Raw genomic sequence first — 71,786 nt, 5'->3', positions numbered from 1 at the left:
AATCTTCAGTGTGTTTGATATGGAATGGGCAGCAAAAATAATCACCTGTCAAGGATTCCATCTTCATGAGGGACACGGCAGCGATCAGGTTTCAGGATGCGTGGGCGCGTGAATCCTGGGGAGCTCACCCTTCAAACAGGACATTGATCTTCCCCCCTGTCACCCCGGATGGCCCGTGTTGAGCCACAGCTCATATTTCCTGGGCCTTCAGGGGAAGATGAGTGCAAGGAGGCCAACAATGGCTCAGAGATACGGGGGCCCTGCCCACTGTGAGATGTGCAGGAAGCCACCAAACGGTTACTATTCCTGAGTATTCCTCAGGTGCCAGGCACCACACTCAGCATGCTCACTGCGTCAGCTGACTTCCTCCTTCAGATCCTTGGATTTGGAGATTTCTCATGTTCGAGCCTGAACTCTGGATCCCCTGCCCACCTGACCCCCTCCCAGTCCATCAGCAAATCCACCTTAAACACCCATCCATACGCCACCTGGGCTGGTGCCTGCTGACCCAGAGGCTAGAATGGGTGGCATTCACTCATTCTGACAGACTGCCCCCAGGGCCCTAGAGCTGGCCAGCTTCCCGACCACTCCGAGACCCAGTTCTGGGACTCTCCTGCTGCTGGTAAGTCACTTCAGTTGTGTCCGACTCTGTGCGACCCCATAGACGGCAGCCCACCAGGCTCCTCCGTCCCTGGGATTCTCCAGGCAAGAACACTGGAGTGGGTTGCCATTCCCTCTCCAATGCGTGAAAGTGAAAAATGAAAGTGAAGTCGCTCAGTCATGTCCGACCCTCAGCGACCCCATGGACTGCAGCCTTCCAGGCTCCTCCGTCCATGGGATTTTCCAGGCAAGAGTATTGGAGTATTAGAGTACTGTGACATGCCATTGCCTTCTCCATGTTTAATCCCAGGATTCCTTTTTTTCTTGAGTTAGAAATGTTCTCACGGCAGTGACAAATCCCCAAGTGATAGAGCTTTGTTTTCTTCCTTCCTGGTAGTATAACGCTAGTTAGCAGGATTGTTTGAATGGCCCCAAATACAACAAAATCCTTCCCCTCTTGATATGTCTGGATGAGCAGGGACAGCAATGCTTGGCATTCCCTTGGTGTGATTTTTCATCTCCTTCTATCTTCTCGCCTTCACTCATGGAGACAGGGAGCGGGAGATGGATGGGAATGATTCATTCTCCAGCTTAGCCTGGCTCCAGCCTCAATGGCAAATACGTGGATCTTGTCCAAAACTAGATGAACACGATGGCCTCATATTTGGGAGGAAGCCAGCAACGCCCTTGGAACAGGGCTATTCTGTCACTGTCACAGGCTCCCAGGGAAATGACTGTTGTTTTTATTCTGCTGGGGGATGGTCACTAACCATGAAGGGTAGGGGGCCATGTGAAGGTCATTCCTGGTGCTGTTTTGCTTTTGCAGTGCTAAATTAGTAATGGAAGAGCCTGACCAAAGAGTTTTTCCTCCCAGCATTTAATGAAAGGCACAGGTGTGGCTGAGGGGCACTCAGCCATGTATGGCTTAGGGCAGCGGGAGAGTGGGTTCCAAGAGTTCCTATCTATGCGGAATCAGTCCTGTTCTGATTTAAGACGAGCTGGTTGCCAAGTAGAAAATACAAGGAACTCTTTTCTTTCCCAGTCTGGATGCTTTTTTTGGGCTGTGCGTGTGTGTTGTTTTTTTTAACGAAGGTCAAACTGAACACTGGCTCCAAAATCTTTAGCCAGATCTAAGGAAAAGTGTTGAACTTGAAAGAAGAAAAAGTGGGCATGGCTTAGGCATCCCTTCACTCCAGGTAGGATGGCTGAAGTGTTATTTCCAAGGACGGAAGCACATGAAGGCAGGAAGCTGGTGTGGCAACAGGGTTTCAGAAATCACCACCATCATCCCTGACACCACTATCACCATCCTCATCATTGCTGTCACCAATTTTTTCACCACCATCATCACCACCACCATCATCACCACCACCATCATCACCACCGTCATCATCACCACCATCATCACCACCATCATCACCACCACCATCATCACCACCACCATCATCACCATTACCATCATCACCACCATCATCACCACCACCATCATCACCACCACCATCATCACCACCATCATCTCCACCACCATCATCATCATCACTGTCATCACCACCACCATCATCACCACCATCATCTCCACCACCATCATCACCACCACCATCATCACCATTACCATCATCACCACCATCATCACCACCACCATCATCACCACCACCATCATCATCACCACCATCATCACCACCACCATCATCACCACCACCATCATCACCACCACCATCATCACCACCATCATCTCCACCACCATCATCATCATCACTGTCATCACCACCACCATCATCACCACCACCATCATCACCACCGTCATCATCACCACCATCATCACCACCATCATCACCACCACCATCATCACCACCACCATCATCACCATTACCATCATCACCACCATCACCACCACCACCATCATCACCACCACCATCATCACCACCACCATCATCACCACCACCATCATCACCACCATCATCACCACCATCATCACCACCACCATCATCACCACCGTCATCATCACCACCATCATCACCACCACCATCATCACCACCACCATCATCACCACCACCATCACCACCACCACCATCATCACCACCACCATCATCACCACCACCATCACCACCACCACCATCATCACCACCACCATCATCACCACCACCATCACCACCACCACCATCACCACCACCACCATCATCACCACCACCATCATCACCACCACCATCATCACCACCACCATCATCACCACCACCATCATCACCACCACCATCATCACCACCACCATCATCACCACCGTCATCATCACCACCACCATCATCACCACCACCATCATCACCACCATCATCATCATCACTGTCATCACCACCACCATCATCACCACCACCATCATCACCACCATCATCACCACCACCATCATCACCACCACCATCATCACCACCACCATCATCACCACCACCATCATCACCATCATCATCTCCACCACCATCATCATCATCACTGTCATCACCACCACCGTCATCATCACCACCACCATCACCACCATCATCTCCACCACCACCACCATCATCACCGTCATCATCACCACCACCATCATCACAGTCATCATCACCACTACCATCCTCACCACCATCATCCTCACCACCATCATCCCCACCACCATCATCATCACCACCACCATCATCACCACCACCATCACCACCACCATCATCATCATCACTGTCATCACCACCACCATCATCACCACCACCATCACCACCACCATCATCATCATCACTGTCATCACCACCACCATCATCACCACCACCATCATCACCACCGTCATCATCACCACCATCATCACCACCATCACCACCACCACCATCATCACCACCATCATCATCACCACCATCATCACCACCATCATCACCACCACCATCATCACCACCACCATCATCACCACCACCATCATCACCACCGTCATCATCACCACCATCATCACCACCACCATCATCACCACCATCATCACCACCACCATCATCACCACCACCATCATCACCACCATCATCATCACCACCATCATCACCACCACCATCATCACCACCACCATCATCACCACCATCATCACCACCACCATCACCACCACCATCATCACCACCACCATCACCACCACCATCATCACCACCACCATCTCCACCACCACCATCATCATCACTACCATCATCACCACCGTCATCATCACCACCGTCATCTCCACCACCATCATCATCATCACTGTCATCACCACCACCATCATCACCACCGTCATCATCACCACCATCATCACCACCGTCATCATCACCACCATCATCACCACCACCATCACCACCACCATCATCACCACCACCATCTCCACCACCACCATCATCATCACCACCATCATGACTGTCCTCATCGTTGTCATCACATCACTAACTTAATTTGGCTGCCTACTATGTGCCAGGCACCATGCTAAGCCCTCAACGTGAACCTCCCTGTTATTTTTCTCTCTCCGCTTGGCTCCATTTTGCTTCTTGGCACTTAGCTCTAAGGGGCACTGCATCGTATCTTTGTGGGTGTGCTGCTCCCTTTTTCCCTCCCTCCCCTGCTCGGAATGGAAACTCCACAAGAGCTTTATTAGCTGTATTGACACTGGGATTCCCAGGACCTAGCCCAGTGCCTGTGAGTGACCTAGTAGGTGACTGACAAATAGTGTTAAATAGTTGAATGAAAGAGTATTATTAATGACAAGTTAGATACTTTCACTGCTCTCACCTTGGAGATGGGAGAAGTGACGCTCAGGAGCTAAATAGCAATAGCTTGCCCAAGGCTTTTGGTCCCAGAGTCAGGACTCAGAGTGAGGTGGTTAACACCAATCTCAGACTTCAGCCTCTAGACAAAGCTGTGCCTTCGTCTTTGCTCCTGAGTTAACAAGCTACAGATGCTTCAAGACTTTTAAACCTCCACACCTCTGGTTATTTTTCTGAAGCAAATGGACTGCATCACTACTCTCCAAAAGGAGGGGGAAAAAAGTCCCCTAAGAGTGAAAAACCACCCACATCTGCTTCTCTGCTTGACATGAAAACATGAGCTTGTGTCTCCAAAACTCTTAATTAATGACTTGCCAAAGTACGAACCATTTGCCCAGACCAAGGCAGGGATAAAGGTTGACTGACAAGGCTCTAATTAAACCCCAATTTATAATCTAACAGCCTGAGATCTTTCAGGTCAAAAAGGGCTTTGATCCTAGAAATTGTGCTAATATGCTTTCTCCCACCCCCAGCTCCTCCATCTCTGTCTGGTGCACCTCCCCCCACTCCCCCACAACACCCCTTACACCACCCCCCACAGCCCCCAGTCCCCCCAACCCCCTCCACCCTGGACTTGAGGATGGGTGCTGCAGTGGCAAGGCTGTAGCCCTGTTGAAAAGAAATTAGTTCCCTGCCGTGGCTGAATGAGCTGTCTTTAAAAATAACAACAAATCAACATGGGGTCTTGAGATAGCAATCTGGCTGTGGGCTCCCTCAGTGGGAATGTCGTTTGCATAGCAAGCAGGCCAGATGGTTCTGAGACAAATTCCAGTATCTGTGCCAATGGGGGGGCTGCCTGGGGCAGGGGCGGGGCAGTGAGTGGGTGAAGGTTGGGGTCAGGGGTGTTGCCCTTGTGGGACTCAAGGGAACTGACTTCCTCTAATGATATGCGGGGAGGGGGATCCAACTTAGAAAACGAGTGATGAAAGTGACTCAGCTGTGTCAGACTCTTTGGGACCTCATGGACCCTACAGTCCATGGAATTCTCCAGGCCAGAATACTGGAGTGGGTAGCCTTTCCCTTCTCCAGGGGATCTTCCCTACCCAGGGGTCAAACCCAGGAATCAAACCCAGGTCTTCCGCATTGCCTGTGGATTCTTTACCAGCTGAGGCACACGGGAAGCCCCAAAACGAATAATAGGCAATAATATTTAGGAAATAATCAGGCCACACAACTGGAGAAGTGAGTGTGTCTGTGATGGTTTGGGTGTGAGGCAGCCAGCAAGCTGAAGCCAGGAGTCTTTCTTTCCCTAGTGAGCTGGAGAGGGCCACATAAGTAGGGCCAAATTGGGGGATGTCAACAATTTGGGAAATTTTAAAAATATCGGGTGAGTGATGTAGGCTCACCCACTTTTACTACGCCAATTAAGTACTTGAAAAATAACAAGCAAACAAATGGATCGATAAAAAGAACAACCATATTAGCTGCCCTTACAACCAATTACTTTATTTTAAAAAAGATTTTAAATAAACCAATTTATTTTAAAAAGATTTTTTTTAACACACACCCAAAGTGAGGAGAACAACATCATAGATGAAGGGTGGACATTCTCATGAAAGGGTAGTGGGTGTTGGTAGACTCATTTCTACACATGTACACTGTCCTGATTTTTCTCACGTATCCCTTGGTAAAAAAGTCAGTTCTAGATCAGCCAAGCTCAAGGTCCGACATTTGTAGGGTGACCATAAGTCCCTGTTGGGCTGGGACAGTTAAACTGAGGCAACTGTTAATTAATGTCCACGAATGTGTTCTAATATCTCCTTTCATTCAAATGGGCCCCGGTTTAGACCATCAATTACGTGGTCCCCTGAGCCCTGGGGCGCCTCTAGTGCAGCCAGTGCCCAAGACTTTGATTTTACTCCATGACCCTGTGGATGTATCTTTAGTGCTCTTTCAAAATGCTTTTGTTCTGACTTCAGTAGAAGGAAGTGGGCACGTGATGCTTTGAGATGGCTCTCCCTTCGCCACCAAGCTTCTCTCTCACACCCCACTCTTAACAGCTTTACTGAGAGATCATTGACATGTCAGAATTGTGTGTATTCGAGGGGCATACATAACCTGACGTTTGGTATACGCATATGTGATGAAGGTTCTTCCTTCACCTTTTCTTTGTGCTACATGATGGTCTGAAACATCTTTGGGTAGAGGAGCAAGAAGTGGAGCGAGATCAAAGACATTATGTACATGGTTCTGTCAAAGTGTATCATGTTGGCTTGGAAAATAGAGGGAGAAGTCCCAGTCTCCCCACCCCCAACCTGACCGCCGGTGCAGCAAAGTCTCCAGAGCCTCTGCGCCTCACCACAGCTTGCCTGCCTCCTCGGCTGGATTTTGCCGCTCATTGACTGCACCTTGCTTACAGAAGCACCCCATTCCAGGATCAGATTGTCACCCTGACTATCACACTTCCCGCGTCGTCTGTAAACCCTATGCATGCACTTATGTGCTAATGGAGAAGGGACAAGGAATTTGATGCAGAGGGATGTTGTCAAGATGAAACATCCTTATTTCAGGCAACATAAAACACAACTGTACATTCACTGGGTGAGAGACAGCGTGCTGTCTCGAGAAAGACCGCCAACTCCTGAATGTTAGTTCCAGCTAAGGGTCCAAGAATGCTAGGTGGTGGCAACAGTGACAGTGCTAGGTGGTGGTGGTCATCGTCACGATGAGCGCAACGGCCACCCGGGGGGCCGCCGGACACCCCAGCACCATCAGTGCTGACTCGTGTGCACGGGCGCTCTGCAGACGGCCCTGGGAAGCGGGGATAGTGGGCAGGGTTTGGTGACCCTTCCTCCAAGTCACCAACTTGCTGCTGAGAGATTAGATTTAACAGGAACTTTCAGGATCTTCTGGTTCAATCCACCCCTTTTACAGAGGAGAAAACACCCAAAGCCCAGAAGGAAAGCTCCATGTGTTAATATTTATATTCCTACCCAAGGCTATAGGTACTTCGCACTTTTTAGAAAACTATCAAAAGGGTGGTCCTTAGGTCTGGCCGAACAAATGAGCTCTTTAGTGATGTGGTCTTCATCCTCCTCTGAGCTATTCTGTCCTGCACAGCATTGGAGCTCAACACACCTGCACAGAGCTGTGCTTTGCCAGAGCATTTCATGGGCCAGAACTTCTGCCTCCTCTTTGATCAAGGACCCAGCTCCAGTGGCACACCCATGGCCCCTGGGGAGTTGCTGTGGGGGGTGGAGTACGCCCCTCCTCAAGAGGAACCTCTGGGCTTATAGGCCCGAGTTCTCATTTCTGAGAAACCAGATCATTGAACAAAAACAAATGCCTGCTTTGTGTGTATTTCTTTCCTCTTTTTTTTTTTTTTTCAGTGGGGGGGGGTTGGTGTTCAGGAAGAATTGATGTCGGAGACACAGTCAGAGATGCTGCCAAAACAATCAGAAGCCCTCTGAAGGAAGCAAGAGCCAATGCCAGCGTCCAAAGCAGCAGCCAAGATTTAGGAAGCTCAAATACCTCACCCGCCTTGATTTAGAGCCCTTCTTAGCTGACATTTAACATGCAACTTGCCTGGTGGGCAGGTTTCTTGCAGTGTTTGGGGAAGGCTAAGTGGATTGGAATAGCGCTGACCTCATCGGCGTTGGCACTCTTAGGATCTGGCGCCATCACTGAGCTCAGAGCTCAGTGTATGACTCCACACCCACTGTGGGACTTGGAAAGCCCAGTGCCTATCCCGGGAAGGAGAAGGTTGGTTTTGCTGCGGGGGGGTCCAGGCCCACCCGGGGAGAGCTATGCAGACCGCAGAGCAACCATTGGTCTTACTGTGAAAAGATGCGTGGTAGAGTTTGGCCAACCGGAGGCCAACGTCAGACTATAGAGTGGAAGTCCTGGGGAGTCAGGTTTCATATATTGATACCGTTTGTAATGATAAGAGCCATCCAGAATGGAATACCTTGATTAAAGAAATCAGTCTGTCCACCATAGGAATTGCTCAGAAAGTTTAGAGGACCACTTAGTTGAGGATGTTGAAGATTTTAAAACTCTGGGGAGGGGAGGGGTGGACTAGATTAAGTCTAAGGTCTGAGACTTGATCGGGCAGAAAGGATGGTGCCGTTACTGGCTCCTGGCATACAGGAATGCCTCAGTTACCCGGGGTTTCAAGGGTCAGGCACTCTTAACTTGTTTCTGAAAAAGAACCAAAGGTGATAAGAAAATACAAAATGGCTCTGAGAACCCTGAAGTGATGCTGTAGAGTTCATGAATTTTCTAAGTAGGAGAGCACCCAGGGTTCTCGTTTGTGACCTAACAGCTCCTACTTCAGACACAGTTCTAACAGACTTGCTTGCATGATCCCCCTGCTGGAGCTGCTCGAGAAAAGTGCATTAAAGAAATTGGGGACGAATATTATAATTTTTAACACATTAATAACAAGGAGTACATGTGGACAGTGGATCACTAAGGGGGAAACCAAAATAACAAAATAGAGAAAAGTACTTGTAAGTATGGCAATTTGAGGCCGTTTAATGAGAGGGCAAAGAGTTGTACAAACTTGAGGAGCATTTGAAGAAGGGCCAGGTTATGGTCACCAAGAAGAAGTTAAATTATGTGCAGTGGTTTCTGTGAAATAAGACAGGATGATATACAATATGTCTTACAGAAATTTGTAATAAATGATTGAAAGGTAGACAATTACCTGGAAGTTTGCAATACATAGGGCAGACGTATGATTAAGATTCATACTATAAAATCATATCTATGTACTGGTATATAACATATAAACCACTGAAATAGAAAAATAGGCAAAGGCAGGACAGAAATAGACATCTCTCAAAAGTACTGTATGTTGTCTTTGGCCAATTTACATGTAAAATATGCCCAACATTATTAGCCATCAAGTACAGGCCCACATTTTTAAAATGAGACCTTATTTCTGTCTGTTGGATTATCCAAGACTTTAAAAGAACCAAAATGTTCCAAGTTGGTCAGAATGCCAGGAAGAAAGTCCTCTCAAACACGGCTGGTATGCATTTTGGAGAAGGCAATTAAGCCCTTTGTATCAAACTGTTATTTATCCATTTGTCAAATTTATCTAGAAATTCCATTCCCAGCAACTGACCCCTTAAGAAAGAGAATGAAGATCTATGTCCAAGGATATTCATTGAACTTAGAATTATTAAAAAAAAAAAAAAGAAATAGTCTGAAGTGCATTAATAGGGGATGAGAAAACATTATGGAATGTTCATGTGGTGAAGTATTATGGAAACTTCTAAAAATGAGATATCTTTGTAAATTGATGTGCTGTGAATAATACATTGTGAATGAAATATCCAGTTAAAGAGAAAAGGAAGTTGTAGTATTTAATGTGAAATATGATCCTTTTAAGGCATAAAGATGATGGTATTATTATTTAAACCACATTCATACCAAACCGTGAAGCGACTCTCAGTTCTTAAAAAGCAGTTTTCACTGCAGAAACAAAGCCAGGTTAGGGAGGGTCTTTTAACTTTTCTAAAAAATAAAAAGCCTTGTTTAACCCACCAGTTGAACCAGCGCTGCTTGGCGTCCTTACCTCTGTCTGACTGTACAGCATTATTCCTTGCCATTCTTTTCAGCTCATCTAGTTTTTCCTCATTGCACACACTCTGTTGGGTCTTTACAAAGATTCTCTAATTTAATCTTCACTACCACCCTCAGGGGGCTTCCCTGGTGGCTTCGTGGTAAAGAATCCACCTGCCAGTGCAGGAGATGCAGGTTAGATCCTTTGGTCGGAAAGATCCCCTGGGGAAGGAATGGCGACCCACTCTGGTATTCTTGCCTGGGAAATCCCATGGGCAGAGGAGCCTGATGGGCTACAGTCCACGGGGTCTCAAAGAGTTCGACTCAACTGAGCACACACACCCACACACCCTTCTGTGGCTGTACTTCCTTCTATGAGACTCAGGGTTATTAAGTAACTTGCTTGAGGTCCCCAATTAATAAGTGGCTTAGCCAGGATTGGAATCCAGGTCCACCTGCCCTCAAAATCTGGATTCTGCAATTCAGTCATTCATCTACTTATCAGATACTTATTGAGGGTTTTTTGGGGGGTTTTTGTTTTGTTTTGTTTTGTTTTTTTGAGCCTTTGCTGTACCACTTTGTTTGACAATGTAAGGACTGAGGACTTTTTTTTTTTTTTTAGCATTTTGCTTCACCATTTTGTTTGAAAGCATGTTTAAGGCTGGGAAGTGTGCACACAGAATCACATCTAGCGTGTACAGGAAGGTGTTGATCCCTCTGTGAGTACTTCACAAGGATAAAGGACGAAAACTCTGCTTCTCCAGTGTCAGATGTGGAATCCCCAAGCTGGAGTTGTTATGCCTCATGCTAACCGTTTTACAGTGGAAGAAAAGTCCTGGGAATAAAAACAATCAGGAAATGGAAACCCAAACTGGGGGGACCCAAGGAGACATTGGGATCAGTTAGAAGTAAGACAAGCGGAAATACAAGACTGATCTCGGAAGAATCATTGTTGCTCAAGCCTGGAAGCCCAGGTAGGGGGTGGGCACAGGTTAGAAAGAAGTCTAGGGAGTTGAGGGGGAGGCACTGTCCTGGATGCAGGGACCCTCCGCTTTGGGGTGGGGACTAGTGAGGAGGGCAAGAAGAGAGTGAAGACAGGACCAGGAGGTCCGAACGACAGGACTGGGGGTGGGTGACTCGGGTCTCTACTTGCAGACCTGGGCCACAAGAGAGTCCACACTCTCCCCCAGGGAAGAGGCTGCTGAACACAGCACCTGGAGGCCATGGATAGACTCCCAGGGTGTCTACAGGAGGCCCAGAACAGCCCCTTTATGAAGCTCCCTGAGCCACAGGTAGGCTGTTCACCCAGGCTCCGTGGGGGCTTGGAGAAGGAGTGGTGCCCAAATGCCCTCTCTAAGCCGTGCTGATTGGGCCCATCTGGGAGAGGCCTGAGACTCTTTCCTTCTTTACGTCCTGTAAACATCTCCAGGTTAAATCTAAGGTGCATCCAGGGTAGAAGTGCGGTCCAAGCTCTTTTTAAGTCTGATTATGCATTTGCACATTTCCTAGGAGTGCTGGTTTCTTTGGTCCTTGTAAGCAGGGTGCCACTGGGGAGCCCCCGTGTGATGGTGAGGCTGGTGTCTGGGTCCTGGAGATACCACCTTGGTTTGCTGTGTGGTCCTAGCCGAGTCCTTTGGCTCTGTGGCCCCCAGTTCCTACTTGGGAGGACTGTCTAAATCTCCATCCCTGGTCTGCTACCCACTGCCCACTGCCCACTGCCAGCCCAGTAGCAACAGACACTTATGGAGTGAACACGTGAGCAGATGCAAGGGTCGTTTCATACAATCAAGCTCAATCTCCACCTGCTTTAATCCTTTGTGGCTCTAGACTTCTTAGGAACTCACGTTTCACAGGGTGGTGGGGTTAGAACATGGGACTGTGCTGCAGCTGTATTTTTAAATTTTTTATTTCATTTGCAAAAACCTGAATATTTACAACCCCTCAAAACTAATGTTCCACCATTGGCTTAGAACATGACCAACCCACCTATTCACCTTTAACCAGTATTAAACCAGCCAGCAGACATCTCCAAAATGTCAGACTTCAGTGCCACTGACCCTTTTCTTTGTAGCAATTTTGCAAGAAGGGACTTGGGGTTTGACCAAGTCACAAACTGTCTGATTTGAGCTTTTCCCCCACTAATTAAATTCAAACCATTAATCAGATAAGAGACTGTTTTCTTCTTGTCTTTGACCTCAAGTCGATTTGCTCTTCACATCTGTCACCTTGGAAACTTTACCCTCTGGGAGAGAGTTCGCTCCAGCTTTTGAAGTTGGCAGAGAAAAGATAACGCCAAAGAGACCAGCAAAGGACCTGTGAGGGACTCCTGGCACACCATTCACACAGGCATGCTACCTCTGCAGCCAAAGAGATGGAGGAGTGTTTCTCCGATTTCGTTTGTTTGCCAGTTGGTGCATGTTTTCGTGTTGTGTGCCCAAGGGGGAGGGTGATTTGTCTTTAAAAGCTTGTTACTCTTCAGTGGACTCCCTGGTCCTTCTTACTGGCGTTGGTTTACAGCTGTTCTGCCTGCAGAACAAAAAAGTCCTGGACCGATTTCAGTAGCTGTGTGTTACTCACTTAAAGATCAAGTTCTGCAAGGTAAACTGGAGGTGACGACTGAGAAATAAACACTGACCACATGCAGGTGGGCCTCGATTTTGCTGAAAGGTGACCCTGGCCCAAGGTGAAGTGGAGGTTAAGCCGTGTCCTACCATAAAGAGGAAAAAATCTAGAACAAAAGTCAACCTCTGGGATTTGAACCTTGGGACTGGGGAGAGTTCAGGGCACAAGCCACTGCTCTGTAATGAGCCCCGGTGTCTGGTTTCCAGAACGTCATGGTTATCAGCCGTGGGGGCTTAGGTGGATTAACATTTGAACTTGCGGCTGCAGCCGGTCCTGTTACCCAGGCTGCTGTGTCTGCTCATGTGAACTGTATCACACCCGCTGCAGCGTGAGGAGTTGTAGTTCCCAACCCAGGGGGACGTGCTTCCCTCCTGGGCAGAGATGACGGCTCCAGGGAGCTTGCCCCATCTTCAAGGGCCATCGGACCCCGCCATGGTTCTGCGTCTTTTAAGTTCATATGGGTTTCAAAGTCTGAGCCTCTCTAAAGGGATATGCTGTTAGCTTTTTAAACCAGGTGACTGATGCTTTTCTCCTAAGGAGAGCTTCACTCTGATAAACATGGTCAGTTTGGAAGTGGGGACATCGGCCATAGCCCCTCCTTGGACAACATGCTGTCAGAGGTGCTGAAATGTGGTCCCTGACCTTAAGGGGTCATCTCTAAGTTACTCTTTTATTTTTTTTGGTTCCGAGTATCAAATGAGTAGAAACAAGTTTGGGACATTTTCAATGGGAGAGATGCCCATTGAATAAGAAGGTGTCACAGAAGTGCTAAGGCTTAAAGGACCATCGATATCACTGGGAGCTTTATAAATATCCAGGCTGAGACCCCAGCAGAGATTTGCATGCACCCACTCATTCCTGCATCAGACTTGCGTCAGCTTCGCTGGGTGAACTGGAGGCAGAGCCAGCGCCGAGAGTCGTGTTTTCAGTCAAGGCCGCCATAGAGCACAGTGTCCAGACCAGGAAGGAAAGCATCTAGTAAATTCTGATGGGTGGGAATGAAGAAAAGCTACCTTGGAAAGGGACCAAGTGCTGGTCAAGGGTGGATGGACCACCCACCCGTAGAGCTGAAAGCATCCACACGGTCAGGAGAAGACTCTTCACACTCTTAAAAACCTCACCTTGTGTTTTCATATCCACTTGTGCTTAGAGAGGGGCAAGAAGGGCCTCCTAGCACGAGGCACGGACTGGGAAAAAGGTCAGGAGCAAGGTGCTCCCTGGCCCAGCCAGAAGGCAACGGATGGACCGCAGGCCTGTATTTTGCCTGACACCATAGGCTACCCCTCCATGATCACGGCATACAGAGAAGCCACTGTCATCTTCTGTGACTTCAGTCTGGGAGTCTTCAACTGTGGTGGGACATCTCACATGTTAAATCCATATCGCCTGGTGCTCCTGGTGAACTCAGAAGACCCAGCCACACCAGGCCGGTGCTCCCCTCCAGAACAGGAGCCCAGAGCCCCACTGGGGCATCCACTTTGGGTGAGCTCTGGGCTCTCCATTCGTCCCAGTCCCCACTGCCCCTCATCGCCTGCCCCATCTGCTCCACTGGGACACACTGCCTGCCTAGTATCTCTGTAGGCCATTGGGTTTGTGATGTTTCAGACAGCAGGAGAATCACATCCTCTGTGACGTGTTCACACATTGTGTGGAAGCAAGTCATCTCCAGTCGGAATTCGTTGCCGGGAGACTGGATCAGGTCACCGATGGGGGAAGCTGATAGCCCGTCACAGGTTAACAAGCCCTGTGCTCCGGAGAGGATATATAAATACGCCCCAGAGAGGGTCTGAACTTCCCCCCCCACCTATCTGATCCAGCTCTAATTGTTACCAATTGGTATTCCCTTACGCCCATGCTTTCTTTGTAACAGAGACGGTCTCGGGTTCTCCTTCAGAGCAACCCCTTGTTCCAACTGCCCATCCAAGGGGTCACTGACTTCCTGGGATAAGAATTTAGGGGGTTTAATGTTTGAAACATCCTATTTTCTTTCTTCCCTAACCCAGATCTGTTTATTTTAAAATCACCAGGTGTCCCCATACTTTCAAAAGCTGTTCTTACCACATCCATATTGCTAAGCAAAGTCATCCTAATTTCACCCAAGTCCTGAAACAGGCTTTTTATTTTGTTTGTGCGTTTGTAAGAAGTGAGACCTGACAGGACACATGTGTTGACAAGGTTCTGTCCTTGCTGGCCTTTTAACCCGCGTCATGGATAATTGTCTGGAGAATTGTGAGCTGCTGATTGGTTGAAATCCCATGCCGTGCCCTCTGGCCTCCACACGGTGAGCAAACTGTGGGCCAGGGTGGACTCACCATCCCCCCTCCCCGGACTGCCCTGTGGTCTGAGCTAGAGTAAGCATCTGAAGCATGACTTTGTCCAGAGCAGGTGCTGGAGACCTTGGTGCGAACATGGCCCTGATCTGCTCGGATACGCTGGGCTGCGCATATGACGAGCCACGGTGGAGGGTGGCATGGAAGAAAGACCCCTTCTCCGCTCCATCTCCCCCTGTACCCAGCCTCTCAGTGGAGGGACATGAGCTGTGCACTGGGAGCAACAGAGCTGCGTCAGGGCTGGAGGTGGGCGGTGACAGCCAACGAGCCCAGGGTCCTTTCAGGTGATGAAACTGCTTGGGCACTGGACCACTGTGAAGGGTGCTCACCACTGTGAACATACTATACATGTCTGAACTGTCCACCCTTCAGTGGTTCAGTTCAGTTCAGTTCAGTTGCTCAGTCATGTCTGACTCTTTGCGACCCCATGAATTGCAGCACACCAGGCCTCCCTGTCCATCACCATCTCCCAGAGTTCACTCAGAGTTGCGTCCATCGAGTCGGTGATGCCATCCAGCCATCTCATCCTCAGTCGTCCCCTTCTCCTCCTGCCCCCAATCCCTCCCAGCATCAGTCTTTTCCAATGAGTCAGCTCTTCTCATGAGGTGGCCAAAGTACTGGAGTTTCAGCTTCAGCCTCATTCCTTCCAAAGAAATCCCAGGGCTGATCTCCTTCAGAATGGACTGGTTGGATCTCCTTGCAGTCCAAGGGACTCTCAAGAGTCTTCTCCAACACCACAGTTCTAAAGCATCAATTCTTTGGTGCTCAGCTTTCTTCACAGTCCAACTCTCACATCCATACATGACTACTGGAAAAACCATAGCCTTGACTAGACGGACCTTAGTCGGCAAAGTAATGTCTCTGCTTTTCAATATGCTGTCTAGGTTGGTCATAACTTTTCTTCCAAGGAGTAAGTGTCTTTTAATTTTATGGCTGCAATCACCATCTGCAGTGATTTTGGAGCCCCCCCAAATAAAGTCTGACACTGTTTCTACTGTTTCCCATCTACTTCCCATGGAGTGATTGGCCCAGATGCCATGATCTTAGTTTTCTGAATGTTGAGCTTTAAGCCAACTTTTTCACTCTCCTCTTTCACTTTCATCAAGAGGCTTTTTAGTTCCTCTTCACTTTCTGCCATAAGGGTGGTGTCATCTGCATATCTGAGGTTATTGATATTTCTCCTGGCACTCTTGATTTCAGCTTATGTTTCTTCCAGTCCAGCGATTCTCATGATGTACTCTGCATAGAAGTTAAATAAGCGAGGTGACAATTTACAGCCTTGACGTACTCCTTTTCCTATTTGGAACCAGTCTGTTGTTCCATGTCCAGTTCTAACTGCTGCTTCCTGGCCTGCATACAGATTTCTCAAGAGGCAGGTTAGGTGGTCTGGTATTCTCATCTCTTTCAGAATTTTCCATAGTTGATTGTGATCCACACAGTCAAAGGCTTTGGCAGAGTCAATAAAGCAGAAATAGATGTTTTTCTGGAACTCTCTTAGAAGGCTAATTTTGTTATGTGTATTTTACCTCAATAACACAAATGGCAGTGGGAAGGAAAGGGAGGCTATTCATTGAGAAGAAATTCTTAAATGACAAACTACCATAGATATCCTCAGGGAGGTAAGAGAAACATCATGTCAGAGGAACAAGAGCGTGGGTCTCTCACCTTCCTTGTCGGACATAATTATATGCACCTGTCTTATACGCCGGCGCACATGTGTACTCCCTCCCCCCCCCCACACACATGCACACCACATCTGTAACCAGCACACTCATCGTGGTGCCGACATCCCAGGGTGACCTGGCCCGACAGTTTCTTCTGCAGATGGAGACCAAGGTTCCCTAGGATGCAGTGAAAACGCCCCTTCAGGTCCGGGGATCCCAAACTTTGTGCTGCCGGAAGGGAAAGGGAGCTATCATGTTGGAGCCATCTTGGTTTTCCAGAGGAACCCCAGACCAGATCAAACCCCAGGAACCCTCAGAGCGCCCCTTGCCGCCTTCCTATCATCAATTACCCGGTGTATTGATTCCTCCAAATACGCAGTCTCGGACCATAACTGAGTCCAGGGCTGGGTCTGCCCCAGCCTGCCACAGAGCAGAGCCATGCATGGGATGCCTTTGATGTGCAGGCAGGGCTGCCGTTGGGGAAGATTGGACCAGGGTTCAGATGCAGGGAACGGGGAATTGCTGCCCGTCCGCCATCTCCTTGGCACAGTGGAACCCGAGGAGATCCAGCCAAACACTATTATTTGTTTGTGGGGCGTCACAACAAAGAACTTCGAACTGTGTGTCTTAAACTCTTGTCTGGCTGTCCTGGAATTCCGGAATCAAGGTGCTGGCCGGCCCCGCTCCCTCTGCAGCCTGTGGGGGTCCTTCCTTGGCCCTTTGTGTCTCTGTCTTCTTGAAAGGACACCAGCCATATTCGGTTAGGGCCTGCCCTACTCGTGTGACCTCATCTCTAATTACGTCTATGATGACTCTTTCCAAGGAGGTCACATTCTGAAGTCCCGGGTGTCAGGACACAACTCGGCCCATGACACCCAGCAGTCCCTCCTCACCCCAGCCCCTCTGGGGACCTCTGGGTGCCTCCCAAAGTCCACGGCAACCCTTTGCTGCCGAGCATCATGGCTCTCCACAGGGACCTCTGCAAAGCCCTGGCTTTCACGGTTTAAAGGAAGCCTAACATTGCAGCCATGGTTTTAATTAAAGGTTGATGGGCCATGTCATGACATCATCAATAAAACCAGCAAAATAAAAGGAAATAACTTAATAAGAGGCGTGGGAGGGCAGCCCGGGATTTGTCATGAAATTGCATTATGTAGCAATAAAACGGCGTTTTAGAGAACACTGGCAGGGCTCAGGCTGCCCAGCGCTGTCCTTTGTTTACTAAGAAGTTCCATCCAGGCTCATCCACTCTCTGGGGCGCCTCCGGCCCAGACACTGCCCGCGAGTGTGGAATCTGATTTGTTCCCGAGCTGGGTGAACTGAGCAGGTTAATTCCAAACCGCTGTGTCTGAGTCAAGTTCTTTTCTGGAAATCGTGCACTGAAATTACCGGCATCCTTGCGCGGTGGGGAGGCATGGGGTGACGCCGTCTCCTGGAGCCAGCATGTCACTGTGCTGCCTGCCTGGGCAAAGCAGCCCTAGGCTTCAGAGTGCAAGCCGAATGGGGACTCCAGGGTTAGAACTAGGCTCAGGCTTAAAAGTCGGGTTGGGGACATCCCTGGCTGAATTCGTCCACGGCTGTCATTTCCTTGAAATCATGGATAAACAGAAGTCTTGTAATATTTTTCAACTCCTTATCTCCATATCCGTGGCTTAGAGAATCTACTTTCTTGGGAACTAGAAAGATCTGGGGAGTCACATGAGCTTCTGAATGCTGCCACTGAGGAAGAACGTTGACCAGCAGGGACAAGTGTGGCTGTCACGGGGGAGGCAGGTGGATGCCAGGCTGCCCCACAGGGCTGTGCCCTGCTGTGGGTGTCACCAAAGCAGCAAGCCTTGGGCTCTAGAGCCAGCTCGGGTGAGGCTGGCTGTGCCGTGAGCCCTGGCCCGGCTTCTAGCAGAGCGGTGGCTTTTTGCAGTTTGCCCGCCCAGGGTGGGTGTCTTGACCTAATTCACACAAAGACGCCTTATAGGCGAGCGTCTCCTGGGTGAAAGGATGTGACCATGAAAGACAAAAGGAGGGTGGACACACCACTCTCCAGTTGAGCTGACGCATGCGTTCACTTCACAGTCATTCTGAGCATCTGTTCTGCACTGGGCACCCTGCTGCCTGAAGGAAGAAGGCAGGAAGGAGCCAGGACCTTCTGGGTCTCAGAGGACACAATGAGCCAATGGGTGGACGTTACACAGAGGCTGATTGTGAGTGGAAAGCACACTGACCAGGGCACCTCCTGGAGGGGGAGTTCAGAAGCATCTTGCAAGTGGAAGTTGAGTACATTCCATTCCCTCTTGACTTCTCAGAGTCTGTTTTTTTTGGGTGAATGCGAATCATAGACCCACCAGGTGAGGCTGTTGAACAACCCTGCGTGCAGCTGGGCCGTGCCAACCTGGTGCAGAGAGGTGCTCACAGAGCGCCTTTCATGGAGCAGCAGAGCTTATTAAGAAATGGACTGACCTTTACTTTGTTTTCTAATATCTGTTATTTATTGAGCTGTGTCCCATCTTAGTTGTGGCTCACGGGATCTTCACTGTGGCGCATGCGCTCTCTCGTTGTGGCTTGGGGGCTCAGTTGCCCCGTGGCACGTAGGATCTTAGTTCCCTGACCAGGGGTTGAACCCATGTCCCCTGCATTGGGAGCACAGAGTCTTATCCACTGGACCACCAAGGAGGCCCCCAGATTGACTTACTTTTAAACAGACCTTCACTGAGTGCCTGCCGTGTGGTATTTATGATTCCAAAGAGGGCTTAGGCAGAGAGAGAGAGACCGTCCCATCAGTGGGTAACACAGCTGGCCCGTGGAGTCCCAGCTCAGGCCCTTCCTTTCCCGCCCACCTGCCCCATGAACGTCACATCCGTCAGCCAGCCCCACAGTCATGTAAGCCAGTTCCCAGTTCCTTGCAGTAACCCCTTGCAAGCCCACATCTTCATACTGGTTCATGTGCTTATTAATCAGCTCACTTTGGGCCCATCCTTTCCCCTCCTGAATGGGAATAGTCACTTCAGGGAGAACTAAATGCAAAGAAGGGTGTAAAGCCCACCGCTCCTGGCCATTTCCATAAAAGGGTTCTCAATAAATGTTAGGTATTATCATCACGATTGTTGTTCATCACGCTAGTTTCTGAAGGATACTGTCGCTCTGGTGAGAAAAGGAGACGGAGGGACTGTGCTGACGGTCCCTGCTCCATCGCCACCTCCCCTCACATGACCAGAAGGAAGGAATCGTTAGGAAACCACAGCATGAAGTAGGGGGATGGGGGACCGGGCATTATCTTGGAAGAAACTAGTTTTAACCGAGAGATCAAGCTAAAGATGCAAAGTCCCCTGAGAGGTGGACATGCAGACATATCTCTCCGTATTCAGCCAGGATATGTCTGCCTCCCCCACCCCCACAAGGTAACGTTGCTTCTTCTCCACCAGAAGCCAGGTTCCAGAGCCCTCTTTCTGAACCAGGCTGGCCCTGGTGACCCACCAGGCCGGCAGAAGGCTGCAGAAGTGACCTGGGACTCACAGGAGTGAACCACAGGACTGGCGGCTTCCTTCCTCCTGGGTCTCTCTGGTCACTCCCGCTTGGGAGGCTCCCTCTGGTGACCCCCTAGTGCCCTGCAGTGATAAGTCTGGGCCACGGGGTGGGGCTGCGTGCAAGTGCCAGGGGCTCCCAGCGCCAGCTGCCAGCATGCCCCAGGTGCACACCATCTCGGATGCTCACGCGACATCCAGTCAAGAGCAACCCAGCTGAGCCCTTCCTGAATGCGCCACCCCCAGAGGTGGAACTGATGCTGGCCGAGCCTGAAGAGGGTGGCCTGGTCAATGCTTGAGTGCAGGGTTGAGGTCTGGCTCCATGGCTCACTAGTCGAGGTCTCCAGGAAGGATTATTTTCCACATCTATTTACAGTTTCCTCATCTGTAAAATGGGATCAGGGCAGCGGCCACGTCTCACGGGGCTGCCCTGAGGAATGGATGGGGAAACGCAGACTGCGCCCTCACCAGCTGGCAGCCTCCAGCAGTTGTGGACTCAGGACAGACACGGGGGCTGGTGATGTGGCAGGAGCGTCTGAGGCTGCCTCCTTGGCTCTTGGCACAGGGGAGGGCCTCTGGCCAGCCTGGTCAGGGCAGGCAGAGCTGTGACTCAGCGCGTCCTTCTCCTCTGCCTGGAGAGGGAAAGTGTGAGGCCGTTTCTGAGGAATCTGCTGCTTCCAGACCTGGGCTACCTAGTCCCTGTCTCCAGGAGGCAAGAGGGGAGGCAGGGGCCACGGCAGGCGGGAAGATCTGACGTCCCACTTGGGGCGAAGGGGCTTGGAGAGGAGGCAGGGCTGTGTGGACACACTCCATTCTCAGGTGTCAACCACACAGCTCCCTTGGGGCCCTGACATCCCAGGTGAACCTGTGCCCTGGACCAGCTCATAAGGTCTTGCACTGGGTGAGTCCCTTCTCCCCTGGAAGAGAGTCTTCCCCATGATTTAGACTCTCCTATTGGCCAAGCCTTCTGCTCTAAGACATCCACCTTGTCAGAGACCCCAGCCAGGCCCCCAGCCATGGCGCTCATGTGGGGCAGTGAGCTAGACAGATGGCACCCACAGTCCTGAGAGCCCCCTGTCCTTAGGTGTCAGTGTTGTGTTAACTCCAGAATATCTTCTCTTGCTAATCCTTCATCACGCCTGAAATCCACTCATTTCAAGCTCTGAGGTTTTGAAGCATCTAGTTAGAAGTAAGCAGTCCAACTTCTCCTCTGGACATAGGGAGGTCACACAGGGTCTGGGTCCTCCATCAATCTGGGTCCCAGGAGCTGGACTTGTGTTCAAAAGCAAAGAAAGACATAGAGACGATGGCAGAGATGTCTGTGTCAGCACAGGCAGGAGCCCCAGGGGCCAGGTGAGATGCAGATGAGCGGGTGAACATGAAGTGGGCTGGACGCACCCTGTGCACTGAGGGGGCTTGGTTTCATATGTGGGGACTCCCTCTGGAAAGACCCTTGAGGGAGTGGTGGCTGTGCCTCCCTCCTCCAGAGCAGGCTTGGTTACTAGAGAGAGTGGTGGCTGTGGAGTTGTTGTCACTGAAAACCCTTTTGTACATGCTCTGAAAACCCTTGTACCTCGGGTGCATGCAGTAGCCATTTGGAATACATGTAAATAGACAACAGTTTCTGTATATTGACCTTGCATCCTGCTACCTTGCTGAATTCATTGAACTGTTCTGGTAGTTTTTATGTGGAGTCTTTAGGGTTTTCTATATATATTATCATATCATCTGCATAGAATGATGATTTTACCTCTTCCCTTCCAATTTGGAATTTTATTTCTTTTTCTTGTCTGATTGCTGTGGCTTGTACTTCTAATACTATGCTGAAAAGAAGTAATGAGGGTGGGAATCTTTGTCTTATTCCAGATCTTAGTTGGAAGGCTTTCTGCTTTTCACTGTTGAGTATTATGTTGGCTGTGGGTTTGTCATAGATGGATCTTACTATGTTGAGATACATCCCCTCTATGCCCACTTCAGTAACCATTTTTATCATGAATGGATGTTGAATTTAATTGAATGCTCTTTCTGCCTCTACTGAAGATGGTTATTTGGCTTTGGGATTTTGTTTATGTGGTGTATGGATTGCTGTGCAGTGTTCCTTGACGTGCATATGTTGAACCATCTTTACGAACTTGGTATGAATCCCAGTTGGTCATGGTGTGACCTTTTTTATGTGTTTGCTAATATTTTGTTAAGAACTTTTGCATCTACATTCATCAAAGATATTGGCCTGTAATTTTATTTTTTTGGTGGCATGTCTCTCTGGTTTTGGTACTCAGGTGTAGACAACAAAATATTTTTAAGTAGAAGCCAATGACAGCCTCTCATGGGGTCCTACTTAATGGAAACATGACATTTCACAAGGATTTACTGTTTCATGGTGAGATCTATAATCATATAGAGCCTTGGGTCTAAAAAAGAATGTTAAAGATCTGGCCCAACCCCCACGTCACAGGGATTCAGAGAAGTTGGAGGTGACTCTGAGGCCACACAGCTGGTTTGGAGCACAAATGGGATTAACATCCAGGCCTTTTGTCAGCAACCTTTGTTCCTGGAAGATGCTCTAACAGGCTAAGATGCTCTCCACGGAATTTTCCATTTCTAAGTTTCTAGAATCCTCTAGAGAAAAAAAGTAACCCATGCAATGGCTTCCATACTTTCAGAAAGAAAAACAGTTTTATAATCCGAGTGGGGTCTGTGGGCAAATTCTACTGCAAACATCTGGCGGACCACATGCCCCAATGGATGAGGTGGTGACATCTGGGGCCATGTTCAGAGGATTTTATGCAAAATAGCTGACTAGGATTTAACATAGTAATTAATGGAACGAATGCAAAGTGCTTTCATAATTTATTCTTAGTGAGCCTTGCTTATGTAGCAATTACCTTGGGTCTAGTTACCTTGTGTCTGAGCACATCACAAGAATTGATCTGTATAATATGAACACTGTATCAGTGCTCATATTCAAGTCAGGAATTTCAGGTCGTGTAGACATGCACTTAAATACTGATTCTGCCATTGTTATCAGTTATGTGACCTCTCTGAGCCTCTGCTTTATTCATCCATAAAGTGGGGATGTTATCAGCTGTCTCACAGACATGCAAGAATGGAGGCAAGGACATAGTCTGAACTGTAAAAGAGTAGTGACCTTCAACCTGTTTTGATTCACAAAACTGGCAGTTTCATATGGTTCCAATATATAAAGAGCTTAGCCGAATGCCAGCACTTGGAAAGCACTCAATAAATAATAGGCTTATTTTTTTAACTTTAGCTTGAGAAAAGCTAAAATACAAGAGCCCTTTCTGCCTAGAAGACTCTGCATCAGTATATTCATTTTTCTTAAGTGCTTTGACGGACCCCAAATTATTCTTCAGTAGGGCTCACTAAAATAACTGAAAGGCTTTCACTGGGACCCAGCCTTTGAAAGAAAGAAAATTTTGATGGTGATTTTTGAGTCTCTGTAAGCTCTCGTTTCCAACAGCTTCAGCTGCAGTTGAATGAAGCTGCTCAGAGCAGGCGTCTGGTGGGCAGCTTAGGTCATGAATCAGGAACGAAGAGCCCCCAGGGTGGGCCCCTGGTGATTCGAATTCCTCAGCCCCATGTTGCCCTTGCAAGGTGGGGGGTCCTATCACAGCCCTTTGACAGATGCTCAGCTCGTGGGCCAGGGAACCACAGGAGGTGAGATTCACATGGGCTAATTATATCAGAAGGCAGATACCCTCCCCCAGAGGGGGACTCTTTCTAGTCCCTTTCCTGCCAAAACACCATAGCAACCAACATGGAAATGCCATCCTGTCCCTCAGATGTCAGCGCCTTCCTCCGGAGGTGGGGTGGGGTGCGGGGTGAGAGCAGATGTGTGTGCAGGTTGTGACCTCCTACCCGAATGGAGAGGTGGCCCACACACCCAGGTCACACCACTCACTTCGAGGGAGGAGTATCAGAGAACATTGACATTTGGGGACTCAGGAGGGAAGCACAATTATGGCCACCTGAATTCAGTGACCACTGGTCAAGAGCGAGATAAGAAGTCTTACACTCCCACAGGAAAGAGCCGTGGCCACACTGTGAGTTCTCAGCACCATTATCAACACCGGCTGCATTTTCCCATGTGTTTAGAGTAGCGTCGTGGGTCTAAATCATCATCATTAGTTGTATAATTATCCACTCAGTTCATCACCCGTGTTGAGATCATATGAAGAACGGTCTAATGGGCAGAATTCCTAGGGGTTATACTTGAGAGTTCCATCTGCCAGCACAGTCACCCTGGGTGATTGCATTGCTTTCTGATGTACTAATGGCCAAACCCTGGGTGGAGTGACCTGGTCAACACACATCGCATCAATCACGGAGAAACCTGAAGTGTCTGTGCACTCAGCCACGACCGCCCACAGCCCCACTAGCCACTTGCTGACTCCAGCATTACATACCCACAACCACAGGGTGCCCCCACCATGCAGCTGTCCTTACCTGCTTTATAAATGAGCATTATTATTCGAAAGAAAGTTACCAGGAAAACAGAGACTGGATTGCATTTTAAAGATAGAGCATAAAATATGCATTTAACCAGTGATGACGCAGAACATTTCATTTTTACCCTTTGGAAATAAAAATATCCCATACAATACTCTCCATGTGTAAGTAATCAGCATAACTTCTGAGAAGGTTGAAAGGAACCTGGTTCAAAGCTCCTTGAAGATCTGATTCAAAGGCTGGGCTGGGAAAACACAAGACGAGCGTGGAGCATCTTGTAGTACCAGAAATCAAGTGTGTGTGTGTGTGTGTGTGTGTGTGTTTAAAAAAAAGGGGGGGGGGCAGAGAGTCAGTCAGTCCAAAAGATCCTCCAATGGCCAGTGGAACAATTTGAATAACAAGATAAACAGTAGAGTATTGGGCTGTTAACCAAACAAAAAAACAAATGTCTGTGAGCCCGTCCTGGTATAACTAGATGCTTGGATAATGAACAAATGGAAGAGAGGGGCAAGTCCTTCCCGCAGAAGAACCCCAAATAGTAGGCATACAAGAAGTGGGGAAATAGGAGATTGCTGTCAGTAAGAAGTGCAGCGGCGAGACCCACGGCCGGTGCTAAAGTTATAGCTGCAGAGTCTCGTAGTGTCCCCCCTCAAAGACTTATTGATCACTGTTATGATTGTACCATACGTCCATAAGTCCATGAATTCTCTGATGCTCTGCCCTCTAAGAGGTACGGCTAAATGTGGGCTGGACTCGGTGACCTAACCAGATAGAGTATGGGAGGGGCGAATGAGGGGGGGGAGTTTCGGTGGAAGAAGCTGGCAGGCATCCCCCAAAGTGATCAAGGTCAACATCGCCCACGATAAGCTGTGCAGACAGCACATGCCTCCTGATAGGCGGAGTGAGAAGGGCACATCCGTTCTGTGATATTCTTGCCCTAAATCCATCACCTCGAGTCCAGTCATGAGCAAACATTGGACAAACTCAATTTAAGGAACGTTCTGCAGAAGATCTGACCCCGACTCTTCAGAGCACCACGGTTACTAAAGGGAAGGGACGCCTGGGAAACGGTCGCAGACCGGGTAGCGGAAGGAGACGTTAGAGCTGGATGTGACGTGGTCCCTGGAGGGGATCCTGGCAGGAAGAGGGCCCCAGAGGAAAGCGGGGATCCCGGTGCGGCCGTGCCTTAGTGCCATGGTGGCGCTGGTCTCTCTGTCCCGACCAAGGTCCTCGGGTCGGGTGAGAGATTGACTTTAGAGAGTGGACTGTATTCAGAAACTTTGTACTAATCCTGTGACTCTGAAAACCTAAAATTACTTCCAAATGGAAGGTTTTAAAAATGTACCCGGTTCACAAGTCTTCTTCCCCTCCATCAGCTATCACTATGCTGTGATGAGACCAGTTACTTTCATTAAAGGAAAGTGAGCTGGCACCCTCAGACGCTGCCAGTTCGGGGCTACCGCCTGTAACAACCAGTTTGAGAAACAGTTTGGGTAGAGCTGCTGGACCTAATGGAGAAGGAAATGGCAGCCCACTCCAGTATTCATGCCTGGAGAATCCCGTGGACAGCGGAGCCTGGTGAGCTGCTGTCCATAGGGTCACGCAGAGTCGGGCACGACTGAAGTGACTTCGCGAGCATGTGTGCATGCTGGACCTAAGATGAGCTGCCCTAGGATGCCATAATTCCACTCCTAACTATGTGCCCAGTGTCTTCAGGGGGAGGAGGGGCGTGGTTTCTATCAAAAGACACACGCAAAAACATCCATGGTTGACTCATCCATAGTGGCCCCAAACTGGAAACAGCACAATCATCCATCCACACAAGGATGGAGAAATAAGTCATGACATGCTCACACCCTAGAACAGTGTCCAACAGAGGGTCTCAGAGTGGGGTCCAGGGTCCCTGGGAATCCCCGAGACCCCTTTCATCAGGAGAGCTGAGAGAGATTTTTCACATCACCAAGCACTCATCTGCTTTTTTATTCCCATCGCAAGACTGTGTGGAGGAGAACTCCAGAAGCAGCTGGCGAGACATCACCGCAGGCAAGATGCAGGGGCAACATGAGATCCCAGCTCTCCTTGTCTAGTGAGACACAGAGAGATTCATCAAAAAGGCAAAGCAAGGCACTCCACTCACTGCATGTTTTGAAAATGTAGTCTTTTTCTTAAAACATGTTATTTATAAGAACATGTAGTGAATTTATTACTTTTCCAAATGAGCTCATAAATGGTGCTGGTCCGTCTGTTCTATCTGACTCTTTCACCCGGTAGACTGTAGCCCGCCAGGCTCCTCTGTCCATGGGATTCTCCAGGCCAGAATACTGGAGAGGGTTGTCATTTCCTCCTCCAGGGAAACCTTCCCAAACCAGGGATCAAACCCAGGTCTCTTGCATTGGCAGGAGGATCCTTAATTGTCTGAGCCACAAGAGAAGCCCAAGCTCATAAATAAACATTTCTAAATTTCTGTTTTGTTAAATTTCAGTAAATATTCATAGACATAAAGACAGTGAAGGTGTGCTGAGGCCAAAGACTTTGAGAAGTGCTGTTCACAGTGGGACGGTCTGGGCTGCGCTCTGTGGGCTGACCGGCATGACAGCCGTGTTGCTGAGAGAGATGCCGTTGGAGCCCGTTCAGAAGCTCAGACACAGCCAGACCCTCTCCTGTGGGAGCGATCAGAACAGGGGGCCTCCTCAGTGGGTGGGGGGACGCCCAGGGGAGCACAGGACAGCCTTGCGGTTTGGTGGGGGTCTGGCAGGGGTTTGGCTCTCACACAGGCATGTCTGGTTTGCAGAATTTGTCAGACTTAAGATGTGTGTCCTTGGCCCTGCGTCTGTTCTCCTTCACTCAAAGGGTCCCTCAGAGTTGGAACAGTGGTGCTTCTGGACAGTTAGCCCCACATCGAGCTTTGGGACCAGCTGGCCTTGAGTCCACTGACTAACCTAAGTCCCTAGCCAGGCCCCTGGGCTGGTGTGAGTGGAAGGGGTGGGTTGGGGGGCGACCCGGGAATAAAGTCATGTCCCACCCCCCAGACCTGGGATTCCCTGGTGGCTCAGATGGTAAAGTGTCTGCCTGCAATGCAGGAGACCTGGGTTCAATCCCTGAGTCAGGAAGATCTCCTGGAGAAGGAAATGGAAACCCACTCTAGTACTCTTGCCTGGAAAATTCCATGGGTGGAGGAGCCTGGTAGGCTACAGTCCATGGGGTCACGAATGATTGAATACGACTGAGCGATTGCTCTTTCTTCCCGCCCCCCGCCCCCCCAACCTGGCTTCTTCCTCTCTCGTGTGAGTGAGCATTTAGCCTGTGGATGTCTCTTGACTGAGGCCCCTGGCCCCCACCACCCCCTATATCAAGGGCACCCTTGGCATCGATGGCCAAGAGTGTTCACTTACCACCCTCAGAAAACCATGCCAACTCTCTGCCCCTAAACTGCATGGGATTCACTGGCCTGGGCCCCCCGAAAGGCCCAAGCCCCTCACTTGTGAGTGTCGCTCAGGAGTTCGGGAAACATGATCTTTCCTCTCCTGACAGAAGTGCCCCAGCCTCCGTGGGCCTCTCTGCACTCCCCCCCACCCTCACTCAGGACGAGTTACACCAGCTCATTAGCACACGACCGTCACTCCCCCTGCTCATCACAGCTGGGGCCATATTTCAAATAGTAATTAATCGGCTACGAATAGTAATTAATGGGCCACATTCCTCCTTGCTTAAGTGCACAGCCCGTGCTCCTCAGGCTGGGGATGGCCCTCGCTCTTGTTTTCTTTTAATCTGATTTGAAAGACAAGCCCTCTCCTGGGCGGTAGGGACGGAGCCGGTCCCGCGTGAGTTCATCGGTGCGGCATGCACGGCCCCCCTGGTCTCAGAGATGTGAAAAGTCAGCCGTCACAGTGCCTCGGGGCCTCGGGGGCGTGGCTGAGGAGCCTAATGAGCCATGCTCCCGATTTATTAAAAATCATAAATATTCTTGTTGGAGGCAGGGTGGAGTTGGAGAAGGAAGGAGGCAGCTTCTGACTGATGAGTGTGTGTGTGTACATGTGTGTGCAAGTACATGTGTGTGCATCTGTGTGTGTCTGTGGGGTTGTTTTCAACAAGTGTTACTGAGCAGGCAAACCTCACTGGAAGCAGGGTTTTGGATGGGGTCCACATTTAAGAGCATAGCCAGCACGTCCCTTAAGAAGTCCTCTCACCTTGCTTATGACAGTATCACAAAGTAAATGCACGCTGCTTATTCCCTCAATCCGACATTTGCTCATCTCCTACTGGATTCTCAACCCTGTGCTCAGTGCTAGAAACAACACAGGTCAGACACGGCCCTTTTCATCCAGGAGCTTGCAGTCTCCCTGGGGAGAATGACAGGGACATTTAATATTTGGGGACATAATGATTATGACTAATGAGGCAACAATGATTACCTACTAATGTAGTAACAACCAGCATATTCGGGTCACTGAAGAGCATTCCAACAGTGATATAATAATGGAGCATTTCTTGACAGACACATTCAATAACAAGATGTCGGCCGTCGTTTGGAACGAGGACAGAATTTCAAGGTGTCCTCGATGACTGCAGTGTGACAAGAAAACACCTGATTTCTGCAGGGCAGAAGCTTCCCAGGGGCTGTGGCACTGCTGTCTCGTGCTGCGGAAGCAAAAGCTGCAACTAAGAGAGAGGTTAGTGCAAAGAGGGGTAGAATGCTTTCCCATCCCAGCTCATGGACATCCTAGGTCCCCTGTGCTTCCTGCGGCAGGAGGTGAGGCCGCAGCAAAGGAGGGGCCTGGGTCCATGAGTCACGCCTTGGAGGGGGTGGGGGAAGGGGCCCTCCTGCTGATCTACCCGGCTTAGCTTCTGAGTCCCAAGCTGCAGCGGAATGGCGGAGCAGCTCTGAACATCTCAATACAATCAGTTCCCAGTTTACACTCAGCCCTGCAGCCTGGGCTCGAGCACTCCGCTGCATTCCAGATGGGTTAGTGTGTCACATACTCCGTCTCAAGGGAGAAATAAAGGCATTGTATTAATATTTCCCAAGGCATGCAATTACTTGAAAAAGCCCCAAACAGACCAGGCTAATGAGCTTGTTTCTCTGTGAGCAGTCTGGAAATCTAACTTTAGACAGTGCAGTTGACATTGCTATGAACACAAAAGGGACGCAGGAAGGGAAAACTGTGAATTTTCAGTGGAGCGCTCAGAGTGTTCAGTGCTGTATGAGATGCTTTCCACGGTCACTGACTCACTGTACATCATCTTGTTTAACTTCCCTGGTGGCTCAGAAGATAAAGAATCTGCCTGCAATGCAGGAGACCAGGGTTCCATCCCTGGGTCGGGAAGATCCCCTGGAGAAGGGAATGTCTGCACCCTCCAGTATCCTTGCCAGTAGTCACGGTCAGAGGAGCCTGGCGATCTACAGTCCACGGGGTCACAAAAAGTCGAACACAACTGAGTGACTAACACTTTCACTTTCTTTCGCTCTGACACTGCCTCACCTCAGAAAGGGATTTCAATGGATTAGAGCGCAAGTAGCGCAGATCCAGACTGACCTGAGCATTAATGTGAATTTCTGCACCCATAGCGCTGGAAAATCCTGAGACAGGGTGAGCTTCAGGCTCAGTTTGTTCCAGCAGTGGACAGGGTTGCCAGAGCTGTGTTTCAGAATGACTTCTCTCAAGGTGGTTGGGTGGCTGCCAAATCCACCAGGTGGATACTTCCTTCTCCACCTACAGAAGAGTCAGGGTGTCTTCCCCACCTCACCTAACTCAAGTCCTGCAACTTGCTCTGATCGGACAGGCTTATGTTTCAGCCCCTGCTTGAATCCACAGCAGTGTCAAAGCAGGTGGAGTATGCGATTGTCCCACCTGGGGCCTGCACGAACCTCCTGACTAGGAGGTTCAGGTTCCTCAGAGGCAGGCAGGCAAGAAGGAAGAGGGATCACAGACTCTGAGAAGCAGTGAATTACAGCCACTGCAAAAATACACACACACAAAAAAAGCACGCTATCAATCACAGCAAACTTCCTGTATCACATGGTGTAGGTCCAGCACCACAGGTGTGACCTATCCCATCCCATGCGTGTCTTGCTTTAGTCTCAAAACCCCTGACACCTAACCTCCCCATTTTGTAGATGAGCAAACCGGAACTGTGAGGTACGTGTCCAAGAGCCAGGTCCAGCTCCTTCCCAAGTGCGCAGTGGGGAAGAAACTCCCCATCTCAGGCTGCCCTCGCCCCCTCCCTGCACAGGAACAGCTGCATTTTAGACGCACTTATTCAGATGAGCCTCAGTGAACCAGTCACCCAACCAGGGGGCGACCAGGAGCAACCAACTGCAGCCGTTCTTTCCCAGAGATCCTCTGGGGCTTTCAGCGTGGCTGAGACACAGTTCCATAGTAACTGGGTGGACACAACCAAGCTGGTGGACAAAATTTGAAAAGCACACCCAGAGCCAGGGGACTCTGCTTTCACAGTGTTATAACCAATGAGGACCAGGTCAGACCCTGGCTTAGCTGGACATTTTCATGGGTCAGTCACGGAAGAACTAGAACACTGATTCTGTTGCTGGAATGGGGACCCCTCCCAGGGTTCGAGAGTGGACGCTTGTCTAACTCTCAGAAATGAATTATCGTAGGAGACACATATGCTGACAAAGCAAGAGACTTTATTGGGAAGGGGTGCCTGGGTGGATCCCAGTCTCGGGTTTTATGGTGATGGGGTTAGTTTCTGGGTTGTCTCTGACCAATCATTCTGACTTAGGGCCCTTCCTGGTGGCATGTGCATCTCTCAGCCAAGAGGGGCACCAGTGAGGGGGTTCAGGGAGGGTGGTAGGACATAAGGAGTGGCTTCTCCTCTCTCCTCCTGTCCTTTCCTGAGATCTTCCGGTGGGTGGTAGCTTGTTGGCTCTGCGTTCCCTATGCGGACCTCTTGTTGTAAGATAACTCTTGGGAGTGGCTGCTTTCTTGCCTGGCCAAGGTGGGCAGTCTCAGTCAGCTTCTCCTAACATTTGTACTTTAACAAGCACTCTTTTTTTTGAGTCTGACATTCAGATTTTGCTGAGCATCTTGTATCTTATCTAGAAATCTTATGGAGGCATTTGAGCTTCAGACACCTAGACTAGCGTCTCTAAGCTGTATTCCAGCTATGAAGGTTCGTAAACACTTCTGTCCTCTAACTCATTCAACAAGCATTTGCTGGCCACCTTCAGCATGTGCATTTTCTTGCCCCCTGGAAAACACAATTGAGTCCTTATAAGCCCAGAATCTACGTAATTCAGCCTCAGAAATCCACTGCAATCAAAATACAGTTTACCAATCAAAGAAACTTCAGCCTAACTCCAGTCCCTTACTTTAGGTTTCTCCAAAACCACAAAGGGACTGGGCCTGCCATCCCTAACAGCACTCCTGGGGAGACCGCCCCCCCACCCCCGTCATCTTTTCCCTGTGAGGCCAGACCCTGCTTCAGAGCTGTTCACACCCAAAACCCCTTCCGAAACTCCCTTCTGAACCCTCAGACACTTCCCCTTCCCTTAGCCCCTCACCCCAGTATTGTGCTAGAGACCCAGCTGCTCATACACCGGAGGCTTTCCATTGGGAAGAGAAAGGTGGGATTGGGCAATTTTAGAATATTCTGCTGTGACCCTAAGGGTCAGAAGAAACCCAAGAACATGTCTGTGTTTGGAATTTGTGTCCTGTTTCCTGAGCATTTGGAAGCCTTCACGAGAACTTAGCACCTACACAGGGCACAAGGTATGCCCAGTGAACAAGCTGAAAATATAGCTGTGCGGAGCAGGAGAACTTAAGCACTGGGAGATAAATACCTAAGGAATAAAACCAGAGGAAGAGGTCAAGGTGGTCTGGAGGAAGGACAAATAGTAGAGTTGGGAGGAGCAGCCTGGCTCCAGAGCTCACACTCCTGAGATGCCAATGCCAGATGGACCGTGACCACGGAGACAGTAACTGCCCAGTCAAGCAGAGGCAACCAGAGGGAGTCCACTGCAACTAGCCTTTCCTGGACGAGCCCTTGGGTGCAGCTGGTCAGAGAGCAGGTATTAGCCTCTAAGCTCTTCATCCGATGGAGGCTTCGACCTCAGCTATTCGGAGGTTCCAGACAGGGAAGCCACACAGGCTCTGTTGGTCTGAAACACATGCTCAGGGATTTCTTGCCGGTTTCCCATTGTTCCCTAGTTTATCTGGGAATGAGGGAGGTAGTGTGGAGGTAGGCCCCCAGTGCCTGATCAAATCTGCAGGGCAGAAACACAGTGGGAATTAGAGATCGCCAACACCTCCTGGAATCTTTCATGGAATGGATTCAAGCTGCTTCTCATCTCACCCACGTCTTTCTGCCCATTGCTGGTGCAGAACACGACGTGTCACATTTTTGAACCATTCGACCCTATAATCTGTCGATGATACATACATGCTCCGTGCTGGCCTCCCATGCCAGCTGGCCGGCCTTCCTCATCTTTCCCAGTGACAGAGGTGCCGCCCAGCCGGCTGCTGCTGGCGGAGGAGGGGGGTACTTGTGGGGCCATCTCAAGGCAAGATGTGAACTCAGAAGTCTCACAGACTTTGTGTTCACACAGCTTGGCCTTCTTGTGAACTTGCAGCATGCTTCTGTTCAGCTGACCCCAAAACTGCCTGCATCACAGAGAGAGGCCCAAAGGCTACGATGACAGCCCTGGGCCTCCAGCTACAGCCCAACACATAAGGGCTCAGAATCCTGAAGGGTTGTGGGATGAGCGAGAAAAGCTCAATGCTGACAAAACTGTGCAGACGAGCTGGCATCCCGTCCCACTGGAGAGTGTGGGAATGAAGAATCAAGGCTTGATTTTCCTAAGAAAATGGCTACGAGGACATTCTGGAGGAGCCTCCTGACTTGAGGTGGCCCTTGTCAGCCCAGTTCGGAGTCCAGCTGATGGGAACTGAGACATCTAGAGGATCGTCATGCCTGGAACAGAGAGGACCCTGAAACGGTCTCTTCTGCGGGAGGGCCAGCAGGGGACCCGGGCGGGGAGGGCACTCCGCATTCGGCACCCGTTGCCGTAGCCCTGGAGCCGGTCTACACGATGAGGACGTGATAGCAGGGCACTGGGAGCCTGGGGAGAGCCCCACGCAGCTCACAGTGGACACTGTCCCCTTGTCACCGTGTGAACCTGGGCCAGTCACTTCCCCTCTCTGGGCCTGGGCTTGCTTGTCAATAACAGTCACAATAGCAACAACCCCAATAATAATAATTGCTGAATTTTATAATATTAGCAATCAGTGCCCTTGTCCCAGCACTTGCCCGCATCATCTTCTTTGAACATCCCATCAATAGTTCTGTGAGGGAGGCATTAGCGTCCATCTGTTTTTATAGATGGGGGAAACTCAGATTTTCATGTGCTTAAGAGTAATCTGCAGCATTTGTTTAAACAAATGCAGAGTCCCTTGCATTCGATGTGACAGGCGTTTAGGATTCCGCTCAAACAGTGTAAGAGCTTCTGAGAAACGCCACCAAACGGAATCAGGAGACCTGCCGGTCCTGCCGGGCGGCCCCCTCCACAGGCCCGGGAGACACCCCCGGCCCCGCCCCCCTTTTCAGGCTGGGAAGCTGCAGACTTCTGTGAGACAATGTGGTTGCCATATGTAGGGCACCCAGCACAGGGACGCAGGGTAAATGTTATTACAATGATAACAATGATTCCACTTAGGATAACAGTGATGGAAATCTGCATTAAACGTCTTTAAACCCCGATACCTGCCCCTTTCCCCACTCGCCTGAGAAGAAAGGGATGCGAGTTTGTCGCTTGAACCGGCCGCCGTGGTTCATCTGGACTTCATCTTTTCTGCTATCATCTTTATTAGCAGGGTTCTTTTTTTTTAATGAGCAAGTTTCAAACTACCAGGTGTTTTGAATTTTTGTCTTGTTCACTTGCTTACAGGAGGAAATCCAAATAGAGAGCACTGTATTAATAAAAACCCAGCGGGAGAAAAGTGCAGCCTCTCACCCATGGGGAGGGCCCTCTGCTCTCCCTGCAGGTCCCCCAGTCCTGGCTGAAGTTCCCCAGCTCAGCCACTAGGAGTCAATCTTGGGGGGCATAATCTCTTTCCCCAGGCGCCCTGCTTCTTCAGGCTCCCAGTCCTCTGTGAGCTCATGCAGCCCCAGTGCCGCACCCACCCCACCCCCAGTTAATCCCCACTAAGGGTAGATTCAGTGAGATTGCCCCACCGCGGGGCTGATCCCCAGCAAGGGCAGGCACAGGCTCACAGACCCGTCCTGGTGTTCCTGCAGAATCTGGGCCCCATGCAAGTTTGGGAGAGAAAAAAAGGTGCAGCCTCCAGTGGGACACCCGAAAAAGGCCTGGAACAACCTGCCTCCCTGAGGAGTAAATGCAACCAGGCGTTTGCCCCACACAGGATGCCGAGCAGGGTTGCGAGGTCCTCAGGCCCACACCATGGCCCTGGTCTTCCCAAACCAGCCAGGCTCAGAAAACACCTGACCCAGGGAAGGGCAAGGCCCAAACACTGCGTGTCCCTGCCCTGTGTCCCGTTGCTCGCCCACCCAGGTGCTTGTGTCAAAAGCCCAGCAACAAGCGTGGACGGCCCCTCTGCATGGCCTGGGAGAAAAGGGGAGGATGGGGGTCTTTCCCAGGGGAACTCTGTCCCCTCCCCGAGGCTCGGGGTTTAGCAGGGGCCTCTGAGGGCTCCTCTTTGTCTCTGAAAATCTGGGCAAGGACAGGAGGATGAAACAAAGCCCGACTTTTTTTTTTTTTTTTTTTTGGGTCTCTTGCTGGTAGCTTTAGGGAAGGGGTCTGTACAGGAGGTTGAAATTAACTAAAATGAGGTGGGGATTACCGCAGGACCCCACTGACCGGGTAATCCTGGGAAATGAGGGCTGACTTCAGCTCGGCACAACCAAGCCTCCTTTCTGGGGCAGAATTAGATTTAAGAAGCCACTTGCTGATAAGGGCTAATCCATGGCTAAACGGGACATACCAGAGGCAATTAACATTCCTTGACTCAGTTTCCCTTTGTCTGCAGAGTGCTCCCTCGGGAAACACAGGTCCCCTTTGCTGCCGTGAGTACATCCACCTAGCCTCCCTCCCAGCGTTGTCTCCACGGGGTGGGGGCGTGCTAGGACTGCCTTTAAGCTGCTGTGTCAGCCAAGTGGCCCCTCTCTCCCCACGTCCTTGCCCTAAAACAGCGACTCCAAGCTGCAGAGAAACCCTGCAGGTCAGTAGAAGGCAGCAGTGGGGATTTGCTATGATTGTCTCCAAAGCAGGAGTGGAGTAAAGAAGCCATTTATGGACTAAGAGTCCGCGAGTGTTGAAAGGAAGACACTCTTGCCTCCCCTCTTTTTTTTGGCTTTTCTTTTTTACTGACACTCACCCCTCACTACTCCCAAAACAGACTCCAAATGTCTTATCTCATTGAGAAGAAACGAGAAGGCCAAAGAAGATTCCAGAATGCAAAACCTCCAGAACAGTCAAGTAATGATGAATGAGGAGGAAAAACAAGTCAAAGAAGAAAGGCGGGGAGGTCCTCATGCAAGCCTTGGGCAGAGGCATGGCTTCAGCACCACTAGGGTTTTGCATCTGATTTTGTCTGGGAAAAGAGAATTAGGGATTGGAGGATGTTCTGGAAATTGCATTCTTAGTGGATGTGAAAAGTAAAGAAGGTGGGGAACCTTCTATTGTTATAGCTTATTATATATTATTTATAGATATTGCTCATTACTTGCTTATAATAGATTATTTATTGTGCTGTGCTTCGTCGCTCAGTCGTGTCTGACTCTTTGTGCCTCCATGAAGTCCACCAGGCTCTTCTGTCTGTGGGGATTCTCCAGGCAAGAATACTGGAGTGTGTTGCCATGCCCTCCTTCAGGGTAGATTTCTTATTTTTAAGCTCCTCCTTTAAGCAAATGCATCCTTTCACAGTGCCTGATTCCAGGTTATCTTGTTGTTCTTGTTCGGTCGCTCTGTTGTGTCTGACTCTGGGACCCCGTGAACTGCAGCACACCAGGCTTCTCTGTCCATCACCATCTCCCAGAGTTTGCTCAGATTCATGTCCATTGAGTCGGTGATGCCATCCAACTGTCTCATCCTCTGTTGCCGCCTTCTCGTCGTGCCCTCAACCTTTCCTGCATCAGGGTCTCTTCCAAGGTAGACTATCTTCATCACTGTCCTGAGCTATAGCAGGCTGAGACAGCCAGCTTGGTCCCAATGACCCACAGTGGCTGTAACAACAGTCCCTGTCTGACCAACACCTGCCACTCTGCAGGCTGTGTCCTGCCCCATGCTCCCTTCTCTGCCCACACCCGAACACAGCGTCTCCCACTGTCTGGCTGTGAAATTACAGATTGTCAGTATTTTCTCCACCTGGTTCCGCCTGGCTTGCCACGTGTCCCTGTCACCATTTCCTCTAATAGCTGTTATGTGCAGAACTTCTTGATACCCAGCTTGAGTTTCCTTTGCCTCATTCATTCCATCCGTCTTCACCATGCTGCCCGGTACCACAGAGTAAGTAAGCTGCCACTTTCCTTGGAAGGAAAAGGTTCTTCTTTGTTCATCCATCCAGGGCACTCATTACATGTTAATTCCAGATGAGAAATGTCAACAAACAGAGGGCATTTCAGTTTAGCAGTGGCCACTGTGAGTCAGAGCTGAGAGACAAGTGGGGAGCCTGGTGTCCACTGAAACCGGAAGGTGAGGACCACAGTCCTAACAGCAGCACTGTGCCCCAGTCGAGGGGCTGGCGGCTTGGACAGGCGTGCTCTTGCAGTGTGTTCACTGCAACCTTGTGAGGCTGGCATTATTACAGCATCGACATGTCACAGATGCAGAAACCAAAGCTCAGAGAGCTTGAGTAACCAAGGCTCAGAAAGCTTGGGTCGCACAACTCAGGGAGGAGCAAGCCCCTGGCAGCAGATCCCGCTCCAGAAGAGAATTGTGAGCTGCTCTCCTGGGCCAGGAAATAGCTGAAGTCACATGTCCATGTGCAAGGTCAACGTGAGAAAGCAGGCGCAGCACCAGCGGGCTCAGGAAGGCGTCCAGGACACCTTCAGAGTGGCAGGTTCTCTCCCAGAGTCCTGGGACCTGCTGTTAAACCCACAGCCAGGCCCGTGCCCTGGACTCACCCTCGAGTTTCCTTTGAAACCTGGAACACTCCATAACAAAGTCAAGCCTGTTTCCTTCCTAGTCCTCATTTTTCTTCCACGCTTATACCACAAAGACCCTTTCAGAAAGCCCTGTCGGGCACAAACCCACCAGCCGTACCAAGAGGATTTGAGATAAGATTGAAAAAGCCCATTCACTGAGCCACGGACTTTTTGCCATTTTCCACATCCCTGGCCCAGGCTCTCAAACCTGTTGCTAAGCTGTAGTGTGAGCACCTTGTGCTGCTGGGCAGGGAGGGAGAGCAGGCTGCAGAGCCCCAGGGAAGGAAGGAAGGGAGAAAGAGGAGGGGCTGCATAGAAACTGCATCTGAAATAGGTGTCAGAGCGATCATGTTCATGCGGGCTGCCCTGAGCCAGACACCGCACTAAGCCAGATTCCACACGTTACCGCTACCCCTGTTATTGCAATGATATGTGAGTCAGTTAATGCTGTGGTAATGCTGCATAACAAACAGCCCCAGGGTCACAGAGGCCTCCAATAGCAAGTGTGTGTTTCCCTCTCTCAGATCTCAGAGCTGGTGGCTCTGCTGTGGGCCAGGCTTAGATCTGCTGCACATGTTTCCTGTTCTGTGACCAGCAGCTGCATGGGCATGCTTTTCCCATGATGCTGGCAGAAACGCTAGAGTGTGAAGCGGAATCCTCTGTGGCTCTCCAGGTCTTGGTTCAGAAATCATACACAGGCACCCCTGCCCACATTTCCTGGGACAGGAACACCACTAAGGAGGCAGAGAAGTGCACCCCAACCACAGTGATGCTCAGCAAGACACAGAGGAGAGGCCGTTGTGAGTGGACAGGTGCTGTCACTTATGCCCATCTTAGGAGGAGGGGCTGCAGGCTGACAGAGGGACCCCTGCTGAGCAGTGGCAGGGCCAGTGGATGGCTCTAGAGACCAGTGCAGGGTTTACACTCTGAACTGGAGGGAGAGCTACTCCAGTAATCCAGGAAAAGGCCCTCACCACCTCAGGGTGGCCTCCTCCTAGACCAGAGCAGGTCCCTTTGTCACTGGAGGCAGCAGAGTACCACGCTTCAGCTGGAGCCAGAGCAGAGGTCCACATCACAGCCTCGTGTGGCCTCAGTTTCCTCGTCTGTAAAATGGGAGCAACACTGCACCAACAGCAGAGCATTCTTGTGAAGATTAAAGGGGTTGGCATTTAAGGGATGCCCAAAGGAGTGCCTGCCCCAGGAAGTGCTGCCTGAATTTGCGGGATCTCACAGAATCGGTTAAAAACACGTGGATCACTGAAAACCACACAGTGAGAGACAGGACACATGATCACCCAGGCTGCAGGCATCAGATGGAGGACACTGGGGGCTCACCAAGCACCTTCCGGGAAGCGTTCACAGGAGAGCTTAAGGAGCATGAGGCCCAGGCACTAGCTCACCCATCCACATGGGAGTCTAGCCTAGAGGTTGGGAGTGCTGGCTTTTACAGTCAATCAGCCAAGGGCCTGGTGCTCACGGCTGTGGCTTTGGGCAGTGCCCACCTTTCCACCCTCAGACCTCTGCTTCCTCTTCTTCTGTGAGTTCCATGTCTGGTCAGCATCGCTGAGGATGAAACAAGATGATGAGCACTGGTTAGATACAGGGACAGTGGGGAGGCCCACCACATCCTTGTCACACAGATGCTCGAGGTGCCGACATGGAACTGTGTTTCGTGAGAAGGTTATTTTTCATAAAACACGTTTTCATGTTAACATGAAATGGATGTATAATTTTTCAATGAATCCATAAATGATTTTTATATTACCTGGTTGTTTTTTGCAATGTGATAAAATGAACTCACTCAGGCGTGTCTGACTCTTTTTGATCCCATGGACTGTAGCCTACCAGGTTTCTCCATCCATGGGATTTTCCAGGCAAGAGTACTGGAGTGGGTTGCTATTGCCTTCTCCAGGGGATCTGCCCGACCCAGATATTGAACCTGGGTGTCCCGCATTGCAGGCAGATGCTTCCCCCTCTGAGCCAGCAGGGAAGCCAGTGTGATATATATGATAGGAAAAGCTCTTCAAGGTCCTGACTCAAAACACCTACTGAATAGCTCAGGGGACTCTAGTCAGTGTTCTGTGATGGCCTGTATGGGAGGAGGATCTCAAAAAGAACGGATATGTGTGTGCGTATAACTGAATCACTTTGCTGTGCTGCATACCTGAAACTAACACGACACTGTAAATCAACTCCACCCCAATAAAACCTCAAATGATAGAAAAAGACCCTGAATCATGTCAAGTGTGTCAAGCGCTCCTAGGATGAACAGTTTGAGAACTGCTTGCTCTGAGCACGGATCCTGAAGTCTGGTTTGCACACGCTGGAGTCACCTGGGTCCTGCCCCAGGGTGTCTGATTCAGTGGGTCTGCTGTTGAGCTCAGGCCACAGAATCTTCAAAGCGTCAGGTGCTTCTCAAGGGCCTCCCAGCTGAGAGGCCAGACCCGGGGCACTTGAGACAAGACTTCAGGTCGGAAATGCAGAGTCCTGAGCCCCAGACCTTCAGATGAGTGTCTGCCTTCGAACAAGAGCCCCAGGAAGACTGCTCCCAAGTGTAGTTCAGGAGGCGCTGCTTCAGATGGTCCCTGAGCCCCTCCCATGTAAAGACCAAGCTCCGATGCCTGCCATCTGCTGTGAGCTCTCTGTTTCCCCCACCACTGTTGCCAGGGTTCGTTTTTCCTCTCTGCAGCCAACACATGGGTTGTTTTAGAAAGAATACCAGGTTAGACCCTTCAGAATAAATAAATAGAAATGATTTTGGAGTTACAGATTGTATAGATTACCCACCACTGGTAAACTTCTCTCTTTACATTCTTGTAACTTAAACACAGCCCCAATATATTTACTCTTCAGCTGGGGGAAAAAGGAGAAAGGGCTGCTGGCTGGTTTTCAGGGTCCTCTCTCAGGAGAGCAAGTTCCTACCCCTGGGCTCCTCAAGAGGAATGCTTCTTTCAATCTGGGCTGTGTGCCTTCATTTCAAAGATGTATCATCTCAGCAATAATATTTTTCCCAAGAACTTTTCACCATCCGAGGAGGTGGCTCTATTTCAATGATAAGCGCTGTTCTACATGAAAAAAAAACACCCATTCACTCTCTAGCTGGTCCCCTTAGGAGCTGTGTGACCCTGGGCAGCTCACATCACCTCTCTGAGCCTGTGTCCTCAGCTGTAAAACAGCACCAACCTTAAGTGTGTCACAAGCCAGGGATGGAAAAGAAACAAGCTATCGAGTGTAGATGTCTCAAGAGCAGAGCTGAACTGTAAACTATGATTTTAACTCTAAAATATGATTCCAGAGGGAATGCATGTTCCACATACAGACTCCAGGGTCAAAAAACACAGAGAAATACAAAGGATGGAACTGAAATTGCCAGAAATCCCATTCCCATGTTAAAAACCTTGTCAGTCCTGTGAAGGGGAGGAGACGTGTTTACACATCACTCCATTAGGACCCCTGGCTTCAGTGGCCCCACGTTCACAGACACACGTGCCTGTGGGTTTATGCGTGAGCTGGGTTAACACACTGTCGTACAAAGTGAGGACTCACTGAGCTCTTCTGTAGAGTTGAGCAAGTTCATTATTACAAACAAATTTTGAAAACTAGTCTCATAGTCTGTTGATTTTGAATAAAAATTTTTGTAAATAGCAAAAAAAAAAAAAAAAAAAGGAGAGAGAGAGCAGGCATCCTGTATTCTTATTCTCTTAGACAGCTCTGAGCACATTTCACGCAGCTTTCTGTTCCCGTGGTGAATGTTTCTCGGGACTTCAGGCTTCAGGGACGGGGCTGCTGGTGCTTCCGAAGGCTTGTTGGGCTCCTGGGAGCCTCCTTATTTGCCCGCTGTTTCTTGCAAGGAGTGAGTCTTGAGATTTCTTAAGCACAGGGAGGCAGGGACAAAACATGTGCGTGCCCTGGGGTGTTGGGGTGCGCCTTTCCTGCGGGAGGTGGGTGACAGTGGCTGGCGGTCAGGGAGTCCCCAGCAGACATGAGGCACCAGGCTGAGCCATGAAGCCTGGGCTCCATCACTCGTACGAAAGTTCGTGATGACAGATGTTGCTGCCTGGTTCACAGGTGATGTTTCAGCTCGTCCAGCTCAATAACTGGCCCAAGTTTGCAGTGAATTAGTGGTAAAGGGGGCAAGCTGGTTTTGAAGACAGGTCTGCAGGCTCCAGAGGCCTGGGCGACACGTGACTCCAGCTGTGTCTGAAAGACTCACCTTGGGACTCTGGCTTTCTCACAGGGAGGCTTAAGCCCGACAGACGCACCTCCTGCCACCCTGCACTCCCACCCTGGTCGGCAATGCCCTGAGGGAAAGGACCGCTGCTCTGCATCTCTGCACTTACTCACCCCACCCACACGTGGGGCCTGTGATTCCCACGTCCCCCTGGAGGAAGCTGCCTCTTTGGTGAGTAAGATTCCAGTCGGTTGGCATCACATGGGGCGTTCCTGCCCTTTGTGTTCACATATGCTTTAGCGTCGTGCTTCCTGCTGGTCCAGAGGAAAAGTTTAGGAGTAAAACACAGAACCTGGGATAGCCCCATACCCACCATTTTTTAAGGAAAAACTGGTGCGAGAACTTGTTTTCCAAACTAGAAAATGCTGTACAAATAAAGAGAGGTGAACGCAGAACTACTGGCTTCCCGGGACATCCCGACACCGGAAGGGTGTGGTGAGCGTTTGGATGCAGGCTCTGCTGTGTCTTGACTAGCTGGGAAAACTGTCCCTGAGGGACCATAAACAGGTCTGAGCGCTAACATCATGGGAGTCCTTGCCGTGAGCCTTTTGGTCTGGTGTCAGCGTCCCCAGGGACCACTCTGAATCAGGCGGAATGGCCAAGACACCAGACCCAGACGTGTAAAACCGCAGGGTCAGAGGGGCCATGGGTGATGTAGCAGTCAGGAAGGGCCAAGCCGGGCCGAAGTAACAAACAACCCCGAAATCTGAGGTTTGTGCTTTCATTCATTTATTTCAATCAAGGCTTATTTCTCTTCATGTGGGAGGTCCATCATAAGCTGGCAGGGGCCTCTGCTCGGTGACTCAGACTCAGGAAGTCGTGCCATCTTGATCATTCCTGTTGCCCTGTGAGGGTCTCATGGTAGCAACGAGCCACCCCGGCCCAGAGTGACCCATTTCTCACTGGCTCATGACTCACTGGCCTGAACTCGTCACCCACAGGGGCAGGCAGTGCAATCCTACCAGCATCCTTGACAGGAAACTCCTGGAAATAATTGGCAAACACAGCACATGTGGGTGTGACAACCACACGCAGCGACTGGACTTCTGACCGGTGGCTAATGGCTCACAGTCAGCAGGGTTAAGAAGGGTTCAGAGGTCTGCCAGGCAGCACAAGCTGACCAGTAAGCCATGCCTGACATAGCTGCTGGCCTGAGGCGTGTTCCAGGGAACTGCCACTCTAGCCAAGACCAGCACCCTCACCTTGCCAATGAAAAACCTGGGGTCCCAGAGAGAAAGCAGCAGTCCTGGGTGACAGAGCTGGTTAGGGGCAGGGCCAGTGGAGTCCAGGGCTTGTTCCTCCTAGACCAGCCCTGCTTCAGCTTATATACCAGGCCACTACTTCTAGGACTTGGCCAAAAAATCAGACACCTCCTTCCTCTAAAACCTACCAAGGTTTCTTTTCACTGGTTAAATAAAAAGTTAAAAAGCAGTGTCAATTTGTGACCCATTCCCCTCTCTTCTCAAATCTGGAGCCACTGACCTGGGTTGGTGGGGCTGGAGTGGGGGTGGTCACATTGACTGTCCGGCGTACAACTGTTGATAAAAATGAAAAAAACAAACAGAGGAAGAAGATCTGGCCTAGTTTCCACTGTTTGTTCACAAGAACTGAAACTACCCTGTCTTTATTTTTCAGTGGAGGGTCGTGTGGGTCAGCCACACGCTGGCATTTGGGTTTGTAATTCCCACCAAATGAGTCAGCAGAGAGAAGAACACAGAGTTTTTTCAGCAGACATCTTTGAGCTGGTGCCCACCACCATTAGACAAAAAAAAGCCCTGTTTATAGAGTAAGCATGTAATAAGCGCAGAGAACCCTGGACACCCCATACCCAGAGTCGTCAGCGTCCCTAGGGGCCTGACTCCCTCCACTGTTGGGGGCAGACATGGCCGGCTTGTTCCAGCATGGGAACACTCACTCCTTCCTTCTCTGAGGGCAACCACGACAGCATTTCTCAGTGGTGGAATGCCCATAAAGACCTGTGGAAAATGTGACTTAAATTCCACCCTGGAATCCTGGAAGAGTGTGTGTGCACCTACACACATGCGTGCCCACGCGCGTGTGCCCAAGTGATGAGTATGTTGCTAGAGACACGTTTGCATCCACCTCAGGCAGGAGCAGCTTCAGCTACAGAGCCAGCCCCAGCCCACCTACCAGATCTAGCGCTGAACAACAGGGGCTTAAATGCCACTTCCAGCCCAGAAAAGGAGCCCTTCCTTGGCTTATTCATACTAACTTGTAAATGACTGACACTGGTTTTTTGGAACCAGTCTTGGAAGGGTGGGGTTGCTGAGGTCATAGAGGGTTAAAGGTGTATCAAAGAGAAGGGGGAGTTGCATTTAAACAAAGGAGAAAAAGCATAAACAGAAGGTGGTGTAGGACAGAAGCAGAGACTTTCCTCCTATCAGACATTTGCTGAGAACCAGCATGGAGCTCATCACAACTGTGATCTGAGCTGAAACCTGCCCAGTGTCTCCTCTGCTCTCCATGCTTGCTCAGCTGGAAATTGGCCAGTTTGGGGCTGAACTGGTTCATGGGCTTGGGGCTCCAAGTTGTCCTCGGGTTTCTCTGTTTCTCAGACCGCCCCAAAACCACACCTGCATCTCCCCATCTCAGTTCAGATCAGTCACTCAGTCATATCCAACTCTGCAACCCCATGGACTGAAGCAGGCCAGGCTTCCTGGTCCATCACCAACTCCCAGAGCCTACTCAAACTCATATCCATCGAGTCAGTGATGCCATCCACCCATCTCATTCTCTGTTGTCCCCTTCTCCTCCTGCTTTCAGTCCTTGCCAGCATCAAGGTCTTTTCCAATGAGTCAGTTCTTTGTTATCAGGTGGCCAAAGTACTGGAGCTTCAGCTTCAGCATCAGTCCATCCAATGAATATTCAGGACTTATTTCCTTTAGGATGGACTGGTTGAATCTCCTTGCAGTCCAAAGGACTCTCATGAGTCTTTTCCAGTACCACAGTTCACAAGCATCAATTCTTCAGCTTGCAGCTTTCTTTGTAGTCCACCTCTCACATCCATACATGACTACTGGAAAAACCATAGCTTTGACTAGACGGACCTTTGTTGGTAAAGTAATGTCTCTGCTTTTTAATATGCTGTCTAGGTTAGTCATAGCTTTTCTTTCAAGGAGCAAGCGTCTTTTAATTTCATGGCTCCAGTCACCACCTGCAGTGATTCTGGAGTCCCCCAAAATAAGGTCTCTTACTGTTTCCATTGTTTCTCTATCTATTTCCCATGAAGTCCTGGGACCAAATGCCATGATCTTTGTTTTCTGAATGTTGAGCTTTAAGCCAACTTTTTCACGCTCCTCTTTCACTTTCATCAAGAGGCTCTTTAGTTCTTGTTCACTTTCTGCCATAAGGGTGGTATAATCTGCATATCTGAGGTTATTAATATTTCTCCTGGCAATCTTGATTTCAGCTTGTGCTCCATCCACCCCAGCATTTTGCATGACGTACTCTGCATATAAGTTAAATAGAAAAAGTGAGAATGAAATCACTCAATCGTGTCTGACTCTTTGCGATCCCATGGACTGTAGCCTATGAGGTTCCTCCGTCTATGGAATTTTCCAGGCAAGAGTATTGGAGTTGGTTGCCATTTCCTTCTCCAGGGGATCTTCCAAACCCAGGGATTGAACTTGGGTCTCTTGCACTTGATCTTAGCCAAAAGGCCGAGAAGCGATAAACCTGGGTCTCTTGCATTCCAAGTGGATGCTTTTACCGTCTGAGCCACCAGGGAAGCTCAAGTTAAATAAGCAGGGTGACAATATACAGCCTGATGTACGCTTTTACTGATTTGGAACCAATCTGTTTTTCCATGTCCAATTCTAATTGTTGCTTCTTGACCTGCATACAGATTTTTCAGGAGGCAGGTAAGGTGGTCTGGTATTCCCATCTCTTGAAGAATTTTCCACAGTTTGTTGTGATCCACACAGCCAAAGGCTTTGGTGTGGTCAATAAAGCAGAGGTAGATGTTTTTTCTGGAACTCTCTTGCTTTTCTGATGATCCAATGGATGTTGGCAATTTGATCTCTGGTTCCTCTGCCTTTTCTAAATCCAGCTTGAACATCTGGAAACTCATAGTACACATACCGTTGAAGCATGGCTTGTAGAATTTTGAGCATCACTTTGCTAGCGTGTGAGATGAGAGCAATTGTGAGGCAGTTTGAACATTCTTTGGCATTGCCTTTCCTTGGGACTGGAATGAAAACGGACCTTTTCCAGTCCCGTGGTGACTGCTGAGTTTTCCAAATTTGCTGGCATATTGAGTGCAGCACTTTCACAGCATCAGCTTTTAGGATTTGAAATCGCTCAACTGGAATTCCATCACCTCCACTAGCTTTGTTCATAGTGATGCTTTCTAAGACCCATTTGACTTTGCATTATAGGATGTCTGGCTCTAGGTGAGTGATCACACCATCACAGTTATCTGGGTCATGAAGATCTTCTTTGTATAGTTCGTCTGTGTATTCTCACCACCTTTTCTAAATATCTTCTGCTTCTGTTAGGGCCATACCATTTTTGTCCTTTATTGTGCTCATCTTTGCATGAAATTTCCATCCCCATCTAGACATCACTTTGCCAGCAACCAACCCAAACCTTCTTCTTTGAAGTAGCGTGTTGAAGCAGCAAAGGGGTGTTGGGGGCAAGAGCAGGATGGGATGGGAAGGACCAGATGCAGGACATGGGTGTGGGAGTCCTGGTAAGGTGGGGAGGAGCCCACAGGAGGGTCCTGCCACAACCGCAGTCAGGGCTTCTCAAGTCTCCATGCCTTTTCCCCGAAGTACACCGTCTCTCAAGGCTAAAAACGTATCATGATTCTCAGGCATGGAAAAATAAAGTGGGCTGGTTTGGCTAATGTAACTCAGATGCAGTGCCTCTCCTCCCCTCTACTGGAGCCACAAGGCTCAGCTGTATCTGATCTGGAAGAAAACCCATGTCTCAGGGGCTCTGATACGCATCTCCGTTCAAGCCTGTGTGTGTGAGCATGCCCGGCCGCCAGCTGGTGCCCAAACACGTGCTTGGAGGGAGAGGAGTTCTGGGGGGCAGCCCTAAGGGGTAAGCTACCTGTTAAGATGGCCCAGGTCAGGTACAGATGAGCCGGGCCACACTCTTGTCATCCACCTCTGGTAGGAAGCAGTCCCAGCAGCGTTTCACCTCAGCCCTAGCTGGGGAGGTCTGCAGAGACCCTGTTCCCAAATAAAGTCCCAGGTCCCGGGGCTTGAACACATCTCTTTGAAGGACACTATGGAGCTCTCACAGATATTCAGTCAGAACTCACAGCAGCCTGATGAGATGGTTGCTGCTGTTACTTCTGTTAGACAGCTGAGGAAGAGAGGCTCAGAAAGGTTAAGTTCCTAACCCAAGATCACACAGCATTCTAACACACAGAGGTGGGACTTGAACCCCAACAGCTTGCTCCAGATAGCTTGGGGCTATTAAGAAAAGTGCTGCTGTGCTCCTCCATACACAGGGCTGTGTATGGATACATGTTCTCTTGGGTAACCTCTACAGATGGGTAGTCCTGGATCATACGGTGAGTCTGTATTTGACTTAAAAAAAAAAACAAACACACATCTATATAATTATTTGGATGCGTCAGGTTTTAGTTAAGGCCCAGGGATCTTTCACTGCAGGGTGAGGGCTCCAGAGCACAAGAGCTTAGATGATCGGAGGCATGTGGGGTCTTAGTTTCCCCAACCAGGGAGCAAACCTGAGTCCCCTGCATTGCAAGGTGGAGCCTTAACCTCCGGACCACCAGGGAGATCCTATATTTAACTTTATAAGATAGGCCATCCTGTTTTCCTCACAACATGTGACAGTTCTCGCTGCTCATGTGTTTTGCCAGGATTTGGAATCATCTCTCTTCTCCACCTTAGTTGTCCTTGTGGCTGCACAGGGCTATTTCACTGTGGGTGTGATTTGCATAAAATGAGTATACAAAAATAAGATGCAGAGTAACCAGAGAGAGAAAAAGAAACAGAAATCAGAAACCCCGAGGTCAAGCTTCATAGCTAGGAAGAGTGCTGTGCAAATATTGAGTCCTGACAGTCTCCTCTGTGATGAAGTGAGAAGCAACAGCCACGGGGGCAAGAGAACCAACGAAGCCCAGGGCCCTCACCGCCAGCATCTCCTGTGAACCCTCTTCCGGCTCTGCTCCCTCTCATCCTGGCCCCAGGTGTGGAGGCCTACTTTTCAGTTCCAGCCATGTCTTGGTCACAAAGCGGTCCCTCACCTTCGGAAGAACCTGCAGCCTCGGAAATCCAGAGAGACGGACCAGTGGGCCTCACAGCATGCTCTGAGAATCCTCGACTAGCTGGTGGTCTTAGCTCCGTCCCGTCCCTGCCTCACTTGCCCCCACCCAGGGGTGCTGGCTGGACCCACCTCCCACATGAACAATGCCCATGAATCCTCCTGTGGGGATTTGCTAACCTGGGGAAGCCAAAACTAAGACAGGACCAACTGACCGCAAGAGAATGGAATACTTGAAACTGAGCCATTCCGAACAGAAATCTACAACCAGGATCATAGTCAGAGAAGGTCCAGGATACAGGCAAAGGAGCACGTAAAACCCCCTGGTGTCTCGTGGACACCAGCCACACAGCCTCATACGGGGAGGTCACCAAACATGACGACGTGTCATACGGCCAAGCGTCCTAGCGTCTGTCTGCCTGACACACATCACACTCTCACCCTCAGGAGGAAGTGGTAGCCTTCTCCACTGGGTGTCACTCGGAAGGAACTCTTATACTATCTGAATGGAGAGCCCCTCGGCCTGCCCCGGTCACCCACAAGTCCCCAGGTCGAGTCTACCGCCAGCGTCTAAAAATAGAAGCCCCCCCCACCCTGCCCCGGAGAGTGGGGGAACCACAGGAAGCAGTTCAAAACCACTTCCGGCGGCCACTCTGCGGTCGTTGCGAATAGAAGCGGGGCTGCTGCGGGGTTCCTAGGCAGTTCGCCGGGGTCTTCTGTCAAGATGGAGCCATCCTGCACCGGGATGAGCTGTGGGGGTGGACGCGCGTCCCGTGGGCCTGGGCGCCGGGTCCATTCCCAGGCCGTCAGACCCTGAGCCGGCACAAAGCTCCGGAACTCACGGGAAACGGACTTCGGCCTCCTCACGTCCGGCAGCAGCTCCACGGCGCAGCCCGCAGCCCACACCCCGGGCGGCAGCTCCAAGCAGATTTCTTTCGGTCCTGGGCTTGACCTGCCCTCTCTCCGCCCCCCACAGCTGCTTTTACTGTACTGCCTTTCACTGTATTTTACACGGAGAGAGCCTCAACAGCTGGCCTCGGCAGCGTGGTTTTTTCTGTCGTGTGATTTTGTGTTGTGGCAGCGCTGCTGACCTGCGGCTTTCCTCACACTGGCGAAGTTCGCAGCAGGCAGCCGTATAAGAGAACGCCGCGTTTGTCAGCTCACCCTGCTCATGGCGACAGTGACGTCCTCAGGGCAGCCAGCCGGGGGTTCCCAGCAGCCCCCTACCCATCTGGGGCTGGAAGGCTGAGCTCGGGCCCCACCCCCACAGAAGATGCTGTGGCTTCGGCTTCCAAGGTGACAGGAGAAGCGGGCTCCTCACCACCCGCTGCTGCTTCTCTCAGGATAGAACGCAGAGGGAGGGAACATCTCATGGGCAAAAGCCACAGAGTTAAAGCCCAAGTCCTCACCGTGGCTACTCCCCACAGTCTCGTGGGCACCCGTCCCCACATGAGCCACTGGAGTCCAGGCGCCAAGATGCTTCCGTGAGAATGACAGCTCAGGCCCCTTCTCTCCGGAACCTGATGTCTGGGGCGTGGCCAGGAGACCAGGAAGGAATGCATTAAATAAGCCACTCCTTAAATAAGCCTCAAAAGCAGCCATGCAATTAACCAGCTCAACCCAAACAAAACAAGGATCCCTCAGCGGGCTTCCCCAGGGTTGGCGCAGCTGGATCTCACGGTCTGTGAGGACAGAAGGCAGGGCTCTCGTCAGTCCCAGAGCGTATCCTGGATCCCTAGCCTGACCTGAGAAAGGGAGCAGAAGCATTTCCTGAAAAAGGCGGACAGTCCGGGTCCCCACAGCCCTTTCGCTGTGTGTGTTCATGGCCGCCTCACATCCTGGCCCTTTCCAGGAGGGAAGTTCAGGGCCCTTTTCTTCCATTTGTCCAGGAGGCGCTCCTCTAGAGGAGTAGTCACCTCTGGCGCATTCAGGCCCGAGCTCATGGAATCGAGGTGTGGCCTCCGGCTCTGATGCACAGGAGATGCACAGCCAGGGCGCTGGGGGCAGAGTGAGGGTGGAGGACAGACCCTCTGAGGCCAGTCCTGGGCAGTGGGACCCGAGGCAGGTCCTGCAAGAGCAGCGAAGCCCTGGCCGCCACCTCTCTGTGGGCAGTGCGTGCGGCAGGCACACACTGACACATCTGTTACTCACATGAATGCGTGTCTGTATTTTCACCAAGACTTAAGTCATATTTGAAGTCTTAGCCCAGGTTTTCCACAGGGCAGTGGGCACTCAGGGACAAATTTAGCCTCCATTAAAGGAGCAAGTCTTCCGAAGCTGGACGTGCAGCCAGCATTGCCTCGCAGAGCATGTGCAGCCAGACGGGAAGCCTTCTCAGTCTTTGCCGTGAGGGTTCCCATGTCAAGTGCCTCTAATGATGTCCTTCCGCCGTACGACCAAGCCCGTTTTATTTGTACCATTTGTCACAGATGCTGGAATGTGGTGTGGATTGGGAAGGCTAAATCTGCCCCCTGGTTAGGGGTTTTGGGGACCTTATCAGACTAGTTCGGCTGGCTGCTCTCCACCCCTTGTCCAGGTACCCACAGGGGCCTGCAGGCACATCAGGGTCAAGTATAGCTCTCTTCTCACACTCCCCCCTGCCCCGAGATATTTACAGTCTCAAGGAGGCTAAAGCCAGAATCCAGAGGGCTGTTCTGAAGACAACAGGCTCAGGAAAGGCCCTTCTCCTTTTCTCCTTAAGATGTTCAAGGCGTGAGTTCTCAGATTTGTGGGTCAAGGCTAGTCGACTGCTCCTTACAGAGCAGTCCAGAGCTTAGCGTCCTGCCTCCTGCCAGCATCTCAGCAGGAAGTGGCGGGGGAGAATCTAAGACACAGCCAGCAGGGTGATGACAGTGGGGGCGAGGCTGGAGCTGGTTTAGGGTCCCCAGTCTGTGAGGGCCCCTGCAGTGTTGGTAGGACCCCCTGGGGAGGGCAGCCCTGGGGCTAGCAGCAGGGGGCTGGGAGTGGGGCTGCGGGGTCCCTGCAAGCTGGCAGGACCCAGTGCTGGGCTGGAATTAGTCTCTAAGGAGGCCAAGGTTCCACGAAGTTCCAGCCCCTGAGATGCAGGAGGAAGAAGCAGTGTCTGGGCTGACTCCAGCCTGGGGTCTCCCTTTTCAGTACAACTTTTGTTGTATTGAATACAGCTATATCCAGTAAGTCCAACTATCAGCGCTTTTCTGTCACCTGGTCTTCTAAAAGCTGACAGACCCTCTTACAACTGTGTTTCTGGCTCCTCCTCTTTGTCCTTTTGACAGATTTACATCTTAGAAGAATAAGGTAAGGGGGAAGGCATGAATGTTTATGGCAGTCACCGTAACTTCTTCCAGGAAAGTGAAGTGAAAGTGAAAGTCACTCATTCGTATCCAACTCTTTGCGACCCTATGGACTGTAGTCCATGGAATTCCAGAATACTGGAGTAGGCAGCCTTTTCCTTCTCCAAGGGATCTTCCCAACCCAGGGATTGAACCCAGGCCTCCTGCATTGCAGGCAGATTCTTTACCAGCTGAGCCACAAGGCTTTCTAAAGCTTCCTTATGGGCTAAAGAGACCTGATGAACCTCTAGTGATGGCGGTCTCATTTCTACTTGGTCTAAATGTAACATTGTCATTTGTCCACAGGAGCCTGGGGGGCTGTCCTCAAATAGAAGAGACACAAAAGAAACTCTGCCGGGCAGAGCAGGCTACTCAGGTATTTTGTTGAATACATGAATGTTGTTATGTTGTGAGTTGCTCCCAGTCGTGTCTGACTCTGTGACACTATGAACTATGGCCTGCCTGGGATGCTTTCCTGAGCTCCCCACCGCCATCGGGAGGGCTGGGTGGGCAGGGTGCGAAGCTCACAGGGCAGCTGAGTAGATGCAGGCTGTCCTCTGGGGGGCAGGGGCCTTCCTCATATCTAATTGCTTGGTGATGACAGGACCACCCACCGTCCTAAATTACCCTCCACTTGCTGAGCCCGGCGTCCAGCCCTCGAGGAACTTCACGTGTTATGTATTAGCAGGTAGGTCTCTCGTCCACCCTGGACGCACACTCAAAGCCGACCCGCAGGGCTCCGCTCACACGGTGAATGACTGATGCCACACCCTGTGCCCCAGGAATCTCACTCAAGTTCTCGCGGCAAAGCAGGCATCGGTGCCCCAGAGAAAGGTGCCCAAGGGGTCCCCTGAAGCCTCACGTGCAACAGCCCCAAACCCGCAGATGCCTGAATCAGCGTTCTGCACCTGGACATGGTATACCGCTGCCGCTAGGGACCCTGCAGGTCAACAGGCAGCTGGTGGATGGTATACAGACTTGATGGTCAACTTGATTGTTCTCCGGGGTGCCCAGACAGTGGGTGAACACTCTTTCTGTCCAGGAGGGTATTTCTTTCCGGGAGGTTGTCTCCGTCTGGGAAGGGGGGGTCCCCGTCCAGGAGGGTGTCCCTGGGTGAGATGAGCGCTAAGATGTGACCCTCTCAGAGCAGGTGGCTCCCCACACTCAGGCATCACCAGTCCATTGAGGGTCCGGCTAGAACAGAAGGTCAGTGAAGGGCGAGTCTGCTCTCTCTGCTGAGTCAGGACACCCACACCCTCCTGCTTCCCAACATCAGAGCTTCTGCTTCTTGGCCTTTAAGATTCAGAGTGGGGGCTGACACCGTGGCCTGCTCTCCCCTGCCCTCACCGAGCTGGTATCTGGCTACTGACAAGGCTGAATGGGTGCCTTTCAGAGCCCTAAGTTGTCACTTGTTGGATGTGTTGTCTTGTTTCTAATTTGTGGTCAATGGGTGATGCCAGAGACACGAACAGAAGCAGCGCCTAAGGTCCACATTCCTCGCAAGTGCTCTCATATTCACGCTGGTACGAGGGGGGCTTGGGCGCAAGGAGGTTCTGCACATGGCTGGGGCCCATCTGCAGTCAATTGGCAGGGGGCTCGGTCCCCGCCGCCTGGCTGCAGAGGCCCAGCCTGAGGCTCTAACCATCTCACCCACTGCCGTAGTGCACCTGCAGGTCAGGGTCTGCAGGGTCTTCGCAACGCCATGAATGATGAACCGGAAGACACTCTTAACAGTGGGCGGGCATGTGAGCATCACTCCGGTCCCAAATGGTGGAGGAGCTGGGTTTGAACCCAGGTCCTGAAATCCCTCGTGCAGAAGCAGTGAATCACCTCAGACGTGAGCCAAGGTTGCCGTGCGGACGCCAAGAGCCTGGGAGATGTAGCTGTTCAGGGGAAAAGCTCAGATCCCTCTGTTTCATTTTAACCAGTCATTCTCCCTATTTGCCTGTCTAATCTCCAGAGGACCTTGACCATCCAATCTGTGCCCACTGAAAGGGCGAGGCTTCCTCAGCCTCAGTGTAGGAGCCACACACACCCAGCCTTCGGGGCCCCTCTTCCTAGAGGCCCCCCTCCAACTGCAGGAGGGGCTTTCAAAGGCTAAAGTTCCCCAAATAACCCTCCTTCCCACGTTGTTATTCTTTAAGGGAAATGTCTACAAAAAATAAAAACCACTTAGAACAAAAGGCAGCGATCTGTGCGGGAAGCTGCCCAAGGTGGTTTTCCCTGAAGGGCCCAGCCTTTGGCATTCACGTGGTCAGTGCCCTTCACCCTCACCTTCCACGGAAGCCCTGCTCCGGGATGCCAGAACTTGGCCTGGAGGGATGTGCACCACTGGGAGACAGTTGGCTCCACAGGCATGGCTGGTCCCTCAGACGTGCATGGGCTCTGCGGGCTCCTGTCTCTGCCCATCACTTGTCACGTCCACTTGACTGGTTGTCTCCAACCTTCCAAGCCATTGTCCAATCAGGCCCAGCAGGTGCCTCCAGGCCTGGAGACTAGCCGCACTCCCTGGCCTGCTCTGCCCGTCCGCTGGGCAGCCGGCCTTCCTTTTCATCAGAGCTGCTGGAGGCCTGCAGGCAGCTTACAGGAAGCGGTGCCTGGAGAAACAAGAGGCCTTTGAAGCACTAGGTGAGCCGGCCTGGCTGTGGTTTACATTCTTTGCCTTAATTTTAACAAGTATTTCAGCCCCTTGAAAATGACCTCTTTAGAATAATAAACAGAACCCACACTGAGTTGTGGGCTGGCCCGTGGAGCTGGGCAGGAGGGGAGCTCAGCTCGGGGGGACACAACAGTAGCTGGTGAGTGCATGCGTGCGCTGGGAGGGGGCAGAGGCCGCTGCAGCTCGGCTGGCCCTCATTCTGGAGGTATGGCGGGGTTGGTGCCAGGTTACTCGTAGCGAGGGAGACCGCATACAGATGAGAGAGGAGGAGCGTTACGGAGGGAGGGGCCGGTGTCCGCCTGTCCAGGCTGTTACTCGTCACGCCAGCTGGTGCCCTCTGGGCTCCTGGAGCTTGCAGAGGATGAGGGTGAGAGAGAGGCAGGGGAGGGACCACGGGGAATCCATCCATTCTCTAGGTAGTTATTAGGCACCTACTGTATGTTGACCCACATCCTAGGCCATGGAGGTCAGCACTGAGAGAAACCCGAGCCGTGCCTTCCCATGCCTGGTTCACACCAGCAGCAGTAGAGTCCCCTGGGAACAGGCTAGACATGCAGACTCCCCCTGCCCCCAGCCCTTCAATAAGGCCCTGGGCCACTGGGTGCACGATCAAGTTGAGGACTCTGTGCTGGAAAACAGAAGGCAGACACTGGTGGGAAACCCCACGTGGCCGTGGAAGAGGGGAGACCCATTCTGCGGCTGTGTGTGGGGCAGCAGGGTGAGCTCAGCCACCGACTGAATCACCAGCCCTACATCCACACCTTGATGGGGGCAGCCCGGAGACACAGCCCTGACCCTCATGAGGTTGGCAGAATAAGCCCCCATCCTGATCCCTAGAACCTGTGAACATGACCTTCCAGGGGACGTGAACTCTATCAGCCCACCACTATGCCCACCACTGCTTCAGCCCTCAGCACAGAACCTAGAGCTACTCATAGCTACTCGCTGGCTATGGGCATCGACCCCAGTCCCCAGAACAGACAAACAGCTTCTCAGAGAGCAGATCACCCCAGAAGTCTCCACCAGCCAGGCCAGACCTGAACCCCTGACCTAGCGGAATATTCCACTGCCCACATCCGCCCGCCTCCCTTGCCAGTAAAAGCCAATGTGTAAAATTACCCAGCAGCCAGGCAGACAAGCACAGGGGGTGTTGGCCGCCCCTGTGTGCCAGCCCAGCATGAAATACCTGTTTCTCAAGGATCCAGGAAGGGCTGGTCCCCTTGCCTCCTGCAGGTTTCTAAACAGCCCACTGCCCCGAGGCCGGGAAGGATTTTTTATGGAGATTAGTGGCGTCCTTCCCCAGATACGTGCTGTCCTCCTCTGGGTGTGAGCCTCCCTGCTGCCCAGCGGGCACCCTTAACCTTCAGAAAAGGACCTTTGCAAGAGTCTTTCCCCTTAGCAACAGAAGGGCACTGAGGAGACTTGCGGCTTCTGGGCTCTGATGGACAGCGCGGTCTCAACCTCCAAGCGACCTGAAGGGACGGCAGTGCGGGGTTAGGGGCTGCATGAGGACCTGGGCGGGGCTTGGCCCTGAGACACAGAGCGCAGTGCCAGCACTCACACCCAGCTGTGCACTCCCACCCTCCTCATCTCCACCACCACTCAGTCCCCACCACACTCCCGTACCATTTCCAGATGAGGCTCAGAGAAGGAAACGAAGGTGCCCAGGGTTGCATAGCTCTCCAGCTGGTGGAAACACACCCTAACCTCCAGGGTGCTCTGACACTGTATGTTGTTGTTGAGTTGTTGTCTGATTCTTTGCAACCCTGTTCCCTGCCGCTCTCAGGATTCCCTGTCCTTTACTCTCCCAGAATTTGCTCAAACTCCTGTCCATTTAGTCAGTGATGCCATCCAACCATCTCATCCTCTGTCCACCTGCCCCCACCTCCCTGCTCTCAAACTTTCTCAGCATTAGGGTCCTTTCCAATGATTCAGCTCTTCGCATCAGGTGGCAAAAGTATTGGAGATTCAGCTTCAGCAATGGCTATTCAGGGTTCATTTCCTTTAGGATTGACTGGTTTGATCTCCTTGCTGTCCAAGGGACTCTCAAGAGTCTTCTCCAGCACCACAGTTCAAAAGCATCAATTCTTCAGTGCTCAGCCTTCTTTATGATCCAGCTCTCACATCCATACATGACTACTGGAAAAACCATAGCTTTGATATATGCTTTGACACTGTATGGCCAGACCCTCAATCTCTGGCACGTAATTCAGTAGTGGTATCAGCTCCGTGGGGATTTGTTAAAAGCAAGGGTGTTGAGCACCATCTGGCCCTTCCTCAGTCATCAACAGAGATTAGTGTTGACAATATTGTTCCTAGAACAGAGGGCTCCCAAACTTTTAAATCTCAGGACTGCTTTACATTATTAAAACTTGTTGAAAATCCCAAAGAGCCTTCCTTTTGTGGCTCATATCTACTGGTATTTATAGAATTTGATAGTAAATTGATAACATTTAAAAATATTTTATCCATTAAGTCTTATAAATGAGAATAATCCATTGCATGTTAACACAAATAATATGTTTTAGAAAAAAAAATCATGTTTTGCAAAATAGTAGTGAGAAGATTCATTGTTTTACATTTTTGCAAACCTGTTTGAGGTCTGGCTTAATAGGAAACAGCTGGGTTCTCTTACCTGCCTCTGCCTTCAATCTAGTGCATGTGAAAAAAGCCTGGCCACACAAAATTATGCATTTGGAAATTCAGAGGTAACTTAATAGTCTTTTTGGATAATTGTGGGCATTATTCTTTAATACTACACCAGAACTCAACGAGAGGGAGTTCCTTAAAGATTAGCTGCAATGTGGAATCTAAAACCAAATCAGTGAACTTTTTGTACCTACTGTATTCAATTTCATTGATCTGTCCTGAAAGTTGAACGGGTCTTCTACCCATGCACGATCCTGTAACATTCCAGACCGTCTTGACCACCTGGAAAGACATCAGGGTCTAAGACCACAGTGTATAATTGCTGGGCTGGGTTAAAAGCTCTGGAATGGGGTTTACCTCTGTCTTCTTGGGCTCCGTGCGTCCTGAAGAAAGGAAGTGGGGGAGGGAGAGAAGGAAGGAGGGAGGGAGGGATGGGTGAGGAGGGAGGGAGGGAGGGAGGGATGGGTGAGGAGGGAGGGAGGGATGGGTGAGGAGGGAGGGTGTTAGTGATACAATAGTCTGGACTCCGATTGGACTCTCAGAGCAGCCCTGAGACCTCAGACACCCTCCCATCTGAGGGGAGCCCACCAAATGAGCTCTGCTGTCTGCAGACATCCACACCGGCAGGAGTAGCCCAGGCCTTCGGTCGCTTTTCCTGGATGCCTCGTGCCTTTGGTGTGAGATCTCCAGAGGATTCCCAAACTGTACAGACTACATGTTGTCCTCAGCTTGAATCTCGATGTTAGCATTCCTGTGGTCTGATGATCGACCCGTGTCCATCACAGCCCCACCAGGAAAGCAGCCTCTCCCAGAGGTAACTGAAGAAGGTGTGTATGGGGGGGTGATATTTACAGAGGAAGAGTGGGGGTCCAGGACCAACAAGGATGGGGAAGCAGCCCTCCTCTGCTGGCAGTCTCCCCCACCCTGCCTCTGACCCCCCATGTACACCCAGGCCATTCTCTGTTGGCCTCTCCTGCACCATGACTCACCACCATCAGTCCCTTATGGACTGAGCACTGTGTCGGGTGAGCCTCCTGTATGTCACAGGGAACCAGAAGTCAGAGAGGCAGGGCACCGGCCTTAGGGTATAAGGGCACAGCGGTGCACAGCAGAGGCTACTTGCCAAAGCCTTGTCCAGTGTGAGGAGGCCAGAGAACACTGCACTGAGCCCACAGAGCCCAAGACTCAGGCTCCAACCTTGGGCAATGTTGCCCACCTTCTTGGGCTGCTTCTTGTCTGTGAAGCCGAGAGCCCGTCTGGGTGATGATGCTAAGGCTTCTCCCAGCTCTAGCCACACCCAGGCCTGGCAAGGGTTGTGGACCCTGTGCCTTTGTCTTCTAGATCTGAACGAGCCCCCAGAAACACATTGGTGTGCTAAGGTTTGGTGGACCAACAGCCCACTTCTCCATGGCCCCATGTGCTTGTGGGCTCAGCAGATGTAAAATCCAACATTGTGCTCAGCAGACTTCCCCCATCTGGATTTCTGCCGCCCACAGGGGGACCACTTGCCAAACACATGTTTACAGAGTACAGCCTACTTCATGGTGACTCGTGGAGCTGACAAAACCCAACTTTGCCCTGGCCCCATGCATCCTACCCACATGTGCTTTCTGGCTGGGGAGAGATGCAAGACCACGCTGGGTGGAGGGGTCCTTGGCCCCATGTACCACATGGGCTGTGCTGATGCCAGGCGATGGCACAGGACACACAGGCCAGGCTTCACTCAAAGTGTAGACATGGTTGAACTCATAACGGAAAGTCACTCATTTCTAGCGTCAGGCCAACGGGTGCTGTTAGGAGGAGTGTTTACAAGTGTGTGCCTGTATTGCTGCTCAGTTTTCTGGGTGACACTCAAGAGAATTGGAGACAGCCACGCTGGGTGACTAATGAGTTCAGGAAAGCTTCAGAGAGACTGGAGTAATGACGGAAGTAAACACTGCTGCAAAGCTTCTCCATACAAGGGATTAAAATGCTGACTTCTCTAAAATGCAAGTTTTTAAAAAATGGTTTATTTTCCTAATATCGTGGTAAAATAGACCTGACGTAAAGCTTACTGGTTTAACCGTTTTAAGGGTACAGTTCTGTGGCACTAAGCACATTCACGCTGTTTCGTCACTGTCACCACCCAGAACTACTCTGGAGCTGTTTCATCTTCCTAACTAAGCACCGACCCACCCCGTCCCTCAGTCCCTGGCCTGCTCTCTGTCTCTGTGAATTGGACTGCTCTTGTACTTCATAGATCTGGACGCCTACAGTACTTGTCTTTTTGTAGTCAAACATGTCTTGACATGTTTGACTTCACTTACTGTCTTCAAGGCTTATCCATGTCGTACATGTCAGTATGACATGATTCCTTTTTAAGGCTGAATACTATTCTGCTGTGTGGATGGGTCACATTTTGTTTAATCAGTCAGACACTGATGGACACTTGGGTTGCTTCCACCTCTTGGCTGTTATGAGTAGTGCTGCTGTGGCCATCCTTGCTATAATGGTGGTGGTTTAGTTGCTAAGTCATGTCTGACTCTTGCAACCCCATAGACTGTGGCCTGCCAGGGCCCTCTGTCCATGGGATTCTCCAGGCAAGAACTCCAGGGGATCTTCCCAACCCAGGGATCAAACCTGGGTCTCCTGCATTGCAGGCAGATTCTTTACCAACTGAGCTACAAGGGAAACCCATCCTTGCTGTAAACAACCTTTAAAATAGGTGTCTCTAGGCTGGCTGAATAATTTACCAATTATTTACTAAATTGCTTGGCACAACTGACCTCAACCTGAAAGGAGGGATCAAGGTATAATGGAAAATTCATGGGCTTTGAAGCCAAAATATACTGAATTTAAGTGCCTGCAGCTTTGGGCAATTTAATCCTCCCAAGCCTCACTTTGTCCATCTGTAAAATGGGACTTGTGGTAAACACCACTGGTTGTCCAGCATCCACACTATCTTCCTGGCTCCTGAAAAAGTCTTGAATATTTTCAACATTTTACTCCTCCCAGGTGATCAGCACATACTGAGAACTCCTGCATCTCAGGGAGGTGCAGGATTAGATAGGTGGGCACTGCAAGCCCCTCCCCCTGGCCAGTGATTGATTTGAGACCCAAGCTTCTGGCAATCAGCTCCTGGCAGTCCCCTGGCAACTGTTGCTAGGATTGAGGCGGGCTCCTACCAGAGTGGTCCAGTCAGGCAGGGGGAGGACTGACCGCAGGAAGAGGTGGCGCTGCCTCCCCCAGGAGCCAGCAGGGAAGCTGGCTGTCCCAGTCACCACTGACAACCATCCTGCCTCCACCAGGAGCCAGCATGAGGACAGAGCCCAGGCCAGGGGAAGGCAGAGAGGTGGAACTAGGTCCATACTCCCCTCCCTAGCACATGTGCACAGACACATGTGCACAGGCTCTCACATATGGCACGTTCAGTGTGTCCGTGGACTCAGGACGTTAGAACACCCTCCTTTAAATGACAAGGCAGTCTTGCTGAAAGTGGACAGGTGATGGGTGAGGCTCCAGAGGACTGAACTGACCTGCCCAGAGTCAACCAGGAGGGCTGTATGAATTCAAGACCACCACCCAAATACCCTAACTCAGGGCTTCCGTATTATTCTCTGTTCACACATGTGTACACATGCTTCCCACAAAACACACACACACACAATTAGTTTCATAAGTTGTCACTAAACCAAAGCAGCCCTCAGTGATAATTCATGGCCCTGAAACATGCGGCCTGCTGGCTACTCATTGCAGTGTCATTTGAAACAGAGATTTATTACAGAAAGAAAAGCTCGTGCAAAACCGTTCCTGTCTTCAGCATGGCTACTGGTTCTGACGTAAGACATCATTAGCAGCAAGCGAAAATGAAAAATGGTGCAGGCGGGGGTAGTGGGGACAGAGAGGCACAGGAGGGCCGGAGCCGGCTGGAGATGGCACATGTTTTTTGCAGCCTGTAGCTCCATCACTTTCAGCAAAGCAGGAGCCTTCTTGTAACAACTAGAGAGTCTGAATAAGATCTGTAGATTGGCTGAGAGTTGCGTCAACTTTAGTTCCTAGTTTTGATCATTGTACTGTGGTTATAGAAGAGGATCCCTCGTTTTTAGGAAATATATGTGATAGTATTTGGTGGAAAGGCAAGTCTTATCCACAGCTTCCTCTGTGTGTGTGTGAGAGAGAGAGAGGACACAGCAAATAAGGTGAATATTCACATTTGTAGAATCTCAGGCAAGGGTGTCTTGAGAATTCTGTGCTCTTCTTCCATTTGTTAAAAATCATGTCAAGGAAAAAAAAAAGAGGCTCTGTGGTCTCCGAAGGACCCCTATGGAGAAAGCAGACAACTGATTCAAGAGCAGGGATGGGGGAGAGGCTTGCTGGAGGCTGTGGGGGGACAAGCCACCGCTGCAGCCTGAAGTCCTGGAGAGGCGGCAGCCGGACGCTGGCCCCGTGACCAGGTTCTCCCGGGCCTGCTGGAAGTGTCGTGGTTGGAATCATCAAAGCCACCTCTCCCACCTCTGCGGCATCAGCAACAGCTCGGGAACAGCCCCCAGCCCCCACACGTGGTGATGGATTGGCAAGCGTCTAAGTGCGGAGCGTTTTTTGTGCTGACGACGTGACACACATGGAGATGGATGGTGCACACTCGCGAGCACGCTGATCCCAGTGCTTCATGGATTCTACACAGTCGTCACGGGTGAAACACTTCCGAGACTGGCTGCCCCACCCCGTGTTTTTTTTAACATGAAGCACATTATATGATACAGCTGCAGCAACCCCTACCCCTGCCCTGTTCAGTTCAGTTCAGTCGCTCAGTCTTGTGTGAATCTTTGCTACCCCACAGACTGCAGCATGCCAGGTTTCCCTGTCCATCACCAACTCCCAGAGCTCACTCAGACTCGTGTCCATTGTGTCAGCGATGCCATCCAACCATCTCATCCTCTGTCGTCCCCGTCTCCCCAGCACTGTACACGACGTCATCTCCCCGCCTCCTCACTGGACTCGGAGCTTCTCGCTTGCTGGCCGTGGGCCGGGTGGGCCTACAGGGATAGCGAACGTGCGCGCCAGATGCGGCGTTCGTTTCCTGATACTCAGTGGATTTTATGCATCTGCCCAGAGTTGTGAATGGGCGAAATGACATATAGATAGTCAGCAAGTAAATTTCATCTCACTCGTCAGTGCTGATGGACAGGAAGTGGATGCAGGTAGGTTGTGTGGAGAGAAACATGGGGCCGGCCCTGGCATCTGCAGGAAGAATGAGGTGGTGCACCATCCACCCTGGGGTCCAGAGAGGCCAACAGCCATGGTTTCCTACTATGCACCTGATACCTGCAGCAGAGGGACCTCCCACCGGCTTGCTCCTACCCTCCCCATCCCCGGCCCAGCCTCCCTGGGGTAGCTGAGCCTCTCTGAGAGCAGTCTGCATCCAAGTCACCGGGTCACCGGGCGTGTGGCTGACATGCAGGTGCAGGGGCAGTGTGTGGGTGGGGCTGAGATCCTGGGTTTCCAACCAGCCCCCAGGTGGTGTCTGGGGACCACGTGGGGTAGAGAGGATCTACAGTAAATGGAGAGACCCTGCCTGACTCAGAGCCCATCACCTTCTAATGATGAAAGTGGCACCATCGCCCCCTTGCTACTGAGAGCTGGGGCAATGCAGGGCCCCATCACCTCCTCCGTCGGCCTGCCTGGGAAAACCCCCTCCTGGGTGATGCTGCTGGGTCTTGCCTAACCCCCTGCAGCCCGCATTGAGGTGCTGGACGCCTCCACGCAGCCCTCCCCTCCTTTCTGTCTTTTCCTCCCTCTTACCCTGGGCACTGGTCTAGTGGTCTGTGTCAGTGGCCCCTGCCCTCTGGCTTCTGGCTGGGGTCGGCCAGTGAAAGCGACAGCTGGAGCCTGGAGGGGGAGTCAGTGAGACCTCTTCTCCTGGGTGATGCGCTCGTCTTCTGGAGCGTGTCCATGGTATGTGGAGAGCAGAGCACCAGTCTGCAGGAGGGCCCCAGGAGGAAGAGCGGAGGGCTGTCCTAACTCTGTGTTAGTTGAGCTTACTTGCTCATATGATATTTTACTTGCTGTTTCCATTAAACCTGTCACCTTCTAACTCAAGTCCCTCCTTCATGAAGCCCTCCTGGATTACTTGAACCTTCAATAATGTCCTTCTTTCAACTCATTCAGCAAATAGCATAGCCCCTGATTTTGAGCCGTCTTCTCTCTTGTTGTCCAGTTGCTCCTAAGGTCTAGTCTCCACAACTGGACAAGAGACTTAAGTTCACGTCCGGGCTTGGACATGTCCCGTCTCCACAGCAACTGGCACGCGCCGGGGTCTCACTGCCGACCTCAGCAAGACCTCTCCTCTGACAGCTAACACATCTGGAACTCAAAGAATGCAAATAAATACTTTGAGAAAAATGCATTTTTATGTGTGTTTTCCGTTTTCATAGTAAATGAATTTCAGGGGAAATATCTAAAAACAATAAAACCTTTTTTAAAAATCAACTTTAAAAAATCACTTTATAGGGATATAATTTGCCTAACACACCAGTTCACCCACTTCAAGTGTGAATTTCAGTGGTGTTTGGTGTCTTCACAGAGTTGAGCAATCGTCAGCACAGTTGATTTTAGAACATGTCTTATTGGCTCAAAAGGAAGCCCCCCTCCCCTTTCACAGCCCCTCCCTTTATCCTGCTCTCTGGCTCTGAGTATAGATTTAAAACACAGAGACCGAGAGAGGATCACACGTGTAAACGTCTCTATATACGTTTCTGTCTGTGTTGCCTGTAACTCTGATCGCCTCTTTTGCTGTCTGTGTTTCAGGAGAACTGGATTCAGACGACGTGAAAATTAACCTGGTCTTGCTGTGTTCCAGGTCACCTGCCTCCTTGCACACCTGAGTTCAGGAGCCGTGTCCCTCCGCTAGAGGGCGGGCATTGTAGACGCCCGCTGCGCCACCTGGGCTGTGTCGCCTGTGTTCCAGCCTCAGCCCTGGAGAAGGCAAGAGCTGGTGCCTGCCGGTCTCAAGCACTCTGCCCGCCGTGTTGTAGCCATAAGCGAGCCCGGAAGGGAGTTTTAACTCAAGAGCCAATTGCTGGCTGGATCGATGCAGAAGGCAAGGTATGGACACAAAGAGATACTTTGTGCTGGTGACGATGCTGGCAATAGCAATACCGTCCTTTCTGGGACGTTCGCAGTGCGCCGGGCACAGTGCTAAGAACATTACACGGCTATCTTATTCAGTCCTCCCAACAGCCTTCTGAGATAGACCCATTGTTCTGCCCAATTTGCTGGTAAGGAAGCTTAGAGAAAGAGCTTTCAAGGCTCACCCAGAGGACCTTTCCTGACCTTAAGGTGGGTGGAGACATCCATTTGGTGAGAGGGAGGGGCTGGTCTCAACTGGATGACCTTCCAAAGGCTGCAGAGTGCAAGAATTCTGATTTATACAAAACCTGAATTGTAGACCATCCCTTCAGTAAAAGCACTGGACCCTTTTAAACCAAACCCATGGGAGAAGTGGGCTGGGGAGCTATTGTTGTTCAGTTCCTGGTTGTGTCTGATTCTTTGCGACCTCATGGATGGTAGCCCACCTTACTCCTCTGTCCATGGGTTTCCTAGGCAAGAATACTGGAGTGGGATGCCATTTCCTTCTCCAAGCAGAAAGAGCCTATTTTCTATGTAAGTCATAAGCATATGACAGTGTGTGTCTAAATGAGAACTCTGCACCTCCTCTCCTGGTCCACCTAGATGGATCTGACTCCAGCCACGGCCAAGTCCTTAAGGTCTTATGTTCCAACAGGATGGTGTCCACCCAGGGTTCCCCCCTGTCTCCGGGTGTCGTGCCCCCTACTTCAGCGTAGGACCCAGGAAGCAGCCAGCAGCCCTCCACTTCCGGCCCAGGCCCCTTCTCCATGGAGTTTATGTTATTAATTTTAGAGATGTTGATATGGTTAGTGGCAACATCCCATGTGGCCTAGAACAACCTCTGTTCCAGGCTCCCAAGGACCAGGAGGTAGGACTCCAGAGGCAGAGATGAGGGGGAGAGGGACCCCTTCTCACTGTTAAATGGGGTGCACCTCACTCCCACAGCAGTGATGCCAGCTGACTGCTGAGCTTCTGCTGGAGCTGGGGCCTTGCAGCCTACACAAACCCCCGTGAGCTCTGTGAGCTGACCTCCAGAGTGGGCTTTCTCACCCCACCCCCCATGTCTTCATAGAACCTCTGTCCTTTACGATGTCCCTCCCCTGAGATGTCCCAACCATCTCCGAGTATGTGGCCACTTCTGGAGTCCAGGGGCATCCCAGATGGTACAGCCAACTGTGGCCCACCTTCATGCCACCTTCCAGTGCTAGGCAGGGCGAGGGAATGTGGCAAGTGCTCAGTTGTGTCCAGCTCTTTGTGACCCCGTGGACTGTAGCTCACCAAGCTCCTCTGTGCGTGGGATTTCCCAGGCAAGAATACTAGAGTGGGTTGCTATTTCCTTCTCCAAGGGATCTTCACAACCCAGGGATCAAACCCAAGCCTCTTATGTCTCTTGATAGATGGATTCTTTATCACTGTACCACCTAGGAAACCCTAGGTGAAATACTTTATCTTCAGGGGGAAAAAAAGCCCTGAAAGGAGGGCTTCCCTGTTGGCGCGGACAGTGAAGAATTCAGTTGCAGTGCAGGAGACATGGGTTCAACTGGGAAGATCCTCTGGAGAAGGAAATGGCAACCCGCTGTGGTATTCTTGCCTGGAGAATTACATGGATAGAGGAGTCCAGCAGGCTACAGTCCATGAGGTCACAAAGAGGCAGATGCAACTGAACGGCTGACACTTTCCCTTTTTTTTTTCCACAGCAGATGAGTGCTGCCAATAACTTATAAGCTAGGGATAAACAGAAGAGGAAAAAATCATGATCGAAGAGGACCTCTTGGGAATGTAAAATGGGGCCACCTTTGGAAAATAGCCCAGCAGTTCCTCACACTGTGAAACCTGGAGTGACCACAGGCCCCAGCCGCTCCAGCCTGGGGGTTCCTCTATCTGGTCTGGCCCCTAGGCACTGGCATGTTCCAGCCCTGCTCAGCAATCATTCTGTCCACAACATTCTAATCAGCACTGAATTATCCCACTGGACACAGAACACAAGTGTCCTCCTGGCTTCAGGACCTGTCACTGTCCACTGGAAGGTCATCCGTCCCCCCAAGTCAAGGGACCCTGGCCAGGGCCGCAGCCCATCCTCCTGGGGGCTGGAGGGTGCCAGCGTCCTCAGCCCTGGGGTCTTTCCCTCCCCCTGTGGCTGCTGGGCCAGCCACAAATGCCAAGAGCTAACAACCACAATGGATGCAAGAAGGCTCCCACCTCAGTGACCTGGCGTGTGTGTGTGTGTGTGTGTGTGTGTGTGTGTGTGTGTGAATGGGCAGGTATGTATATGTGTGTGTGAGAAATGGGCAGGTGTGCGTGTTTGTGAAATGGGCAGGGGTGTGTGCAATGAGCAGGTGTGTATGTATATGAATGGGCAGGTATGTGTGTGTGAAATGGGAAAGTGTGTGTATTAAATGGTCACGGAAGGGTGAAATGGGCAGGTGTGTGTATGAAATGGGCAGGTATGTGTGTGTGTGAACAGGCAGGTGTGTGTGTGTGTGTGTGTGTGAGAAACAGGAAGGTGTGTGTATGTGTGTGAAATGGGCAGGAGTGTGTGTATATGTGTGAAATGGGCAGGGGTGAGTGTGTGTGAATGGGCAGGGGTGAGTGTGTGTGTGTGTGTGTAAGAAATGGGCAGGGGTGTTGCTGCAGAGATGAAATCTGACCTACGTGTGCTCCACAGCAGCCCCTCTCCCGCGTTCCCTCACCCATGGATGCCAGGGCCATGCAGCCTGACCGCCCATCGCAGACCACCAGCAAACGGGCTGAGTGAAGGACGTCATTATCACAGTGAGAGGCTAGCTGACGGGCACCCCACGACCCCTGAGGCCCGTCTCCACGGTGGGAACCCTGCCAGGTGACACGGCAGGAGCACAGGAGGCACCCTGGGGCCCCAGACTCGGAAGCACCCAGACAGGCAGGGAGCAGGGTCCAGTTACCCCAGTAAAAGCAGCTGGGGAGAATCCGCTGGTGTCAGGAATCCCTGGGCCTCAGACACAACCCCATGGCTGTGGGCCACTGACCATGCACATAACCTCTCTCAGCTTCAGGTGTCCCAGCTGCAAACGGGATTTCTGCTGCTTACTTTAAAGAGCTGTTGTGAGTGTTGGACGAGCAAATGCCTGGTTAGCAAATCAATGTAGGAACGATGCTGGTCACACCTGTGTGTGCTGCACGCCAGGCTCCATGTTGGGAGATCACACACCCTCGAGCACACAGACACACACACTCTGGATGTTCGTTAAGCTCCTGATCTGTGCATGGGGTCCCCCTGATGATACAGAAGTGTCACCTGCCCTCATGTAGGTGAGAGCCAACTGCAAGAGACAGGAAACAGGCAAACAAGAGAAGTGAACAGTAAAGAGGTGAGCAGTGTGTTTGCTGCAGTGGCAAGCACGGCAGAGAAGAATAACCACCACAAATCCGGATAAGGAGATGTCGGGCGAGCCATTTGAGGAGGCTCTGTTTTTAGACTTAGGGGGTCGGGGAAGGCCTCCCTCCAGAAGTAGGTGCTGCCCAGGCCCAGACCTGACCAGCAGGGGCTCTGGAGGCAGGGCCTCCCGTGAGCACCAGTCCCCACTTCCCAGCTCCGATGCAGGTGCTGGGCCTGGAGACCTGCCTGGCACCCTCTGGCCCTGGGGACAGGGCGGCAGGACCAGGACCTGCTGTGCTTTCTCCCAGGTGATAGTGGGCAGGGGCATAGGGGGCGGGGAAATGAAATAAAGCTTCACAGCCTGGCTGTGCTGCATCGAGGCCTTCGTGGCCCAGGGCTGGGGCTGAGAGAGGATGCTCTCAGCATCCCGTCATCTCATGAAATCAAATCCCCAGGCACAGTGGGGGTGCTAGGCATCCAGAGAGCTGTGCTTCCCCACTGGCGGTGAATAGCCTGTCTTGTTTCCCTTCAAAAATATTTTTTAAAATGTCTCGACAGAAGCACCTCTCTCTTCTGGGATTTCCAAAGTTAGCAAAAACTGAGCTCCAAGCAGCAGAAAGCTAAATTGGTGTGTAGCTTGTGTTTTCCATTTCCTTGGCTCCCATCTTCCTGGCCCGCTGGAAGGTCAGGGAGGCAGCTGACGTGCTGGGGCGGGCGCTTCCCCGAGCAGGGCAGCTCCTGCTGCTCTGGCCTCCATCTCCTGGGAAGTGCGTCCCCACCGCTCCCCAGCCCACCTCGCACAGGAAGAGCTCTTGTGGGCCCGGCCACTTCCACTCCCTTTGCTCTCCAGCCATCTTTCGGGATCCCCCCTGCTGTGGCAGGTTGTCAATAGTGCACTTTGGGGAGGTTTTCTCCCAGGAGCCGAGCCTGCCAAGGACCCTGGGTGAGCCGGGCGTTCCGAGGTGACGGCTCAGGGCCAGGTCGTCAGCTGTTTCCACGTGTGAGGAGTCTGGCAGCCCAGCGCGGGGCCCAGAGTTCTGCCACCTTCCTCCTTGGGCCTTTGATACTGACCTTATCAGGGAAGGGGTGAGGAGGGGGCGGCCAGGGAGGGGTTTGTCTTCCTCTGTCCACCCCCCAGACGGTGGAGAGCAGGAAACAGGAATCCAGAGCAGATATCAAAGGCCACGAGGTTCTCAACATCAGTAGAGAAGCAAGGCCCAAACTGGCCCTCCAGCGTGCCCCCCGGGTCAACCTGGCAGAAAGGAGGCAGTGGACGGCATCTCAGGAGAAGGGCTGCCGGGGGGAGCAGCCGAGCCAGAGCAGGCGCTCACACCCTTTCTCGTCAAGGCTGCTTGCTTCCACCTGATTCCCCAGCATTCTCCCCCAGACGACCCCTGACCTTCCATCCTGACCGCATCGCAACTCCGTGCTGGTCTGCCCGGGCCCTGCCCTCGTGCCAGAACCCCCTTTTCCAGCCCCCTTCTGGTCCTCCTTGAGCCTCTGTGGGGACCTCACCACCCCTCCCCAATTCCATCCCCTGTTTTCCCTCCCAGCACTTACTCCACAGGGCTAGTTCACACCCCATTGTAATCACCCATTTCTCTGTCTCTCGCACCGCTCTGTGGGCCCAGAAACTACGAGATGTCCCTTCCTCACTGCGGCCCTCAATGAGGCGCTCGGGACGTCTCTCCCTTACATAAGGGGTGAAAATACTCCCCAGGAGCAGACTTCTTGTGTCTCATTGGCCATAACTGGGTCAAATGGCTACCTTAACATGGAAAGGGTGGGCAGAAGGAAGGAGAAATGGGAGGTGGGGGTAAGAAGAACTGATGAAAGCGTGGAAGGAAGGGAGGATAAAACGATGGATGGGCAAGCGGAAGGATGGGAGGATGGAGGATGGGAAGATGGAGGATGGATGGATGGAGGATGGATGGATGGAGGATGGGAGGATGGGAGGATGGGAGGATGGGAGGATGGAGGATGGATGGATGGAGGATGGGAGGATGGAGGATGGAGGATGGGAGGATGGAGGATGGGAGGATGGGAGAATGGAGGATGGAGGATGGGAGGATGGGAGGATGGAGGATGGATGGATGGAGGATGGGAGGATGGAGGATGGGAGGATGGGAGGATGGAGGATGGATGGATGGAGGATGGGAGGATGGGAGGATGGAGGATGGAGAATGGAGGATGGGAGGATGGAGGATGGGAAGATGGAGGATGGATGGATGGAGGATGGGAGGATGGGAGGATGGAGGATGGGAGGATGGAGGATGGGAGGATGGGAGGATGGAGGATGGGAGGATGGGAGGATGGAGGATGGAGGATGGGAGGATGGAGGATGGGAAGATGGAGGATGGATGGATGGAGGATGGGAGGATGGGAGGATGGAGGATGGATGGATGGAGGATGGGAGGATGGAGGATGGGAGGATGGGAGAATGGAGGATGGAGGATGGGAGGATGGAGGATGGGAAGATGGGAGGATGGGTGGATGGGAGGATGGAGGATGGAGAATGGAGGATGGGAGGATGGAGGATGGGAAGGATGGAGGATGGATGGATGGAGGATGGGAGGATGGGAGGATGGAGGATGGATGGATGGAGGTGGGAGGATGGAGGATGGAGGATGGGAGGATGGAGGATGGGAGGATGGGAGAATGGAGGATGGAGGATGGGAGGATGGAGGATGGGAAGATGGAGGATGGATGGATGGATGGAGGATGGGAGGATGGGAGGATGGGAGGATGGAGGATGGAGAATGGAGGATGGGAGGATGGAGGATGGGAAGATGGAGGATGGATGGATGGAGGATGGATGGATGGAGGATGGGAGGATGGGAGGATGGGAGGATGGGTGGATGGAGGATGGAGAATGGAGGATGGGAGGATGGAGGGTGGGAAGATGGAGGATGGATGGATGGAGGATGGGAGGATGGGAGGATGGAGGATGGATGGATGGAGGATGGAGGATGGGAGGATGGAGGATGGGAGGATGGGAGGATGGAGGATGGAGGATGGATGGATGGAGGATGGGAGGATGGGAGGATGGGAGGATGGAGGATGGAGGATGGAGGATGGGAGGATGGAGGATGGGAAGATGGAGGATGGAGGATGGAGGATGGGAGGATGGGAGGATGGAGGATGGATGGATGGAGGTGGGAGGATGGAGGATGGAGGATGGGAGGATGGATGGATGGAGGATGGGAGGATGGAGGATGGGAGGATGGAGGATGGGAGGATGGGAGGATGGAGGATGGAGGATGGGAAGATGGAGGATGGGAGGATGGAGGATGGATGGATGGATGGAGGATGGGAGGATGGAGGATGGGAAGATGGAGGATGGATGGATGGAGGATGGGAGGATGGAGGATGGGAGGATGGGAGGATGGAGGATGGATGGATGGAGGATGGGAGGATGGGAGGATGGGTGGATGGAGGATGGGAGGATGGAGGATGGGAGGATGGGAGGATGGAGGATGGAGAATGGAGGATGGGAGGATGGAGGGTGGGAAGATGGAGGATGGATGGATGGAGGATGGGAGGATGGGAGGATGGAGGATGGATGGATGGAGGATGGGAGGATGGGAGGATGGGAGGATGGATGGATGGAGGATGGATGGATGGAGGATGGGAGGATGGGAGGATGGATGGATGGAGGATGGGAGGATGGGAGGATGGAGGATGGATGGATGGAGGATGGGAGGATGGAGGATGGATGGATGGAGGATGGATGGATGGAGGATGGGAGGATGGAGGATGGATGGATGGAGGATGGGAGGATGGAGGATGGAGGATGGAGGATGGGAGGATGGAGGATGGATGGATGGAAGATGGATGGATGGGTGGGTTTTTTCCTACTTGCTCTTCATGCATGCTTCCTTGTGGTTATATTTGTAAGTTTTATGGGATTTGTGACTGAAAAAAATAGCAAATGGGAAACCTGGATTCCACCTCTGGTCTTGACCTGATAAAACACTGTCAGAAAAGCAGAAAATCTGCCTCAGACCAGCCCTGCCTTTCCAGTTCCCTGGAAGACCCTGAGGTCCAGCCAGTCTCCCACCTAGAAGCCTCTCATAGCAGGTGGTTCGAGTCGTCTAAGCAAAATCAGACATTCCCCCTTGTGTGCTGGCAAGCCCACCTCCCACAGTGGAGGCTATTATGCCAGGTGCTCTTTTCCAGGCTCTCCTGCAGTTAGGGAGGGTCTTTTGACCCAGTTCCCACCAAGAAGACATGAGAGAGAGTCTGCCTCCTGGGAAATGCAAGAAGAGCCCCACTTCCCCAAATCTGCTTAGGACGCCGTCATGAGACAGGAGGTGATGCCTGCGTCTGGGGCTGCCGTCTTGTAGCCCAAAGACGCAACGCCGACAGGCTGAGGACGGCCACGCCTGGGCCTTGATAACATCAGCAAGCCGCTGAACCAACCTGGAGCTCACCGTGTACTTCTCTAGACAGGGGTAATTACCCAGCTTGTTTATATGGCTGTTAGTCAGATTCCTGGTCACCTGCAGCCCAGACATCACGCTGAACCTCCCCGTGGATATGGCAGTGACGCTGGCAGTCACGGAAAGAGACTTGGAAATCAGGATGGCTGGTGGCG

General features: G+C 51.3%; 1 long non-coding RNA gene across 2 annotated transcripts; it reads left to right on the top strand.

Annotated features, from left to right (window-relative positions):
- The first annotated feature begins 48,751 nt into the window (after positions 1 to 48,751).
- LOC138419713 (uncharacterized) lies at positions 48,752 to 66,061 on the top strand. 2 transcript variants are annotated; one of them, XR_011249037.1, is made up of 4 exons: positions 48,752 to 49,404; positions 51,726 to 51,795; positions 63,566 to 63,810; positions 65,532 to 66,061. It is a non-coding gene; the product is annotated as an uncharacterized lncRNA (long non-coding RNA). The 2 variants fall into 2 exon arrangements; XR_011249038.1 differs by lacking the exons at positions 63,566 to 63,810; positions 65,532 to 66,061 and adding exons at positions 52,024 to 52,107; positions 62,924 to 63,112 and having other exon boundaries at positions 48,755 to 49,404.
- The last annotated feature ends 5,725 nt before the right edge of the window (positions 66,062 to 71,786 follow it).

Source organism: Ovis canadensis, chromosome 14 (genome assembly GCF_042477335.2).
Source record: "Ovis canadensis isolate MfBH-ARS-UI-01 breed Bighorn chromosome 14, ARS-UI_OviCan_v2, whole genome shotgun sequence".
Taxonomy (NCBI): domain Eukaryota; kingdom Metazoa; phylum Chordata; class Mammalia; order Artiodactyla; family Bovidae; genus Ovis; species Ovis canadensis.
Note: the sequence above shows the minus strand (reverse complement) of the source record. Positions and strands in the feature narration are given on the sequence as shown.